We start from the raw sequence: 71204 nt of genomic DNA on the forward strand, positions 1-71204 counted from the left end.
TCTCTAGAAGAACAAGAATAAAAAAACTAGCTAAAAATTGTGTCTAAGTGTGAATGAATGATCCCCCCCTTTCCCCCTAGCATCCTTGGGTCTTTTCCAGGCAGAACCAACTTGAATTTGGGCCTCTTGAGCCTCAGAAATCGCCAAGCACGATTTCCTTTAATGAGGTCACGTGCAGCTTGTCTCGCGTATGCGCCATGCGTGCGTGCGCACCTATTGATTTTACGATCCACGCGGATGCACCGATCTTCGCGCGCCGCTTCCAGCTATCCACATCCACGCGTGCGCGCGAGGTGCGCGTGCGCGCATGCTGAAATTCCCAAAATCTAAATCTTCATGTTCCTTCCTCTTGTGCATGCTTTGTTTCTCTCCTCTAGGCCATTCTTGCCCCATAAATTCTAAAATCACTCAACAAACACGTCACGGCATCGAATGGTAATAAAAGATGATCAAAATATAGTAATTCTAAGGCAAAAGAAGCATGTTTTCCATCATGAAGCAATATTAGAAAGAGAACACAAAACCATGCAATTCTTGTGAATAAGTGTGAAAAATATTGACAAAACTCCCAAAATTCTACACAATATAAACCACAAAATTGGGGTTTATCAATTATCGGAACTGGACACATCACATCCAATTTCTTATGGCACTTACTGATGACTATGAGCCGGTCAGAACTTCTCTTCTTCATCAGAATCCCTTGCCTAGTCTTGAAGATGCTCTTCCTCGTCTTAAGTATGAAGAAACGCGCTTGGGATTGCTTCATTCTAAAAGTGAAATTGTCTTTGCTGCCACCGACAGAAAGGGCAAAATCTGTCGAAACTGTAACCGGCCTGGGCATTCCTTCTTCGACTGTCCTTCTATTGAATGTCGTAAGTGCAAACAAAAAGGCCACATTGGCTCCAACTCCCTAAAACTGTTCTGCCATTATTGTAAGCTCTCGGGTCACTTGATTGCTACCTGTCCTACTTGACTACCACGTTCAGATCAGAACAAGTATCAACCTCGTCCCAACAACTCTCTGCATGTTCCTGCCTCTACTGCTACTGCTGCTACTGAGTCCACCTCTTTCACATCTCTCAACACACCTTCTGTCTCTCCATCAGATATTGAATCCCTTCTTAAGCAACTTCTCTCTTTTTCTGGTAATACCCCCGCTACTCTTTCCACCCCTCCAGGTAATTCTAAATGGTATTTTAATTCTGGTTGTTTTAATCATATGTCTCCTTTGCGTCATCTTTTTTCGTCGTTGTCTCCCACTACAAATGCACCTTCTGTCAACACTGCTAATGGTTCCCTCTTGCATGCAACACATCACGGGATTATTTCACAGTCCAATATTCATCTTTCTTATGCTTATTTTATTCCAAAATTGAATTTTAATCTTATCTCTGTCGGTCAGCTTGTTGAACTCGGTTTTGATGTCATTTTTCTATTTCTGGTTGTTGTATGCAGGATTGTCAGACGGGAAAGATCATCGGGACTGGCTGTAAGGTCGGACACTTATTTGAGCTCAATAACCTTCATGTTCCCTCTACAAGTCTATGTGCTGCTTCCTCTCCATCTGCTCTTCACTTGTGTCTTGTGGCACCGTCGTCTTGCCCGTAGCTCCTTAGGAAAATTGCATCCTCTTATATCTACGGGTGTTTTAGGTCAAGTTCAAAATGAGTCTTTAGATTGCATTTCTTGTCGCACTGCAAAACAACATGCCTTATCCTTTAATAATAATTCCTCTATTGCATGCTCTCCTTTTGATCTTATTTATCCTGATATTTGGGGCCCCGCTCCCACCGCTTCTATGGGAGGGACTCGATATTTTGTCGTCTTTATTGATGATTATTCACGTTTTACTTGGGTTTATTTGATGACTAATCATTATGAGTTGCCTCAGATTTATATTAACTTTGCCACTATGGTTCGAACTCAGTTTTCAAAGGTCATTAAAATTTTCAGACGTGATAATGCTATGGAATATCGTGACTCCAAACTTTTAAATTTCTCACTGAACAGGGTACTTTGTCCGAGTTTTCTTGTCCTGGTACCTCTCAATAAAATGGCAGAGCTGAGCGTAAACACCGTCATATTCTTGACTCTGTCCGTGCGATGCTTATTTCCTCTTCCTGTCCTGAGCGTGCTTGGGGTGAAGCTGTTCTCACTGATGTTCATGCTATCAATAGACTCCCTTCTTCTATTCTTGGTAACACTACTCTCTTTGAGCGTCTTTATCGTACTTCTCCCGATTACAGTTCTCTCTGTGTTTTTGGTTGTGTCTGTTTTGTCCTTCTTCAGCCTCATGAACACAATAAGCTTGAACCTCGAGCTCGCATGTGTTGTTTTCTTGGTTATGCTTCTGAACATAAGGGTTATCATTGTTGGAATCTTATCTCTCGCCGTATTCATATATCTCGTCATGTTGTCTTCTGGGAGCATCACATGTTCTCTAGTTTTTCCTCTTTTGAGTCCATTCCTTCTACTTTGTCACCGTTTTTTACTAACCCAAATGTTGATCTCTTTCTTAGTGATGATACTACAGGGTCTACCCCAAGTCCATCCCTCGAGGCTCCTGCTCCTCCGCCTTCTCCATCTCCCGATGATTCCAGTCCAGACGGCGATCCCGCTCCTACCGCCATGCCTCCTCCTCCCACTCGTTCTTCTAGGGTAAGGAATCTACCTCCACATCTTCTTGATTATCATTGCTTTCCTACTATTCTTCATCGACATGAACCTAAGTCATTCAGATAAGCCTCCACAAATCCAAATTGGCAACAAGCAATGCAGGAAGAAATACAGGCACTTGAAAAAGCACACACTTGGGATTTGGTTGATCCTCCTTCTGATCAGGAAGTTGGGGGCAGTAGATGGGTGTACAAGATCAAGACTCGCTCTGATGGCTCTATTGACCGTTATAAGGCACGCTTGGTTGCTCAAGGTTGTACGCAAGAGTATGGTATTGATTATGAAGAGACTTTTGCTCCTGTCGCTCTCCTTACGTCTGTTAGAGCTCTCCTTGCCATTGTCGCGATTAAAAAATGGTCTCTCAGTCAGATGGATGTGAAGAATGCATTTTTTAATGGGGATTTGAAAAAGAAAGTCTATATGAAACCACCTCTGGGATATCCTTGTCCTTCTAGTACGGTTTGTCTCCTTCGCAAGGCACTTTATGGACTTAAGCAAGCTCCTCGTGAATTGTTTGACAATTTCAGCACTACCATATGCAGTCTTGGTTTTACTTCTAGTCCTCATGAGAATGCCATTTTCATTCGTAAAAGCGAACGTGGAGTTGTTCTTCTACTCTTGTATGTTGATGACATGATCATTACTGGAGATGATGTTGATGGTATCTCTGATCTCAAGGCCTCACTTCATCGTACCTTTGAGATGAAAGATCTTGGTTCTCTCAGCTATTTTCTTGGTCTCGAGGTCATCTCCACAGATGATGGCATCTATCTCTCTCAGGCTAAGTATGCTTCAGATCTTCATGCTCGCGCTAGGATTACAGATAGTCGCACTGAGTCTACTCCTATTGAGCCTAATGTTCGATTTACCCTTATGGATGGCACTGTTTTGGATAATTCGACTCTCTATCGACAGTTAGTTGGAGGTCTCGTCTACTTGACTGTCACCCGACCAGACATTGCCTATCCAGTTCATGTCCTCAGCCAGTTCTTGTCAGCTCCTCGTACTACTCACTATGCGGTAGTTCTTCGCATTCTTCGCTACGTCAAAGGCACTCTATTTCATGGCCTTTATTTTTCTGCCCATTCCTCTTTGACCCTTCAGGCATACTCTGATGCTGATTGGGCTGGTGATCCCACTGATCGTCGTTCTACTACTGGTTACTGTTTGTTCCTTGGCGACGCTCTCATTTCTTGGCGTGCTAAGAAGCAAACATTCACTGCTCGCTCAAGCACAGAAGCTGAGTACCGTGCCCTCGCTGACACCACTGCTGAGGTTATCTCGGTTCGTTGGCTTCTCGAAGATCTGGGTGCTCCTCAGTTGTCCCTTACTGATGTTTTTTGTGATAACCGCAGTGTTATTCATATTGCCCATAATGATATGTTCATGAACGCACCAAACACATTGAGATTGATTGTCACTTTGTTCGGCAACGTATCCTTATTGATGTTGTTCGTCTCATTGCTGTTGGAACACTGGATCAGACTGCTGATATCTTCACGAAAGTTCATCACCCAACTCGTTTCCGGACTTTGTTATCCAAACTCAAGTTGATATCCTTAGCTCCCACTTGAGTTTGAGAGAGGATGTTAGAGAATCATTAGAATCAATTTAGATCAATTAGTATCGTCTATAATTATATAGTATATCTGTATATTAATTGTAGGATTCTATGCCTTTATTACTTTGATTCATCTAGCACCTATAAATACCCATTGTATATTGTACCTTTGATCATACTCAATAATACACTTTTCAGATTACTCTCTCAGTTTCTTGTTTCTAACAAACACAAATCAATCAGATTATAAATAATATTACGAAATATTAAATTAGTTTAAAAGACAGATACCTTCTTTTAATCACCAAGGTTTGGATTCTAGAATTACATAGCACCAATATCCAGTATTTTTTAACCTCTAAATTTTTAATAACAATTATTTTATAACATGGCAAAACCTTTTCAGTTTTTCACGACGTAGAAAACATTTAGCAAGCAATGACCAACACCAACCAACCGCCAACACAAACAAACACAATGCTAAATTTCGTAGAATTATAGTCATTATCCTTCAATTGATTGATAACTTGTAGTTAAGGTTGTGAACTTGTTTTTTGGGGTGTGAATATGTTAGTCACAACTTTTATAAAACATATAAAATTAGTCTCTTTTTTATATGAAAAATTATTACATAAACTAATTAATAAATAAAGAATAAAAACACTACAACACATACTATGAACAATTTTCTCACAACTATCAAATTGGTCAAACTATTGATTTACAAATTTATGTTTAAAAAAACACAACAAATTGAGTACAATTAAAGTTTCAACTATTTTTAGACTGTATTTAATTTGTAAAATGGAACAAAATAAAACACTGAAACAGACATACTAAAAATTAATATTTATTTATTATGTTTGTCAATAATTTACAAGATAATAAAATAAAATCATATTTTGTGTTTGAATTACTAAAAACAGTACTAAAATTAGTGCTAAAGCATGACATAGATGCGGCCGTTGAAATTTAAATATCAAAGACATCACAAACTATGAGAAAAAAATTTTATATTTTGAAGCATTTGTTTTTTACCAAGAGAATATATTAAAATTCTCATCTTCCACATCTAGAATATCTTTTGTCAAATATTTCTCAATATCTTGTTTGTTATCATTAGTATTTAAGAAACTCCTACGCTTTATTTTCTCTATCAATCACAACCTTTTTTTATATAAAATGAGGAGTGTTAGGAATCAGTAAATTTTGTGATTTATAACTATCAATTAGTTATTATTAATATTTTTAATGGTGTAAAATTATATTTAATAGTGTGAAACTAATTAAATATTAACCAAATTTTAATAAAAATACTAATTTCCTAGACTTTCTCATACAAACAATGTCTCTAACGTGCATTTCAGAATACATCCTCTAAAAACCAAAAACACAACTAAATTTGTATCGAAGATCTAAAATAATAGCAACAAGTAGCAACTGATTTCCAATATATATCATATTTAGTCTTCATAAAACATGTCATAGTTTCTAACGATTGAGGATTATTGTGACTCCAAATGTGACTTGAGATTATATTGACGCAATAATGAGAAAAAGGGAAAGAAGGTTAGCTGGTTGGTGCTTAGTTGTGGTCATGGGACGTGGTTAACTGGCTAAAGAAGAGACGAAACAAGAAAGTATGAAACCACAAATAATAAGAAGAATCAATGCAGGACAGTTATCTGTTTTTGTTTAACAAAGCTGAATTGGGTGAATTGGGCTTCGACCCTAAGGTTGAAGGATTTAGCCGAATCAACTTTTTTATTTTGAGTTTGACTGGATCTAAATGAAACCGGGTCATATTTGACCAAAATCAATTGAACACAAAGTGGTTCCCACATCACAAAGACCCTGAATCCATGACACGGAAATTTATAAGATCATCTGATTATATTATTTATATAAAAACTTAAATTTAAATTTTTGTTTTATACTTTTGTTAATATGAGATTTTATACAATACTATCACAAAAGTCTGAATCTTATATGTTTGAAATAATTTGGCTTTAAAATTATGTGAATAGAATTTTTTATATTATTTTTTAACTTAATGTTGTGTTTTTACTTTTTAAACAATGGATTATAGAATTTCATATGTTAGGTTAGATTCCATTGGATTATATAATCTAATATTTATTATTTAGTAAGTATTGAAACTGATCATAAAAAATTATTATAAATGATGACAAATTTAATCATAAAAAAAATTAAATTAATTTGTACACATAAAAAATAGATTCTGCTTAACAAAATTATTTGACTTCTGTAAAATTATTTAAAATTTTTAAATTATCTTTCCTAACTTAACAATTCCCAACTTTAATTCTACTCCGCTCCAATCTTTAAACTCTTCACTATCACCACAAGATATATATAGAATGTAGCTCCCTTAGTCATAAATTAAGTTTGATATTCATTTTCGTGGGTGCGTACTATCAAAATACCACACAAATATATGAAGTGGCAATTTTTTTATGTACATGTGAATTAACGAGTTTTTATTTTATATTTATATTTTTAATGACTCATCTTTAAATATTTTTTATTAATTAAGGAGTTTGTATTTTCTGTTAATTAGTCAAAATTTAATTTTTATTTATTATATTTTATACTAATAATTCAAATTAAAAAAAACCTATTTAAGAAATGTTACACTTCTATTTTTCCCACATTAGCATTCACCACTTTTAATAATAATAATAATAATAATAATAATAATAATAATAATAATAATAATAATAATAATAATTAACAAAAAGAAAAGGATTTAGCTAAGAACATGTTAAGATTATTAATTAAAATATATTTATAAGAAATATAGAATTTAAAATTTTTAATATATTTATTTTGTATTTATTAAAATAAAAAATTATTAACAATAGCTTTAACATATATAAAGGCACATATTAGTTAAAACAAAAACAAAAAAACACTAAATAAATCTTCAAAAAATTTTACGCCAAATATTATCGTTTTTAATTAAATTTTATTACGTTTGAAGTCCCTAACTTTATTTTCATAAGATAAATAACTTTTTTCGTACTAACAAAATATTTTGTGGCAATTAAGAGAGTAACATAACCGTAATGAGGGACGGATCTAAGTGTAGGGGTGTGGGGTAAGTGTCCCCACTATAATTTGAATTTTTTTTAGTAGTATATGATAATAATATTTATTTGCTCTATTAGATTATTAAATTTGACCCCATAATAATTTTTTACTCAACTTTTGGTATTTAATCGTTAATTTAAAAATTTTATATTAGATATTCGTTAGAATGATCAATTCTTATATTTAAACGAAATTAGTATTTTTTTTAAATCAACTCAAAAGAATATAATTTATTTTCTTTTCAAATTAGCTTTAATTTTTGCGTAGCAACTATATTAATTGAAAGAACTTTTTTAAATATGAATATCAATAAGAGTCGGCTTCTAATTGTGTTAGGAAGTGGATTTTTAAATAATTGTTTCATAATATATATGGAAAGAGAGAAATTTCAATGGTAGTGTTAAGAGAAAAATTACTTAATTTTTTAAAAATATAACCTAAAAGAATAGAATTTTAAATTATATATTATTATTTAAATTACTATTTTAGTGTTTTAATTTGTATATTTGATATTTTGAAGGCTAATCATATTTTATAATAACAAAATATAATCATAACAATAATCATGCTATATGTACATAAAAAATAATTATCTGTATAAAATATATATTAAAATATAAAATACACATTAAAAATAAGTTAAACAATACATGTATTTATATATAGATATATAGTGGTTAATAAATAATTTAATATTTAATTTTTTATATACACATATTATTTTTATTATAAAAATTATTATCATGTTATATAAATTTTGCCCCCACTACCAAAATTTTCTGGATCCGTCACTGACTGTAACTAACACAGATACTACTGGTAAAATTAGTTAAGAGATTATTTGAGTATATATATATATATATATTCAAACAAGTTGATATAACCTAATTCAGCTCCATAAACTACATTATAACACTTCCGGCAGTTAGCGACGATTTTAGAGAAATATTACGACGGTTTTGAACCGCCACTAAACATCTTGCACCAGTTAAATAACTGTCGAAAGATAGGTTGCGGGCAAACAATTAGCGGCGGTTTATGCTAAGCGCTGGAATAACCTTATTCGTTTTTATTTTTTGATATTTTATTTGAATTCAAATGGGAAATATTTCTTTATTGACATTTATGGTTTAAAGCTAATATGATTAACTTAAAAGTAGTAAATGTCAATAATCTGTATTAGTACTAAATCGAATTAAGATTAAGCTTATTCGATCTACTAGCATCTACTCATTTTTTTTATAAATCGAATTAGATCAATTCGATTTACTAGTATCCACTATGTTCCATGTAAATCGAATTAGGTCAATTCGATTTACTACTTAAAATGGCTAATTCGAATTAGGTCAATTCGATTTATATAGATATGTGCATAGGACTTTGATGTAAAGATTTTTGTTTTAGGACATTCATGAAATATTGGAGATAGTTTGGTTTAACTATGTGTTTTACCGTAACATTCTGTTATTAGTTTTTAGTTATTATGTATTATTGTTAAATTGATTTTAAATATTTTAAAAATTTAGCTATCAAAATATAATTAATGCAAATAAAAAATTTTATGATAAAATTAACAAAAATGCTATTTATACACTAATTTCAGCCACGATATAAAAAGACGATAAAATACTACATATAGATATGGATATAGATATGGTAAATACCCACGACGTGCTTGGAAAACAGAACCCACCCACCCAGTTTCGTCATCGTGTCACTACTCTCCTCTCCTTCGATCGTGCGATTTCTTCTCTTCTTGGCACAACGGTTCATTCTCCCCTTTTTCGATCGCGCCAGTGCACCTCGCTCCTCACTTTCTTCTCTTTTTTGCACAGCGCTTTACTCTCTTCTTCTTCGATTGCATCATTGCTTCTCACTCCTCACTTTCTTCTCTTCTCCGCGCAGTCCTTCACTCTCCTCTTCTCAGCGCCGTTTACTTTTCTCTTCTCAATGAATTATTTTAAATGTATTACATTAATTTATTTTAATTCTTCTTATTTTAGAGTTTTAATTCTCTTTTTATTTATTTATTTTTATCTTTTTTATGTTCTATTTTGTATGTTAATTTTCAGGGAATAAAATGAGATTTTGTATTGTTTTTGCTACTGATACATTGGTTAATTTTTGAGATGTTTGTATCTGCACCAATTTTTGAGATGTTTGTATCTGAACTACAAAAGGAGTGAAATTGATGTTTAGTGTGAGGTATTGAGCTCGATTTTAGTAGAATTATGTGTAGTTAGTGTTATAACATTTTATTTATTTAATAAGAAAAAACTCTACAAATCTTTAGTGCTGTTTGTTACTCTTAATTAATTAATGGAAGTGGATGAGTATATGGTGGATATAATGTGTGAAAGTAGCCCCAAACATGGTAGATATTAATATAGATGGTGGTAGTAATTTAAGTTTTGAATTGATAAGTGGGTGGAAAGAACATTATCTTCTGTCACATGCAAAGATGTAAGAAAAAATCTAAATCATATAAATTTATTTTAAATTTTAATTCTATAATCAAACCCACTCCAAATTATATTAAGAAATTCAGTTATAATCAAACATGTGCAAAGTAATAATCAAACTCAAGAAATCTAATCAAAGCTCAAACATGTGCTATAATTAGATTATAATCAAACATGTTTTAAATTATATTACAAATTTTGGTATAATCAAACGTCCTCAAGGTAATAATAAACTCAAGAATCCAAATCAAAATTTAGACTCATGCTATAATTAGATTATAATCAAACATGTTTCAAATCATATTACAAAATCCGGTTATAATCAAATGCGTTTAAAGTAATAATCAAATTCAAGAATTCAAATTAAAATTCAGACTCATGCTATAATTAGATTATAGTTAAACACACTCTAAATAATATTACAAAATTCAATTATAATCATATTAAAGTTGCTTTCTACACATGATTGATAAACTGTATTATCTCTTAAAGTTGGTCTATAGAATCAAATTATGAATAATTGAATAAATCCTCTATAAGAAGAGGTGTCAAAGAACTTTGACTAAAGAAAACAAAACCATTGAGCTTCCTACAAAAGAAAGAAAAAAAAACAAAGGCAAGCAAATTGCATATTCGATCATCAAACAGTTTGCCAAATATATTTCATCTATTCTCCTCATGAGTGCAAGAGCAATTGAGCAGCCTTAGGAACTTTGAAGCAACTAGCACATCTGAGTCAGTTGTCAAAGACTTTGTCTTTGTTAAAAGATGTATACTTCTCCTTGGATAATTTCTCAATGTTAGTTCAATCCAAAAGGTCATTTCTTATAATTTAAGTGTGAAATGCTTCCAAAGAGATCTTGGATGGCTCAATCAAAGTCTTGGATGTGTGTGGCAGGCATCACAAGGAACACTGTCATGCAGATAAAAAAAATATAAAAGTAAAGTATCGGTTTTATTTCTAACGTTTGGGGTAAGTCTCAAAGTTGTCCCTAACGTTTGAATCGTCCTATTTAAGTCCCTAGCGTTTCAAAATTGACTCAATGTTGTCCTGCCGTTAGGAATTTGTTAACGGAATTGACGGCGGGACAAAATTAAGACAATTTTGAAACGTTAGAGACTTAAATAGGACGAACACGTTAGGGACAAAAACGATACATAGAAATAAATTTTAATTTTATCCTTCAATAATATCAATTTTTTACAGTACATAGTTATTTAATTATATTTTAATCACATCTAAGTAAATTACACTTAATCACATTAATTTTATTCTAAATAAATTTATTTTTTTATAATTTAACTCTTAAAAATTTTTACTCATCATAAAATATTTGTAGAATGATGGGTTTATGGTTTATGGGTTTAGGGTTTAGGGTTTAGCGGTTTAGGGTTTAGGGTTTATATTTTTCAATAAAAATTATTATAATCAAACTTAGTAGTCAAATATAGCACTGAACCTGAATATAATCAAACTCGTTAAACATGTATAATCAAACTCTTTAGTCAAATATAACACTAAAGCCGAGTATAATCAAACTCATTAAACATGATAATCAAACTCAAAAGTAAAAAAATTGCTAATATGACAGTCAAATTCAGTAGTAAAAATTTAGTAAAAAATTTATACAATCAATTTTGTTCTCCTCGATTTGTCCTTAACTTTTCTCGGACTTTTCTTCTTTCATATCCAATTATTCTTTCTAAGGTTTCCGTCCCAACATTTGCATATGGACTAACTTGGGAGGCTCCTAGTTTTCTTTGTCTTAGTGCTTTTGCCTCTTTCGGAATATCAAAGCTTTCTTTTCTTTTTTCTTTCTTTCCTTTTTATTAGCAATCTTTGTGAGTTGATAACTCTTTGCTAGCTTCAAAATATTAGTTCGGCAATCACTTTGTGGGTATAGGAGCATTTGCATGATGATATTCTTCCTTAATTTATGGCAATCATCCTGTTATTCAAATCAAATCATACATACCAAACAAATTTAGCAACCAAATTCAGTAGTCAAATATATAATCAAACTCCGTAAACATGTATAATCAAACTCAAATTATAATCAAACTCAGTAAACATTTATAATCAAATACAGTAGTCAAATATAGCACTGAACTTGAGCATAGTCAAACTCAGTAAACACATATAATCAAACTCAACAGTTAAATATAGTACTGAACCTGAATATAATCAAACTCGGTAAACATGTATAACCAAACTCAAATTATAATCAAACTTAGTAAACTTTTTGTTGTTTACTTTGAAGCCTTATGCCTATGTTGCTGCTATACTCTCTGTTTTATTTTTTAATTAAATTAAACTATGGTGCTTCTTTACTTTCCCTTATTTGATTTATGAATATGTTAATTAGTTTGATGATTAAAGAATAAATTTGATTTTTTTATTTTAAAATTGAGACTAGATTGGATATATATTTAAATTCAGGACAAAACTTATAATTAGATGGGGGAATTCTGCAGTTATCCTTTCTGGTATGGGTATATGAACACTCATAAGGTAGATAATGAACTAGTTCATGACTATAAGTGTGACATAGCGGTAAGGTCTTGCTTGAAGTAAAAAAACACACTGTCCATTTTAATCAATCCATACTTTGTAGTGGTAAATTGATGACTTTAGAGTGAGACCAATCCAAATTTTGTGCATATCCTGAAATCAAACAAGACCAGAAAACAGTGTTTCTTTGGGGCATTTCAGCAAACAGCTTTTGTGTGCATACTAATCAAATTGAGCATAATCAAACTCATTCAGTATAATAATTAAACATACTCCAACTCATATCACAAAAATTCAGTTATAATCAATTAATAGTCTACTAATAATCAGTTGTTAAAATTAGTTAACTGAGACTTCAATTCAAAACCCTAACTTAAATATTTTTAGTGCAAACTATGCACAACACAAATTCATTTATAGAAACTCAAAATGAAGAAGGAAAATGCAATTGAAGAAGCTAATAGAAGTTCAAAACGAACAAGAAAATGCAAGAAAAATGCAGAATCAAACAAGGAATAGAAATTTACCTTGCAGAATCAAACAAGAAAAATGCAGTTGATGAAATTCGCACCTGAGACAGAGAGCATCACACCCGAGACAGAGGAAGGAGAATCGCAACCGCGCCTGAAAGAGAGCGAAGGAGAATCGTGCCATCAGAGAGAGAGGGAAGGAGAGTTGTGCCGCTGGAGAGAATCACCATTGAAAATGAGGATGAGGAAGGAGAATCACCGTCGGAGAGTGAGATTGAGAGTGAGAGTAATGGATGTAGAGAAGAAGAACATTGTTTCAGCGAGCGCGTAAGAGTAATATTGAGAGTGAGGTTTTTAATTTTAAGTTTTTAATTTTGTATTTTGTATTGTATATGTATAAAAATACAGTGGCTGAATTGATGGCTGAAAGTGGTGTGCATATAGCACAACCGTAAAAATATAAGCTATACTTAGCATGATTGTAAAATTAAACAAAATAAAATTTAAAAATATTTTTAAAATTTTGACAAATTTTCTATAATGCATGACACAGATACGGTATATGACATTGGATACGCGAACACACAAATTTTAAAATCTTATAGAATATAGAGACATAGTCACACAGCGTATATATAATATAAAATATTTTTTAGATAAATTATAATAATATTTTAATATTAAAATATAAAATAATTTTTTAATTATTTTTATTTTAATAAATAATAATATATATTATTTCTAAACTTATTTTAAGAGTATATGTTAAGAATAAGGTTGGACACGTCGATACACAATAATATTTAAGTATGTCTTTGTATGTTTAAAAAAAAAATATTTTTTATTAAAACATAGCAACACGCATATCAATAAATATCGTGTTTAAAATGTGTCCAACACGCCTACACACCAACTTAACAAGATGTCCATGCTTCTTAGCAAATTCTTAATGACAAAAAATATAAGGAAAAATTTCACTCCCCTCCCATGCGAGATGTTAAAATGATACTTTCCTCCCCTCTATTTTATAAATGTATATTCTCCTCCTTTCTAACTTTTAAAAAACCTATTCTTTAATCTATTTTAAATTTTTTATGTTAGCTAATATTAACTTTATCTATTTTTTAAGAAAAATAAATTATTTTTTGAAAAAATATCTATTAATAAAAATTTTATTTTTTATCATTAAAATAAATTATTTTTTTATTGATTCAATTGTATTTTTACTAAAATATTTTTAAAAAATTTAATAATTAAATTATTTTTCTCTAAGATACCTACCCTTCAATAATTTTTTAAATATTATTAAACCACTCTTCCACCTTAGCCCATGACAACAATAAAGACGTCTCACGGCCCACAAATTCAGCCCAACAGAATACACAAATTAAATTATAATTTAGTCATTATCTTATCTTATAGTTATCTTTATCTTTATCTATATCTTATCTTTATCTAATTTTATCTTTCATAGGCCAATACTCTATATATACTTAGTTTTACCTTCATAGTTTACAATTCATTCAATCAATAATCAATAAAATTTCTTCATCTTTTTCTTTCACAATTCTTTTATTTTCCTATTCTTTCACAATTTTATTATGGTATCAGAGCTCCTCTTGAGCTCTGCTGACATCCATGGATCAAGGAGAAAGGACACACCAGCAACTTCATCCGGAGTCTCTTTTGGACCTTTCGTCAGCCCAACACTTTTCTTTCATGGCACTTCCTTTCAATGAAGAAGCTCGTCCTTCAAACCAACTTGAGCTTCTGCCAAGTCCAACTACTCATTATCTTTGTTCTTTCAATACCTTTTCTACTGTTAACAATTCTTCAAATCGAGATTCATTCTTGAATACTTAGATCATTGATTCTGGTGCCACAGATCACATTGCATCAAATTTGTCTTGGTTTATTTCTTACACACAAATTTCTCCTATTATTGTTCATTTACCAAATGGTTCTCGAACTACTGTTTCTTATAAAGGCATCGTTCAATTTTCACCATCCTTGGTTCTTCATGATGTTCTTTATTTACCTCATTTCAACTTTAATATTATCTCTGTTTCAAAAATTAATTCAGCACTCATATGTGAACTCACTTTTTCATCTTCTTCTTGCACTCTACAGAGCAACAATTTGGGGACAATTGATTTGGCCAGAATGAGAGAGGGATTATATGTCTTTGAACCTAATTTCAGTAAAAATTCATCCACTACACACTCCATAAATTCCATCCAATCTCCACCCATTACACCTTCCAATATATGGCATTTTCGTTTAGGACACCTTTCTGGGCAAAGACTTAATCATTTACATAAACAATTTCCTTTTATCTCTATGCATCATGACGAGGCTTGTGACATTTGTCATCTTTCTAAACAAAAGAAACTTTCTTTTTCTCAAAGTTTTAACAAAGCCAATGCAAGTTTTGATTTATTACACTTTGATATTTGGGGTCCGTTTCGACAAAATTCTATTCATAATCATAAATATTTTTTTACTATTGTTGATGATTTTAGCCGCTTTACATGGGTTACTTTATTAAAATCAAAAGGAGAAGTACAGAATCAAATAAAAAATTTTATTACTTTAATTGAAACACAATTCAACTCCAAAGTCAAAACTATTCGTTCTGATAATGGACCAGAATTTATTTTACCTGATTTTTATGCTTCAAAGGGCATTATTCATCAACGTAGTTGTGTTGAAACTCCTCAACAAAATGGAAGGGTAGAACGCAAGCATCAACATATTTTGAATATAGCTCGTGCTCTTATGTTTCAATCTAATTTACCATCATCTTTTTGGTCTTATGCTGTTAGACATGCTGTTTATTTACTTAATAGAGTTCCATCATCCGCAATTAATTTTAAAACACCATTTGAGATTTTACTCAATCTTCCACCAAATTATCATGACATTAAAGTTTTTGGATGCTTATGTTTTGTTTCTACCCAAATGGCAAATAGATCAAAATTTGATCCAAGAGCCAAAAAGGCTGTATTTATTGGCTTTCAATCTGGTTTTAAAGGGTATATTGTTTATGTTTTAGAAGATAAAAGAATTGAGATTTCTAGAAACGTAATTTTTTATGAAAAGATCTTGCCCTTAGTCACAAAAAATGTCCAATTCCAGACACTTAGCCCAACATTGCCAAACACACCTTCTCAAAAACAAGATTCAGTTAGTCTTCCAATTGAACCCTCACCTATACCCATTGACCCAACTCCACCTAGTTCTTTATTTTCTCCAACAACCTCTCCTTCTTCCTCACTATCGTTTCCTAACCAAGTTGAACCCATGACCACCGAATCCCTTTCAACACTAGACACCAGCCCACCATCACCTTCTCATCCCCCGTCACCTTCTTCACCACCTGAGCAACCCCATCCTCGTCATTCCGACCGGCCTCACCGACCTCCAGCATATCTCTCTGATTACTTGTGTAATTCCTCTCTCATCTCTACAAATCAATCTCCCTCAAAGTGCAAGTATCCTTTATCTTCAGTCATGTCTTTTTCTTCTCTTTCATCTTCACATAAAAAGTTTCTTTTATCTCTACATTCTGACGTTGAGCCAAAGTCTTTTAAGGACGCCAATCAACACTCTAATTGGCGTAGTGCTATGAAAGACGAGTTGGATGCTCTTGAGCTGAACAAAACTTGGCGTCTTGTTGATTGCCCTGCAGGGGTTAAGCCGGTTGGCTGTAAATGGGTCTATCGCATCAAACGCAAGCCTGATGGTTCAGTTGATCGATATAAAGCACGCCTTGTGGCTAAAGGGTTCACTCAAACTGAAGGTGTTGATTTCTTGGAAACTTTCTCCCCTGTTGTCAAGCCTGCCACTATCAGATTAGTTTTGGCATTGGCCTCTATGAAGCATTGGCCTATACATCAGTTGGATGTCAATAATGCTTTCTTACATGGGGATCTTTCTGAGGATGTTTATATGACTCTGCCACCCGGATTTATATCTCCTCAACCGAATCAATGCTGTAAGCTACTAAAGTCACTGTATGGTTTACGACAATCTAGTCGTATGTGGTATGACAAACTTTCTCATCTTTTGCTATCTCATGGATATCAGCAGACCTCATCTGATTATAGTTTATTTGTCAAATTCATTGGTGATCAAATTTCTATCCTTTTAGTCTATGTTGACGACATTGTTCTCACTGGTAATTCTATTTCTGAACTTGCTGCCATCAAGTCTATTTTACACCAACACTTCCGAATTAAAGACTTGGGCCCATTAAAATATTTTTTGGGTATTGAAGTTGCTCAATCAGAGAAGGGAATTTGCTTATCTCAGAGAAAATATTGTCTTGATCTTTTGGAGGATTCTGGTTTATTAGGTGCTAAACCTGCCTCTGTTCCAATGGATAGTACCACAAGACTATATCAAGACCAAAGTCCCTTGCTATCCGACCCTTTTGTATATCGTCGTTTGGTTGGCCGTCTTATCTATCTCACCACTACTCGACCGGACATCATGTATGCTACTCAACAATTAAGTCAATTCATGGCATCTCCTACTGAATCTCATCTTCAAGCTGCCAAGCATGTGTTACGATATCTGAAAACTAGTCCCGGCAAAGGACTTTTCTTTCCAAGGGAATCAGAAATTCAGCTTCTCGGCTTCAGTGACTCTGATTGGGCCGGATGTCCTGACACTCGGCGATCTTTAACAGGTTATTGTTTCTTCTTAGGCAGTTCTTTAGTCTCTTGGAAGACCAAGAAACAAACCACCGTTGCCCGCTCTTCCACGGAAGCAGAATATCGTGCACTTGCCAACACAACTTGTGAACTTCAATGGATAATAAATGTGTTACAATTTTTACGCATCTCTCCTATTCGCCCACCAGTTTTATACTGTGATAATCAGAGTGCTCTTCATATTGCTGCTAACCCGGTTTTTCATGAACGGACCAAACATTTAGAGGTTGATTGTCACTTGGTTCGACAAAAAGCTCAAGCTGGAGTGATGAAACTTCTCCCAATTCCCTCTTCTGGGCAACTAGCTGACATCTTCACCAAGCCTTTGTCTCCTCAACCCTTCCATCTTAATCTGAATAAGCTTAGTGTTCTTGACATCTTTCATCCTCCAGCTTGCGGGGGCGTATTAAACCACTCTTCCACCTTAGCCCATGACAACAATAAAGACGTCTCACGGCCCACAAATTCAGCCCAACAGAATACACAAATTAAATTATAATTTAGTCATTATCTTATCTTATAGTTATCTTTATCTTTATCTATATCTTATCTTTATCTAATTTTATCTTTCATAGGCCAATACTCTATATATACTTAGTTTTACCTTCATAGTTTACAATTCATTCAATCAATAATCAATAAAATTTCTTCATCTTTTTCTTTCACAATTCTTTTATTTTCCTATTCTTTCACAATTTTATTAAATATTAAATTGTGATTTTACCAAAAAATTTTTTAACAATTATTTTTATATTTTATTATTAATTTTTCGATATCAATATATATTATTTTAACATTAAATAAAAAAATCTTTCCATTGTTAATATGTATAACAATTAATATATATTAATATTGAAAAATAATCTTACTAAAATTTTGTATTTAATATTAAAATAATATATAGATATCAAAAAATTAATAATAAAATATAAAAAAATTATTAACAAAAATTTTGGCAAAATTATAATTTAATAATTAAAAAATTATTGATGGATATTTTAGAAAAAATAATATAATTATTAATTTTTTTAAAATATAATTTAATCAATAAAAGAATAATTTATTAAAAGATATTTTGATAAGTAAAATTTAATGATAAAAAATAAAATTTTTGTTAATGGGTGTTTTTTAAAAAAATAATTTATTTTTCTTAAAAAATGGATAAAATTAATATTAGTTAACACAAAAAGTTTAAAATAGATTAAAGAAGAGATTTTTTAAAAGTTAGAAGAGAGAAAAATATACATTTATAAAATAGAGGGAAGGAAAATGTCATTTTAACTTTTTGCAAAAAGGAGTAAAAATTTCTCAAAATATAATTATAATTTACCAAAAAAAAAAAAAAAAGGGCTCAAGTTTCAACAAGACAGGAGAGACAAAAGGGCATGATATAGTAGACGGCGACGAAAGGAGCGTCTGTGTCCGTCTTCTCTTATCTCATCATCCTCCGTGGACTATCTGGTGTGGTGTGGACCGAAGGGGAGAGAGAGAGAGAATTCACTGCCCCACAATGACCTCATCGACAACAACCACATTCAAACGATAACATGCCCTTCTGACCTTCTCTTCCTCTGCTGCTCCTGCTCCTGCTCCTGCTTCATGATCCCATCACCGTCTTATCTTCTTCGCTCGCTACTCCCGGCGGTTCGTTCTACATTCTCCCTTTTTTTTAATCGTTTTTCAAACAATTTGTTGGGTCAATGTTATTATCAGCTTCAATTTTGGATTTACGTGTGAAATTGCCTCCAATGCCCTCCCTTTTCTGCATACTTATGACAGGGCAGTGAAAAATCAATGACCTAGTTTCGTCAATTGGATGAGTTCACTCACCTGGGTTACCAGCATCCGATTAGGTTGGTCCAGTGGTAGTCAAGCTGGTCCCTTTTCCAATGTCCTCGAGCCGGATTAGTCAAGATTTTGATAATAGGGTCTGTTTTGATGAATCCTTGTTCATCTTTTAGAAAGGTGTTTGTTTGATCTTTTATACTTGCGATAGGCTTGTGTTTACGGCCCTTTCTGTTAGGGTTTCTGCTTTCTCTAACTGGTGTGCTGATTGAGAAGTTAGATAGCTTTATTATTTTTCTTCTTAGCTTATTGAAATTCACTGAATCCGTAGGATGTATTTACCTCTAATCTCTTGCATTGGTTATGGGAATTTGATTACATTGAAAGTATTAAGGACTAGGAAATTTTCATTTTGGTATGTAGCATAATTTTGACTGATAAATATTACATAGAAGGTAAAAAAAAAAAAAAAAAAAAAGTAAAAAAAGGGTAAACAGAAAGGAAGAATAATATGTTAAGGGGGTTTAGATGCCCGAGAGTTTTTAGAAGATTACACCTTGTTTGCCATTGTTTGATCTTTGTTAAATCTGAAAATAAGCAGGTGAAGTTTTCTTTTCTGTGGGATGTAACTATATAATTCCTCTTGGTATTCTATGCTGTTCATTGGATGGATTTTATTTGTTCACTCCAATTCTTATTGGTATTCTATGCTGTTCATTGGATGGATTTTATTTGTTCACTGCATTTCTTATTAGTGGCTGTTTTGATTTTTTAATGCATTTATAAATAAATGAAATTTGAATTATTATTTCTTTGATAATGAAATTTGGATGGATATGGCATATGATCAATTAGAGATACCACCCTTGTACTACTTTTCTAAATTAGATCTATATTATATTATATATAGATGTAGATATGAATGGGATCCACTGTTTGAAGCTTTTGATTTGCTAAATTACTCTTTTGGATCTGGGATGAACCTAGAATGAATTGAAATGCATCAATCTAATGGTTCTGCAAATTTGCCTACTACATCTGCAAATGTTGTCCAGGCTTGTCACTTTCTTTTGTTTTCCATAGTTTCCTTTTTCTTCTTTTTCTTGTTCCCCTTGACAATGCCAATGATGAACTAAAATTTCCCTTCAGGAAAATGCATGAGTTCTCTACTGTAGACGGTTTTGTGGAGATAAGTGAAGGCCTGGCAGAGATTATGAAGTACGTGGCTAATGAACCATCTTCTGGGCTTTTCTATATCCAACACCATGCTCAAAATGCAGTCCCGAATGTTATTGAAGCTAAAAGGAACATTGTCGAGAAGTCTCACGAAACAACTTTGCACGCTGAAGATTTGGAGGACTCTGTCACTATGGTTAGGTCAATGAAAGAGTGTGGATTTTCCTTAGCTGATGAAATGATCCGAGACATTAAGAAATCTCTGGTTACGATGACAACAAAACAACCAAAAAGAGGCTTAATTCGTCAATCACCATCAGGTTCACGGATAGAACGAACTAGTCTTTGGGGTGAGGGCAGTGAGAAACGGAGTAACTATCTTTCAAGTGTTTTCAGCTCAGCAAAACAGAAGGCTAGTAGTCTCAGGTGGCCAAATCTTGATACTAAGGAATCCATGGATTCTAAGGGTGAGAAGCCAGATATGTACTCTAATTTGCCATTAACAGTCACATCTGCTAGCACTAATTCATCTCTACAGGGCATTGAAGCCTACGAGTTACCCGTGTCAAGCCAAGTTGAAGATGAATGTCAGCACCAACAGAATGAGGATAGTGATGTTAACAGCACTAAGTTATTGTCAATATCAGAAAACTATGATGACTTCAAAGCTAATAAGGAAGCTAAACTAGAAGAGTGGCTGCAAGGAACTGGCAATCTAGAGAATAATCGAGGCGCAGGTGATGAGGGAATGTGTTAGCTTAGCTATTAAAATTTGAGACAAAGCTTCAGCTTGTATATACTCTTTCTTGAGCATCTCGTGTCTCTGATAAGTGATTGATTATGAAGAAAATATTTTGTAGTGCTGTGAAATGTTCTTTGAATAAACATGAAGTGTTTTGCAAGCAATTGAGAATTATGATACCAAGGTAGCAAAAATTTGGGGCTTTCCAAATATAGGAAAACTTGGGATTAGATTTTCTCAAATTTTTTTCACACTTGAGGGAGTAAAGTATGATCTCTCACCATACATTTCATAGGTAGGATCAAGAGAAAATATGAGAGGAAAAATATTGAAGGATTAAAGATTATACTTTACATTTTCACTTGGAAAAAAAATTAAGAGGATCTATTTTTGTAAATTTGTATGTGGTTCTTAAAAGCTAAAATTACACATAGTCAAGTAATTTTCATTCTTAGAGTTTAAGCTAATATATCTATATGTTTTTTATATGTTAAGTGGATCAGAACATTCACAATAATATTCTAATTTTACATCAGGAAGAAAGGTGATGCCTAATTGTTTCCAACTTGAGATAAAAAGTGAGGTTGCACCTAATAATGTTCTTCTTGTGATAGAAACCGGTAACATCATGGAGTCTCAGCTTGTAGTTTCATATGCAAATCGTGATCCACAATAGGAATTGAATCCTCCCATGTAAAAGTTTCATAGCGAAGCAGTCATGTAAGTACTTCTGATAATTTGATTAATCTAATGCACCAAAGGATGATCCAGCAATTATAACTACACATATCTGATGCAAATGTAATTGCACGGTTACAGTAGTTACTATTAAGAATTACTCCATGTCTGACATTTTTTAATTACTTTCTCACATGTCATTTTTTCATGATGTTTTGCTTTGATGGACATTTAGTTATTTAGCTATACTACCAAGCATTCATGCAGCTAGTTGCATTCCAATCCTTCATATTTGGTACAACTAACTGTCATCACAGAGGCTATGTCATTGTTTGAGTATTGAGTAGCGTGCCAACATTTATTTATTTATTTTTCTTTTGTTTCTATTTATTTTTTCGTTAGTAACTTGTGTCATCTGAATATTTAAAAGTTAAATAAGGTATCATAGAAAATAAGGTATTTTAGAAATTAAAAAAAGAAAAGCATTTCCTTATATTAATGTCATCACTCACTTATGTTATGCCTGCCATTGCAACATCATCAATATATAAATAATGAATAATTTCCTATTGAGGTCTTATTGCCTCCAACTATAGGCTAAATCAATAAAAACACATCTGCACAAATATTTGGAGGTAGCGACCAAATTACATTGGCTGGGACGGGGAAATAATACAAGTATATCTTCTTTTATGTTGCAAGTAATATGTTTTGTTACAATAATAAATCTTAAAAATTCTAAAACATAAAATCTAATTATATGACATGACAGTTATATAACTGAAACATTTATATAGACAGAAGTATACTTATATTTATTTTTAATTGCATTTAAAACATGATTTATATACTTGTATTAGTGTCATTTCTTTGAGTGTTATCACCCACACAAACATCATTTGATGAGTAGTATTAAAAGAGACTAGCAGAAAATTGACACAAATTTCAAATTTTCTTTTCCTTTAAAAAAAAACTTACAAACTAGTAATCACAATTAACAGTCAGTTTTGACTTAGTCCAAGTTACAAGCTTAAAAAATGACATTGACATTTCCCTATTTTAAAGTACAAGCACATGAATGAATGAACAAGAGAGAAAACACTCACCGAGTTACTGGTTCACTGATCGACACGTGTCACCACCCTAAGCATTATAGCTCCAATGTTTTGACTTTTGACCGTTAAACACACAAACACATAAGTAACCCACACAACCCAGTAATCCCGTTTTTCAGCACTCCAAACCCCGCACGTGACTCCTAACCGCACCCTCACTCATCTTCATTTAAAAGAAAACACATGCACGAAAACACCGTTTTCATTTTCAGTTTAATTTAATTAAATTAAAAACCACTTTTTATTTATTTTATTTTTTCTTTTTCTTATCTTTTGGCGATTGCTGCTGCCGTTGTTGTAACTGCCATGACTCGCCTGAGAAAGATTGGCACCGCTGTTGGAGCGGCACTAGCAACCGCGTGCGGCGGTGCCGTGATCCTCTACGAACCGGCGATCTCAGCCAGCGACCACGGTGGCGGGCCACGCGTCGAGGAGATCCGGAAGCGCGTACATGCCCCGAACGCCGTTGTGCCGTCGAGGGAGGCGCAGCAGTCGGCGCTAATGGCTGCCGGAAAGGGAAGTCCGCTTGACGTGCTTGTCATCGGCGGTGGCGCAACCGGCTCCGGCACCGCTCTCGACGCTGTGACCCGTGGTCTCCGTGTCGGGCTGGTGGAGCGGGAGGACTTTGCTTCCGGAACTTCGTCGCGATCCACGAAGCTCCTTCATGGAGGTAGACACACACTGATTTTATATCAATTCTTTTTTCATGATTTGATTTTACATGTGTTTTTAATTTAATCACGGATTGATCATTAATGATAAATCTCAATACTTTCAGTATCTTATTTATTATTTTTTTCCTTATGATGTTGTATTGTGGATCCTCTGAAGTGTAAAAAAAACTGAATGGTGTCTAATGTTTAATCTTACCCTTCATTACTCTCTCTCTCCTCTTTATTTTTGGTCTCATCTATAGAATTAAAGGTGAGAGATCACACTTTATTCTCTCTGAGTGTTAAAAAAATTGGAGAGGATCCATTTCTGTATACTACCTAATGCACAATTCTTAGTTGATTTTTTGGAGTTTTGACAATGGTCTTATTTTGCTGCATTTTTATATTTTCTGAAATGCTTATGAAATATGATCATTGTTTTATTCAATGATTGGTGATGAAATGGAAAAATTGTATGATGTGAAGATAAAAACAAAACTGTACATTATGTACACCAACCTCTTTTTGTAGTTAGCATATTCCATATTGGATACAGTCACACAGTCACACTAGTGTCATGATTTCTAATTCAAAAGTTTTTCCTTTCTTTTGCCCAGAGATCTCTCTTTGCATTGTCTAAACTGTTCATGAAATTTGCATAATGTCTTAAGCTTCATTGGGAGATTTAGTAGTTGATACTTGATATAGTAACACAGCCTCTTTGATCATGTGGTCTCAGCCAAAAGTTGAATTTCAGTACTAGGGAAAATTGGAAATGTCGTATGTATTCTCTATATACCTTAAGGTCCAGAAGGTCTGTTAGATATAGAATCACTCTCTTGAGGTTTTAGTAGAGCTTGTTGTCTATACTTTATTGTATTATTTGTTTATTTTACTTGATTCTTAATCTCTATCACTTTAGTCCCCAGCTGAACCTAGTGGAATTTAACTAGAATTTTTACTTTTATTGTTGTCATCATTTAGTCATACATAAAATATATTTGCTTGGATAGGGTAATGCTAATATGCTGTGGTTGTAATTGAAAATGCTACAAACATGGAGGAAATCATGTGATTGCTTGCTTGAGTGAAGATGATATATGAATGTTGTTAAATTGAAAAACTATGACTTCCACATGCTTTTGAGGCAATGTTTTATAAAATTATTTGCTTCTTTTTCTTCATCTGTCTTTTTATAGGTTATAAATGTTCTAAACACTTGATCTAATCTTATATTTCTGTGTTTTTTGTAAACCAGGTGTCCGCTATTTGGAGAAAGCATTCTTAAAACTTGACTATGGACAATTCAAGTTAGTGCTTCACGCACTTGAGGAGCGTAAACAGGTTATTGAAAATGCACCACACCTATGCCATGCATTGCCATGCATGACACCATGTTTTAGCTGGTTTGAAGTAGTGTACTACTGGGCAGGCCTGAAAGTGTACGATTTGGTCGCAGGAAGACAAATACTACACCTATCAAGATATTATTCTACAAAACAGTCTGCTGAGCTCTTTCCCACTCTAGCAAGGGAGGGAGAAAATAGAAGCCTTAAGGGCACAGTTGTTTATTATGATGGGCAGATGAATGATGCACGCCTTAATGTTGGGTTGGCTTGCACTGCAGCTTTAGCTGGTGCAGCAGTGCTGAATCATGCAGAAGTTGTAAACTTATTGAAGGATGATTCTGGAAAACGGATAATTGGTGCGCGGATCCGGAACAATTTAAATGGTAAGACATCCTTTTATTTCTAACTGCTGTAATAGGCACTGATTGTTTACATTTTCTACCTGCTGCTTTTATTTATCAGAAAATTGGTAAGTTGATATACATATTTATTATAATATATCTGAATGGTTGAATCTTATGCGCACAATCTGAAGAAGCATTTATGGATTTTGAAAGAAACAACAATAGTGGTGCAATAATGAATATTTAGATTAAACGGCATATTCACAGTGAACCTCCCCTACATCTTCACTCCCATAAACAACAAACACAGTAGCTGCCGGTTGGTGATTTGTTAAATCTAATGTGGAACATTTCATTTGAATCTTCTTATGATGTTATTTTTATGCATAAAGTTGGTTCATTTACCAAGCTATTACTCAATGTCATGTGGCGATTATGTATGTTGCTGGTGTCTGGTGAGTTATTTCTGAAAATCATATTCAAATTGTCACTTATAGTTTGATATTTATATGTTAAATTCTTAATGCTTCAGGGGAAGAGTTTGATACATATGCAAAAGTTGTTGTGAATGCGGCTGGCCCATTTTGTGATGGTGTAAGGAAAATGGCCAACGAAAAGGCACAAGAAATGATTGCTCCCAGCAGTGGTGTACATATCACACTCCCTGATTACTATTCTCCGGAGGGGATGGGCTTAATTGTTCCTAAAACTAAGGATGGACGTGTTGTTTTCATGCTGCCTTGGCTGGGAAGAACAGTTGCTGGAACTACAGATTCTAGTACTAAAATTACGTATCTTCCAGAACCACATGAAGATGAAATAGGATTCATATTGGATGCTATATCTGACTACCTTAATATCAAAGTATGTTGTTTGTCTTCCAATATATATTATTGTTTAACTCATTTATCTTTTATTTTTGATGTTTTATTCAGAAATAGAAGACATTGTGGATATTGGTTGTTTGGAAATATGTTGGATTATCTTGGCAACGAAAACAACAAACGTTCTTTTTTCCTCCTGTTATGATGAAGAATAAATTGTGCTAGTGAAATTATTTTCTAAGAATAATTATTTTCCTTTTTATACAGTTTGCTAATGGGAATGTAATGCTGGGAACCTTATAGGTACGGCGCAGTGATGTTCTTTCTGCCTGGAGTGGCATTCGCCCACTAGCAGTGGACCCAACAGCAAAAAATACTGAGAGTATCTCAAGGGATCATGTTGTCTGCGAGGACTTCCCTGGTTTGGTCACCATCACTGGTGGCAAGTGGACTACCTATCGTAGGTAATTTAATCAGGCAGCTGAAATTTCTTTGATGCAGTTTGTTCAGATGTCATTTTCTGACTAGACATATTTAATCAAATTGGATTAGTTATCCAGTTACTCCATAATATTAACTGATTCTTTATCTTATACTGTTTACTCATTGTTGCCTTTCCTTCTCTTCAGCATTCCAGCTCCTAATGCATATTTATATTGTTTTGATTGCATTGCATTTCAGCATGGCAGAAGATGGTGTCGATGCAGCTATAAAGTCTGGAAATCTCAACCCCAGGAGTGGATGTGTGACTCGCAGTGTCCGAATTGTAGGTGGTGAAGGGTGGGAGCCATCATCATTTACAGTTCTTGCTCAACAGTATAAACGCATGAAAAGTACACATGGTGGTAAAGTTGTCCCCGGGTTAATGGACAGTGCTGCTGCAAAGCACTTGTCTCATGCTTATGGATCAGTGGCTGAGCGTGTGGCCGCTATTGCTCAGGTTTGGCATAAATCCTATGGCAATTTTATTGAGGAACGAATGTATCTAAATGCATTTTCTTAAGTTATTTTGGGCAATGATAGCAGTGTTTCAGTTAATATTTATAGTGGTGGTGGCAAATTGGCAATCATTGCATATTCTCCAATAAACATTCTCTCTTAATAAGATTTATGCATATTATAGGACTTCAAGTCTTCTCCATTGTTGCATGCATGGTATGTTGGGGTTTAAGTTGATTCTGTACATTGTGTTTCAGAATGAAGGTTTGGGTAAGAGACTTGCTCATGGTTACCCATATCTGGAGGCAGAGGTGGCCTACTGTGCACGTCATGAATATTGTGAATCTGCTATCGATTTCATTGCAAGGAGAACTCGTCTTGCTTTCCTCGAAACTGATGCAGCGGGAAGGGCCCTGCCTCGTGTGGTTGAGATATTGGCAAATGAGCACAAATGGGACCAATCAAGGAAGAAGGAAGAGTTGAAGACAGCCACAGAATTTTTGCAGACTTTCAAAGCCTCAAAAAATGCTCAGTTCCATGACGGGAAACACAAGTAGTAAGTACTGTCCATCATGCAAAAATTAACTATACATTAAAAAATGATGTTATCTTTAAGTAGTTTACCATTATATTGTTTGCTTATTTATTTTTAAGCATGTAAATGATTAAAGAGTATGTATATATATGATGATGATGATGATAATCCCTATTTAATGTTTGTCAGGTTCTGGAACATACGGAAGTTTTGTCACATGACGGATACTTTGTTATTCATTTTTCTCTTCACAAGCGGAGATAATACAAGACTCTGCTCGCCATAGACAGTAGCTAAACAAATATTAGATATAAACTATCCACGAATTTGTCTTAAAGTTATCTACCAAAAATAATCCCTAAAATTCGTTAGATTGTTTTGCAGTCACCAGTCAAAATAATTGTTTGCTGGAAACTTTAATACGCCTTGTATTTATGCTACTTGCTCATCAAGTTATTCAATGGTTGACTGTGTTTATCATTGATCTGTGTATTCTATTTTTCTTTTACTCCTTTATATTTTATACTTCTCTGTGTCTCAGGTACTACTTTAATTTATTTATTTTTGACCGAGAAAAATAAAGGTTTTGGGATCTCTACTGTATAGTAGAAGGGCATTCGGGTATGCATAGAGTTGGAAGTGAATCAAGCCAACTCATGAACCAGCTCGAACTCGATTAGTTAATAGCTCGATAAGTTAAGTTTGTGTGCTGGTGAGCCAAGCTTGAGTTTGGAATTGAGCTTATAAATTAAATGAGCCGAACTTGAGTTTGGATAAATTCAACTCATAAACTTCTGAACTGGCTTGATTATATATATATATATATATGATTTTAATTATTTAAAATTTTATATTTATTTTTTATATATAATTTTGATGTAGGAGATAAATAAAAAATTTATAATTTATTGATATAGAATTATAGTTATGCTCCTACTATTTGAGCCAACTCGTGAGTTCGAATTAGCTCGTGAGTTTTTGGTAAGCCAAATTTGAGCTTAAAAAATAGGCTCGATTATTAATGAGTCTAGTCGTGAGCCAAGTTTAATTTTTGTGAGTCGAACTTGAGCTTGGTCTAGCTCGACTCAACTCGATTCACTTCTAGCCTAGGTGTGCATAATTCGTGAAAAAGGTACAATTATATGATCAATTGTAGAAACTAGAAAATTTACTACAATTTACTCAAAGTGATGTCATCATACTAGGGAAAAAAAGAAGTTCCAGAAGTTCAAGTGTTAAAAGATATTGGTGCCAAAAAAAAGTGTGTTAAAAGATAGGAAAGAAAGAATAGCAGTGGTGCAAGGTTTTAATAATAATAATAATAATAATAATAAAAAAGTGTAAAAAAGACTTTTACAAACTAATTTATGAATTATCATATGATATTAGCAAACTAATTAACTTTTAAATTTACACAAACTAATATATCCGTACAAATTGAGAAATTCAATTAGATAAGGATATAAAATAATGACACTATGACTGGTTTATCAAGAACAAATGAATGATTATTTGTATCTGAAATCTTTATTCAAAGATGATTAAAACTTAAAAAATAATCTATCTCAACTGAATAATATTATTTGTAACTTTTTAGGGAAGCTTTTCCTAGTAATTCAAAATAGACTGGACAAGATCAGAAAAGAGTCTAAAAATTGGTTGTCAATCTGAACTGGAGATGATGAGTATGAGAAGTTTGAAGTGCATGGATATCCAACAAATATGGTGGTAGACTTGGGCAAGTGGTTGTGCACATGTCAGTTCTAGATGTTAACAGGTAATTAGCTAAGATTCACATCTATTTTCTTCGGAATAATTAAATACTTTAATGATATCTTTGTTTGTTGTTTAGTATCAGGAATGCCTTGTGTGCATGCTTGTGCGGCTTTTGCAAGGGTAAACAGGAGGCCTGAAGATTTCTGTTATAAGTGGCTCACCATAGACGCATACAAAGACACTTATGTCCATTATATAAATCCCTTACCTTGACAACATCTTTGGAGAAATCTGAGTCCAACAGACCCCAAGCACCAAAAACCAAAAAAAAAAAAGACTGGACCACTCACAAAGAAAAGAAGAAAGGATGCAGATGAGAGCAATGGAGAAAGCAAAAAAATCTAAGCCTACTAGAGTCTTAAAGAGACAACTAAAGCCCTTTACTTGCAGATATTGCCTACAGAAGGGACACACAAAGAGAGGTTGCCTAAAGAAGAGAGCAGTTGATGTTGCCGCTGCTGTTGCTGCTGCAGCTGCAGCTACAACTGCCGCTGCTACTAAGACTAAATCCAATCCACAAGGAAATGCAGCATCAGGATCAACTGTTGATCCGAATACTGTCACACCAGAAGCTATAGATGTTCATCCACCTTGTGCGAATCAAGATGCACCCCCAAGTCAACCTCCTCCAGATCCTGCACCCCAGCCCGTTGATGTCCAAGAAGTTGAAATTGACATTTCTCAACCCAACTTCTCAAATGCACAAGAGTTTCAAGAGGTAAATCATTTAGTCTATTAGACCACATTTCAAATTATTGTGCACAATCAGCCTCATTTTGTGTATTATTTTATTAGAATAGGCACCACCTCCGAAGCCATCCAAGTTGCAGACCAGAAGGAAGTCGTCACCACCACCAGGACTGATCACAATAGATCCACTACAAGGAGCAAGCTCAGCCACATCTTTCAGACTGGCCAACTTCTTGAAATTTGTCACAACGCCTGGCTTCAAGCCCCAAGGAAAAAGAAATGAAGATGTAGTTGAATTAGGAATCTTTTTGTAAATCATACTTTTGTTTTTTGGCTTCAGTATATGACAGTAGACCGATTGTTATATTTGAAAACATTGTAAGGTTGATGACACTCTCTATTCTTATTATTGGTGTACTTTGAATTTAGAACTAACTTTTAATTTGGTGGAGGAGTTGTCACTGATATGGCAGGTGTTTTACTTGTTAATACTCATGCTGGAAACTCATTGTTATATTAGCATCTTATTATTATTATGACATTGTTCTACCTTTAATTATGCTACTACAGGTTCTTTTTTACAATATTTTTCTATCATTTTGTTGGATGACAAAACCAAAATTTTGATTTATATTTATAATAAGACTACCAACTTCAACAATTGAAAATGACACATTTTCTTTTTTCTACTTTATAATAACCCTAATCACATTAAAACATAATCATCCTCAAACCTTAAATACCAACATGAAAATAACAACAAACATTATAAACAGAGCCAACAATAACATGTACAATTTATGGGTCCTAACTTCAACTTCTAACTTTCTAATTCTCCAAACCAAATTCACCCTCAATTCATCAACATTCTCGATAGCTCTTTCCGCTGACATCATAGTTAGGACACCCAAAGAATGACTTGTTAGGGTTAGTCTCTGTTGTAGACCACTGGAGAACAGGGCGGCAACCACACCCACACCACTCTGGAACACTCGATGCTCTACTGGTTCCTCTAAAAATCTTTCTGTTTGACCGTATGAAATTCTGGCTCCCACTTGCACTCATGATCCTAAACCCAAACAGCTGCAGAACGAGGAAGAAGATGAAGAACCAGAAAAAATGAGTAGAAGAGGAAGAAGAAGTTATGACAAAAATTTTGGTTATAAAAAGAGACAAAGACCAAATTGGAGCTAATCAAATTTATTGCCATGTCATCTAACTATTACTGTATCCAGCGTGACAAGAACTGGCCACGTCACTGATGGTGTCAGTGCTTTAGTGCCAGAAATGGGGAGAAGGATTAATATGGTGCATTTTTTCGAATCTAAGGGATTAATTTAGTATAATTGAAATGTCGAGAACTAAATTCAGTGCAACTCATCAATCTCAAGGATCAAAGTGGAGCTTAACTCTCACTATCACCCCATATTAAAAATACAAAGCGCCAAAATGCAACTGCGAAAAAAAAAAAAAAAGAAATATCAGCAGCACTTTTATCGATAAGACATAAAGAGTGAGAGATAGCTGCTTCCGTTACTCACTAGTTTGTTGGGAGATGGCGGCTTCAGCTGCTTCTACGGTGGCAGCGGCGGCCACAATGGCGGCACTCACTCTTCACCGTTTCTCCAAATCAAATTCTTCCTTCCGCACACTCCCTCGCCTCACTTGCTCCCTGTCTTCTTCTTCCTCACCTCCTTTAAAATTCAACATCTCCTTCGCTCCTCCAAAGCCCAAGCCCAAGCCCAATCCAGGCCCAGAGACCGATCCCGAGGACGATGACACGGGCCCCGACCAATTCCTGGTGCCGTGGATCGTTCGAGGCGAGGATGGGAACCTCAAGCTTCAGACGCAGCCTCCGGCGCGTCTGTTGAACGCGATTGCAACCGCCGAAACTGGAAGTAAGAAGAAGACTAAGAAGAGCGAGAAGGAAGTTAAGGCTACGACGACGTCGCCGCCACAGCGGTCGAAGGCGGCCCGGAGATTCTACAATGAGAATTTTAGGGACCCTGGGACGCGCCTCAGCAAGGTTCTTGCTGCTTCTGGAGGTAATAATCTGGAAACGCCGTGTTTTCGAGGTTCCGGTACTAGTTAGTTAGTCAGTTAGCAAGTTGTTACGCGATAATTTATGCAATTAAGTTTTTGGTTCTATGCTTATATATGAAATGGAATTATCCAAACACTTTATGATTTCGTAGTTGCATCGAGAAGAAGTTGTGAGGAACTTATATTTGAAGGCAAGGTTACTGTCAATGGTTCTGTATGCAGTACTCCTCAGGTAAGTTTCTTGGTTTATTTTTTCTTGATAAATTAGGTAAGAATATAATTTTTTATGTACATTTTATCATGTAATGGTTTCGTTCGTCACGTGAAGAATTTTATCGACATTGCAGACTAGAGTTGATCCTGCAAAAGATGTTATCTACGTGAATGGGAGCCGTCTTCCTAAGAGGCTGCCTCACAAGGTGTATCTTGCCTTGAACAAGCCAAAAGGGTATTTGTTCTTTATGTTTCTCTTGGATTTATATTTAGTTTCTTCCGGTTGTGCCTCCTTATGCAACGATGCGACTGCATTTCAACAGGTACATATGCTCATCTGGGGAGAATGAGTCCAAGTCTGTTGTAAGTCTATGTGATGATTTTCTGAAGACCTGGGTATGTGCCACTCTGAGCTTCATTGATCATTTATATTTAGTACAAGTCTTGTCAGGGTGGCATTGTGATTGGCAATGGAGTTGGTTTACTTGTTTGATCTTTTACTCATACTTTGTTTTAATTCTGGTATGTTTATGGGGTTCCCATTTGGGCTTCTCATATGTGAATATCTTTGTAATTGTAAGCGCTCAATGAGCCTAGAAACACTTCCTAACACTAGACGGGGATGCGCTTTTCTCAACCTAAATTTCTTTGGACCAATAAAGTGGTGCAATCATGATTAGACAATTAGTTCTGAATTTTTACCGTATCAGCTATTCCAAAGAATTCTAGACCATCTTTGAGCTGTTGTAGTTTTTTCGTTTCATATTTCATGCTGTATCTCCTTTTTGAAGTTTATGGAAGGTCTTTTTTCCATTTCTAACGAAGTCTTCATTAACAACCATGAATATATTTATTTACAGGGTAAAAACCATCCAGGAGTACCCACACCAAGGTTATTTACTGTAGGGCGCCTTGATGTTGCTACAACTGGGTTGATTATTGTGACTAATGATGGCAAGTGATTCCCGTGAAAGTAATTTTGTTTCTTGTAAAAGTGGTTCTTGTAATAAATCAAATACAAACATGAACAGTTTCTTCCAAGGCCTTATCCAGTGTTGTTGTTTGCAGGAGATTTTGCCCAAAAACTTTCACATCCATCATCTAATTTAACAAAAGAGTGAGTTGAACGCATTTACTGGTCTTTTACTCTTTTCCTGTGGCACAAATATTCTGCTTCTATTAATGCATGGTCTCTGGGAAGAAGAAAATCTTCATTCCTATCAATTCTCCCACTTATGAATTAATTTGTTACATCAGATACATTGCAACAGTTGAGGGTTCGGTTTATAAGAGGCATTTAATTGCCATAAGTGAAGGAACAACCATTGATGACGTCCATTGTGTACCTGATAGTGTGGAACTACTTCCACGTTTGCCTGACGTGCAACGATCTCGTCTTCGCATTGTGGTAAATATTATCTAATTTGGCCTGCTATAGCTGTTCTAGTACCCAGTAGTGCTTTTGAATTGAGATTCTCTAAAGGATGGCATGGTATATCTCGTGAGTCGTGAAATAAAATATTTCAGTACATATGGTTGAAATGTTGCCTTTAATTATGTATTATGTAATGTTAATGTCATAGGCTGTATGTAGTATGCTATAAAAGCCTGAATACGTAGACTCCTTTATATAAAAATAAGTATGTCTTTTCTTGAGTTAGTCATCTGTTTCAATGTTTCAATACTTAGATGATATTGTATACAAGTTTGACTGATTTTTCTTAGAACTATGAGCAGAGTAGGGGTGAGCACGGGTAGCGGGTACCCGATTACCCACCCGAACCCGAACCAAACCAATCAAATTGGTCTGAACCGACGGGTAATCGGGTCCAACCCGAACCAAACCAATGACATTTGCTGATGATTGGTTCGGGTATCGGTTTTGGGGGCGCGGAACCCGAACCAACCCGTATACCCGATCATATATATATATATATGACTTTTTATGTGTTTTCTAACTCATAACCATAATCCTATCTCACTAATGTTTAGATTTTAATGTGTTTTGGTTTTAGCTTCTTTCAAAAATTATTCACTAGACTTTTGTATTTAACTTCTAATATTTCTATTGCACTTTTATATTTTCATTAGACAAGATTATTTACTATTAATATGTTTGGATTTTGATGAGTTTAGTTTTTAATGTATTTGGTATTTAATATGTTTGCATTATTTCTGTTGATGTTACATGTTTATTGTATTTCTTGAATTTTTAAGATAAAAATTTGCCAATTTGGCCTTTTTTATGAATTTCAAAGTCATCGGGTACCCACTACCCGAACCGAACCAATCCGCTCTTAATCGGTTTGGTTTGGTTCGGATACAAGCACAAAAAAACGCAAATCCGAACCAAACCAAACCAATTACTTTTTGATCGGTTCGGTTCTAATTTTACCTTGAACCCGAACCAAATCGACCCGTGCTCATCCCTAGAGCAGAGTGACACTTGCCTGAATTGCTACAGTATATTAGTGACAAATTCTTTTTCCTCCTCTTGGGTTTTTTTATTTCTGGATGTTCAATATTATTCTGTGTTCAGCAGTATTGTCTAAGAATATACATAGTTTTTACTAGCTTGCCATGATGTCAAATTTTTCATGTGATATAGCAGTACTGTTTTGGATTTAAGTGATAACTGGAGTTGGCATCCTTCTTGTCTCAAAATGCCCTCATTTTAGTATGTTGCATTATTTACTCTATATACTTGTGATTTGTCAGATAATGTAAAAACACATTTTTATTTGCTTCCTTGCTTCAATTCTGATTCTTGTAGGTTCACGATGGAAGGAAACATGAAGTTCGTGAACTTGTAAAGTGTGCTGGACTTGAGGTATGTGCTGCCATTAACATCCCTTTAAACCCTAAAACCTTATTATTTGGGTTATTGGCTTGTGCTCTGAACTTGTCTGTAGGTTCCAGTTTGTGGTATTTTACTATGGTTTCATAAATACCACGGTTTCATAACATGATATCTTTGCATGTCGTGCTGATGTTGGTCGCTACCAAATCCAATATTCGTCAACTATGAACTATTGATGACCTATTCCTACGTTGGTTTTCTGATTTACATTTCATATTTCAGATTTATTCATTAAAGCGAGTACGCATTGGTGGTTTCAAACTTCCATCAGATCTTGGGTAATTGTCATGCATCTACTTTCCCTTTATTAAGTCCCTTCATGTTTCATTTGGTAGTTGTCGTGGTATTCAAATACAATTAAATCTTCGATTGAATTCTCTTGTAGTTAAATGAATTTATGGTTTAATCTGTTGTATTTTCCAGTATAGGGAAGTATGTTGAGCTAAATCCAGAAAATCTGAAGGCATTGGGGTGGAAGAGTTAAAAAAGGTTGCTCTCGAACTGTTGGGTTTAAAATATTCGCCATCAGTGAGACTAAACTGCTCGGAAGCTATTATCGAAGAATTTGCCAATGCGATGGTTTTTGTTTGGTTGGGGCTGTCCGCCTGATAGCTGGTGCATTTCACATTTCGTGGGAGTTTTGAAATTAGCAGAGCAGAGTGCTTTTCTTGAGATTGACATCAAACAAAACTGATGTTGCAATCAATCATATCTGGAAGACTTGGGAAAAAGATTAGATTACTCCATAGCAGTTGTACGAGTCTTTCTTATGACTGAAGTTTGGGGGGATTGCTGGTATATTTGATTTAAAGACCTTGTTCCTGACTGGACAGTAAATGGAACTAGTTTAACTATTTAGGGTCTGTTCAAATGAGAGGGTTTGTTTTGATAACTTGGATGCTAAGTTATAAATGTATGCATGAAAGAAAAAGAGACGTTTGTTTAATTATTCTGTCATAGACTTATAGTGTCAAGCACCAGTCGAGTGTCGAATTTCTATCGATGCATTTCAGCAATTTAGATTAAATCTTTAGGCAAAAAAAAAAGGCAACATCAGGTAGTTAAAAATTAATTTCTTATAAGATTTAGTGGAAGTTCAAGTGTTCAACATCCGGGTCCTATAATAATAGCAAGAATAATCAGCTATAATGTAGTATATTTTTATTTTATTTTATTTCCCGGACAACAGTTATAAATTATAATCGTCTTCTGCCTCTCGACAAAATTTCAGTTTAACTAAAATAGGCAACACAATTATAGAAGGAATACAGGATCTTTGGCATGAAAAATAATATACACTCGATTTTCAGGTTCTTGATATTGGCCTGAAATGAAATGAATTCCCAACTCAACCGAAAAGGAAAACAGCACCCAAAAATTGACACATCACATGATCAATTAATTACATACAAATCAGAGGGAAAATGGAACCGCTATCATCGAGGGCAGAACCGTAACTATATTTAAACTAGGGGCCCACCCAGTTCTAACTTCACCAAAAACTGGACATCTACAACGGGGTTGTTCCATCACCATTGTTTTCAGAAACAACATTCAGAAATCTGTGCTGCTAGCTGCCCACCGTACGAAAACAAACTATGGAATATCAACAAATGAATGAACACACTACCACACTAAAGTGATAACAATTCAGATATTCGATCTCGACCGTCAGGAGGAATCTCCCTTCCAGGGACCTGAACCTTAAGAAGTTTGGCATACCTGCAGAAATTTAATGTTAATAGAAATTCAATGATTCGAAGAAAATGGGGATAATAAGCAGTTTTTCAATCAACTTACTGAGAAGCACTAAACAAGTGTACATGTTCCGTAATGAATGAAAGCAAGGCCTGTGTCAGAAATAGGAATAGCAAGATAAGATGACCTGCTAAAAATTAAAATCAATATGAAGCCATCGGTTCAGTTTGCTTGCCTCAAATGGCATGTTTAATAGTTCATAGTAGGTGCGGACTCGATCCAACCTCTGTTGGACTGCTTCACTATCTATGGATGGAATTGCCGCTAGCGCCTGCAAAATGACCATTATTGTCACTATGGCAGTCAAATTTCAGCGTGGGAGTTTTGTTCTTTTTAAATCCCCATGTATTTCCAATTTCATCTTTGTACCACTAATTCTGATTGATTTTATGTGTCAGTACAGCTCCAACAGACGACTTTTAATTTTTATTTTTTCCAATGTCTCTCAGAAACTTTAAGGCGAATAGTAAGAAAAAACATTAATTACCTGTTCCAATGCAATGGAATTTCGACATATCTGCTGAACTCCAAAAAGATTAATAGAATCCATATCCCCCAAAGCCTATAAATAATAAGTTTACCCTATCATTAGCAGTGAAATGAAAAAAAAAATAACACAAATGTTTAAACTGAAGATACATCCTCAAACATTAAAAAAAAAAAAAGTGGAGTGTTCCTCTACAATAAAGGTGAAAAATGTAGGAAACTATATATGCATACCTGAATAAATTTATGTGCTGCAACAAAACAAATTCCTCCAAATATGTAACTCCGTTTTGCATTTGAAACAAAAGGAGCTATTTCTTCATCTCTCTCAGTAATCTGGAGGTCCCACAAAAAAGTAAAGATAAACAGTTTGCCTAGCATAAACACATGCTACATCTTTGAATCATTAAACAGGAATACCAAGCCTCATAAAAGTTCACCATTACGTTTCAGTTACTCTCTTTTTAGGTTTCGAGGTTTGAGATTGATTATAACATTTTAGAATTTTGGATTAGCTGGTTTAGTAAGTTAGTGTTACAAGTTATTATGATATTTAGTTACTCCTGCAATGTTTTTTCTTGATCCAATCCAGATAAAACTAAGAATATTCACGAAGACAACCACATTATGCAAAGATAAAAGGAGCACCAGTGAAGTGAGCGCAATGATGAAGTCATCTGGCTCTTCAGCATCTTGGTCATCCAAGTAAGTTTTAGATCCCATATCCTGCCCAAAATTGTGATACTCAGAATAAATGGAGCAATTAACTATCAAAGTGTTATTCCTTCCACAGATATAGACAAACAATAATGCTGGTGACAAACCTGTATGTGAAATACTGTTGTTAATTGCATCTCTACACGTAAAACCTTTAGACAATCAACAGCCAATTTCCTATAATCTTGAGCAAATGATGCAAGAGTCCTTGGAGGCGCACTGTCTGAACGAGCATGATGATAGTTTCCTTCAACATGATTTGAGCTTTGAGTTGCCTGTCCAAGCCTGCAAATTGCACAAAATTTATGCACCACAAAAATACTGCCCTATGAATGAAAAGAAGGATATAATTTCTTTCATTTAGGAATCAATAAGTCGAGCCCTATAACATATTGCTTATATGGCTAAGATAATCTTATATAAACACATGGGCATTCCTCCACCTTTGTGGTGGGTTTGAAAGTGTACTTAGGTCTGCAAACTTGAGGTGTTCTAGTTAGGTCCACAATCTTGAGATGGTATCAGGTATCATCATTGATATTGGGTCACCCACACATTTGACCACACCTACAAAGTTCACACACCAGATATCCAATGCCAGGTGTTCGGGGAATGTGTGTTAAGTCCCACTATCACTTAATGATATGACTAGGATAGGCTTTCTAACCACTTAGGCATCTTTTTGGACAAAGTTCACATGGACCATGCAGAAACCGAACCAACCCAGAGTTGCACACAGGCCAGTATCACAGATCACAGACTCTTAGCAAGCAGATTTGTGCAAGTATTGCAGACCGAGTTACACACAACAGAAAATCTGGACTCTAGAGCTGCTAGCAAAAAAGCAAAGGTTTTTTACTGCTAGTTGGGCAACTGTATACCGATTTCCTGCTTTACCCAGAATGATGGTCTGGGTATAATAGGCTGCATCATGGATTCTAAAAAGATTGCAATTTTACTCAGAGCTCCACTACAATATCCGGAAAACAAAGTTGTTTCCACGTGGAATCATTGCAAGTGCCCAAACTAATATAATTATGTAATTGTTCGATCTAAATGACAATCTTAATAGTCTTGCATATATTCTTGGTTTATATGCAGTATATGCAGCAGTTAAAATTTAAAAAAACTCACCTTTCAATTGAGTCTGCAACATACTCCAACGAGTCACTAAGAGATGCTAACAAAATAAGCTTGTTTCCATCATGAATTAGGTTTTCCTGAAGCAAAACTACAACAAGGTAACTGGCAATGCATAATAACGAGAACAACTTTTAGCAAAAATGTAAAACATGAAAATCCGTTCCAAGTCGGTAAAATAAATACCAAAAATCAAGAAGGAAAAAAAATTATATCAATAAGAAAAGTAACTTATTAGCATAAACGAAGTCACAAACCTGCTTAATGGGACACAAACGCAGCAGTTGTTCACTTAGTTCTAATTCAGCCTCAATTGTTTCAGCGTCAGAGGAATTACTTTGCATGTTAGATTGATCAAGTACATTCGGTAAATATGCACTTGAGGGGTCTAGCCTCATCAATTTTTCAATATCATGCCTCCCAATAAGCATATAACTCTGCTTCTCAAGAACAGCCTGAAATACAATTTGACTTAAGTATTAGAAAATAGTACATCAGAATGCCACTATGGAAAAACTAACATTTATAGATTTGTTAAGGAGCTCTCTTCTAACTCTGTAAGTGGTAAGGAGCATGCACATATAAAGCTCCACAACTAACAATCTCAAGACCAACTCAAATTCAAGAGTTGAAACCATTAGTGTAACTGTGTAAGCACTAAATGGTTTTAATCTCCCATGACATCCACTCACAAAAACATCCCTTCCGATCATTAAAGGGTATATTTGTACTGATAGTAAATGAATTATAGTGAGCAAACTTGTGACCACTGACCAATAGGCCATAACTGTCTTTTGATTCTCAGTACTGTTCAGCCAATAGGTCATAACTGTCTTTTGATCCCCTAAAACTTATGCTTTGTTCCCGTTTCTGTATAAATTCTACTTGAATGATGTATTTCCTAAGTGGTATATTTCTCTTTCACTTTGCTGAAAGTTTGTCCCAAAGGAGGGATAAAAGTACCTCCATGTATGAAGCCCGGCATCTTTCATAAGTCCTCTCCAGAAAAGTTTCCACATACTTCACAAGATCACTAGCAAATTTGGGCATTGCTTGTGCCCAGCCAAGCACCTGCAGCAAATTAGATCCAGTAAATTAAAAGGGAGCATATCTGCATTCTCAAACTACAGATGAAATTAAATATCAAGGATAGTCATCAAATAATGTTCAAGCTAGCCAACTGGGATTAGCCTAAATGGGGTAGATGATTAGGATAGAGTTCCCCCTTCCCTTGTACCCTGGGTTTAAAACCCCCTTTCTTTGTACTCTAAAAAATAAAATAATAATGTTCAAGCTCCAAATCCCATTTGTCCTATCTTGTCATACTCATAACATCATCTGATGTTATTTGACAGGAAAAAAGTAGAAATTAAAACCTTTCTTACCATATTAAGAATATTTAGTCAAAACTTACCTCCTTTGTTAAGTGATCTATAGCCAATAGTCCTTGTAATACAGGTCGACCCTTCTCAATTGATGGTGTATAAGCAGCCAAATGTGCCCTTGGACGAAAAGCAGCTGGACCTAAAAATATAAACCTTAGATCAAATACTAAAACAAGCTTATAATAAGGGCCTCTTAGGACTATAACTAATCCATGAACCAATCAACATTCATATTCCATCTTTAATATAGAAAGCATGTCAAAAGTGTACAGTGCACCACAGGCCTCAACAAGATACGCTATCATAACATGCTTTAGGCAACTTCTTCAGCTTCTTTTAAATTTTATATTGTAAGTTTTGCTATTCAAACATCAAATACACAGCAAGTATGTGGCAGACATTTGCAACTTGAAGGATAAGAGAACTTTTTTGGGTAAAATAACATTTTTTCCCCTGATAAAAGAAGAGTATCATTAAGACGTAGAGAAGAATCAAATAAGATGACAGGATGCTAAGAGATCCTCCCTGCAAAAAAACAAAGAAAAAGAAAAAGAAAACACTGTTGATGAAGTGTAACTGTTCAACGGGAGAACAGAACCACCTAAACTTAACCCTCCTAAGAAGGGAGTTTGAACGCTAGATTACCAACCACTCTAATATAGTTGCATGCTTCTTTTGTTTTTGAATCTTTTAGACTGAGCTAAACATAAAGTATACTCTTACTAACAATCAAGTCCTGAGAACCTGATACCCAGAACATTAGTTGGTAACTTTGAAATTGTTCAAGTCTGTCCTTTAGTTAGTAAATCCCAACTTGATTAAACTATATCACAGAATTTCCACGGCTACCAAATAACCTTTTTAATGTATAATTGACATATGACAATTCAGATGTTTCAACATAAAAGTCATGATACACACAAATAAAAAAAAATCCACTGGGCCAGCAGGGGTTCTAAAATAAGAGCTTTAGAAAGAAACAGGCAGAATGGTTTAAAAGACTTGCTTGAAATGGCCTGCTGTACTCCTTTTCGGTAGTCTACAAACATGGTGGGTAAAAAGTGGTCCTTCACGAAGTTCTCCACAAAAGCTAGTAACCCATCATTCCTGAAATTCACAAAGATGACAGCATCACAGACTAATTCATTATGAAAGCAACAACTTTTGAGCTTGGAAATACATTTTGGAATTTGCTAGGAACCAGTAGCCAATAAGACAGTAGAAATAACCAGAATTCAAATCTAAATGGATATTTAGTATAGAAATGCAATTGTAAACCCCATACCCACCCCCAACCCACAAAACCCCCGAAACAATTCTCTTAAACCTTTCAAAAGGGGCAATTCAACAACCTGGGCCTTTTGCTACCTTTTCTTCCAAAATACCTTCAGGGAGGTAAATTGCATTTTCCCCTATTTAATATGCTCTAATGCCTCTGAAGATTTCTATTGGATCACAAAATTTAAGCAAAGGAAAGGAAGAGAGAGATGCTAATGATGCGTTGAACATGTAACTAGCAGATGCAATTCAATACCCTAACGAAATACCTCTGTTTATGCTGAGGCCTATACTTTCTCTGCTTTAACAAATAACAATTCAAAAGTTCTACAAAATCATTAAGAGAAGATTTGTGACTTTTTTAAAAGTAATGTTTCATGATGAGTTTACAACAATAGAGAGGATATTTCAAGAGACCTCTCAACTCTCTCAAGACTCACAATTACTCAAATGACTATACCCCCTTGCATCTACTAAACATGTAACAGATCAATTACAACTAACTACTCTTAGCTAACTCTTTCAAATGGTAACTAACTCATATAGTAGTGGGACCTAATAGTCTTATCAACCACATTGTTGGTTCCTGTTCTTCATAGACACAAGGCTTAATTGTTGATTGTAACTCTGTATGCACGGATCTGGTCGCGAGCAAGAATAGACAGTTGCAACCAACTAGAAATCATATTATTGCTATTTTATATCAAACCGTAATAGAGAGATTGTCACTTAATTATGTTCACTATACATAATGGTAAAATGAACAATATAATGGATATATAGTTTGAAAAATTAATATACCAAACTGGCTCTGTGACAATGATGCACGCGGCCACAGCCAGAGAGAGACAGGAAAGCAGACAGAGATGTATAGTGGGAATGACTGTTATATGATGAGAGGCAGTTACACCAGAGAAATTTGGGAGATGAGATAGCTTGCTGAGCAAGCTAGAGTTACAATATTCAAACTACTCCAAGGAAGTTACTGTTGGTTTTAACAGCTGGCAAAGATCAAGCACTCTACTGTGTTCCCATTGAACTAGGCATATACTCTTTATAGTTCAGAAAACCAGCCTTGTCTGGCTAGTTTAACAGAAAAGCTGAAAACCAGACCACACAATAGATTGTCTAACATAACGTTTTTGCCTTGTATCCACTCTCTTTAACACTTAAAAATCTTTTTTACAAATGATTTCACTCAAAATTTATGTTGAGAAAGGGCCAATTATTCTGCTCTCAGAAAAAAAAAAAATTAAGCAGAGCATTATGTGCTCAACATTTGAGCACCAACTATCCACTCAAAACCTAACAATGTTCCACAATACTGATTTAGAACAAAGTAAAATGAATAAGCACATTGCCATTCATTACGGCATGTAAAAAGAAATAATAATCACACTTAATTTGAAGGGAAAAAGAAGAAGGGGGGGGGGGGGAGGGGGGGAGAGATAAGAAAGAGGCATAGACAGTGGTTTCTGAGACAAATATATGACAAGAAACAGTGAGATGGTTCTGAGCTCACCCAAGTTGGGAATACTTTGTTGGCAACATAGAAGCAACTTTATCTGTGAACTGCATAAAGAATCAGGTCAGGAAAGCCATAAAGCCAGTTTACATGGGGCAGGAGAAAGATGGGGCAGGAGAAAGTGTGGTAATCCAGTACACAACACCTGATGCACAGGTCGGTATATGGCAGCTGCCAAATATATGCCTTCTTCAGGCAAAACTGCTGCAGAACCATAACCCTCTTGCAGCACATTGGGACCCTTCCTACTCCATCCCTGGCGAATAAGATCAGCTCCTGAATATTAATGTAACCAAACATAAATATTGGAAAGGAGAAAGCATAAACAAGCAAATGATAAAGAGGGAAAAAAATAACAACACTGGTATAAACTATCTTCAGAAGAAAGACAATGACTCATCATTAGAGCACAAACTGCAAGTGGAGTAAAAAATAAATGATATTACAAAATCTTCTATAAATGGTATATAAATAAAAAGTTATCACAGATGTGGTTCTGGTTTCAAGCATACTAATAAGAGAGTTTCTTAATTAACTGACAAAGGAACAATCTGGATTTGTTGAAAAGGCGAAAGAGGGAAAATGTTCCTATTATAAGCACTTGTCATTTCATATACTGTGCTTAATGCATAGACAGATTACAGTGGAACCAAGGTGTTAAGATCCAACATAGATTGATCTGAAGTGTTCAAAAGATGTTAATAGTGGGACCAAGGAGTTATCCAAATCCGTAGTCTCTGAGAAGTTTGCGAGGATAGAGTCTGTGCAAGTATCAGTTTAGCAAAGCTAAAAATATTGGACATGCATAAATGACTAATCCAACTAAACATATTCTTTTGAGAAGCCATTGCTACACTTCAGTATGCAATCCAAATCTCATAACATATCTTACTAGCAATGTAAACCTACGGCAGCAAAATTCCTTAACTTGTTATTACAAAGTATACTTTACTCCTCTAATAGAATTCAGCATACCCTGGTTAGGAACAGATATTGTAGCATCTGTAAAGCGAAAAGCAAAAGTAAGACCATCTTCTGATTTATCCCTGCAATCATTAAGAGATAGTAATCATTAACAGCACAACTTTAGCATCAGAATGCAAATATTATTGCAGCAGATTACATTCACTCTCTCTAATGCTAAAGGCGCACATGTGATGCCCAAGACTTCCCACATTTGGGAAGGATCAAATTCCTTCTTCTCTCAAATCGTTTCTTTGTCAACAGAAGCTAAATGTAGATTGATTTATAAGATAGAAAGCACACAAAAGATAACTTATTATTTGGGCCGCGAGACACAAATTGATTCAAATTGCATCATATAGCATTCTGTGCTTGCCAATGTAATAACCACCCACAAAATATAACCAGGGCGAGACAGCCCAATGATGGATTGTTTTTCACCAGAAGGCTCTACTTATCTATCTAATATCATTCTTAAAAGAAACAACAATTACACTATTAACTACTATTTACCAACAAGCATAGCTTATTTGAGTAAAAAACCATATAATCCTAAATTAGAACATTAACAGTGGATCCAAATGGAATAATTCTTATGTCAGCTTCTTAATGGATTTTTATTCTTAGCTTTTGGAATTTGATGAAGCAAAAGGACCCCTACACAATATTTAAATTATTAACAGCTTCAAATAGAGGAGATATTAACACATAAAAAAAGATTGAGCAGTTATTATCGATTAAAATAGCAATAGAAATTAAGGCACTTGCCTCTTGTCTTTTGAGGGGGCTTTACTTGCAAGTCTAGCTGTTTGTACAGCAGCATCAGCAGAAGCAGCTTCAGGAGTGGCCCGCAGAATTTCACATATAAGTTGTTGGCATTCACTCTGTAAAAAAAGTGAAGAACTATAGTCGAAGGCAACAATAAAAAGGACTACATCCAACATGCACATTCAAGAATAATTTAGGATACTTTATGTTCATAAGACAGGTTAGTTCCATACAGTTTCCTTGAATTGGAGCATAAATTAAGGTGTTTGACAGCATGTTATATCACTCTCACTACGGTCAACAGCAAAACCATCCTTAATGAGGGAAAAGCAAAAGAGTGTGAGAGGAAGAGAAAGTGGGGGGAAAATGTTACACCAAATCCCCACAAGCATGTAACATTTCTTAGTGGTATCTTGACAACGACAAACATGTATGTTGATCCACATATCTATGATAACTTAGCAAGTACAGAGAAATTAGAAGTGTACTAAATTCTATTAGCAGCAACATATCTGTAAACATTTCCTCATTTTTTTTAAATCAAATATCTAGCAGTTAAATGCCCATGCATATAGACTACCTGTAACACAGTCAGGGAGAAACCTATACTGTAACCTCCAGTGACCTGAGATGCTTCAGACTCAGGGTTCCAATTTACATCAACTGACATTGATTTTGGAGTGTTGATTTCAACATGATGACTGGCTTTAGCTTCCAAAAGCTCCCCAACAATAACATGGTTCTCTGAAGAGTCACATATGAGAATACAAATTTGCTTTCGAACACAACCTAGAAAAGAGAATGCGTGAAATACTTGTGTCTCACCAAATATTCGAACAACAGCATCCAAAATTGAATCAAGAAGCTCCTTTGCAGCAACCTGAGCTTTCCCGCCAGGAACCATAAGAGGTGATACAGGGCTCACAGCCAAGAGAGTCCCATTGACAAATATTCCATTCTTTCGCTTCTTTTTTGGCATCTGATAGCTTTCTAGTTGACCTTTTATAAAGTGTAGGCCTCCTGTGCCAACTCGGGAGTCTTGACTAGATGCAGATGAATTCAAAAGCTCTGCATGAGCTTTTATCTTGGACATAATAACTTCATGAATTGTTGGTCGCAATCTTTGGCTGACATGATAAAATAGGTCAAGGTTATACACCATATTACCCAGCAATAATAATAATAACAACAACAACAACAATACAGATCCAGCTAAAGGGTCCTAAGGGAAGTGGTTAAGAGTGTGAAGAAGAAAGAATTGGTTTTTCCAATGCGTTAAATGTATAAAAAAACTTAAAACATTAACATTTAATTTGCATTTGTATCAAAATTTTTCCATCTGCAGTATCCTTAACAAGTGAAAGGCACTAGTTTGCGAGACCCTAATAATGATACAATGAAGTAAGACACTCGCATTTTCTACCCTTACCCCCCCCCCCCCCCAAAAAAAATAAAAAAATAAAAAAATCCACAAAATATTATAGTAGTAGAAAAGAAGGGGAAAATATTAAAATTCACATCCTGATTCGTTTCAGTGGCATGTTATGACAATAACATTCAAATTTTTCAATAGTCGCTAATTAACTGGTCGAAGAAGCTTTCCTTGAAGGAGGATTAACTTTAGGATGCATAAAGTTTTACAAGATTTCTCTGTTTTTATTGCTGCTTTAAAAATGCCTAGAATGCTAGGTTTCACCTTAAGTAACAGACTACCAGCTGTTAAGTAACATGATATCTGAAGTGTGATTATTCATATGTTCTCAACATGCCTTAGGCCATGTGCCTTACACAATCTAGATGTCTGCCTAATTCTATCCCATTACAACATCTTTCCTGAAAAGCTATAAAGGTGCGTAAATTTGTTCCAGCCCAAATGCCCTTTAGTTAATGTTTAATTGTTTCTTTCTTACTCTCAATACCTTGTTACATATCCTTCAATAAGAATTGTTCTTGTTTCTTTTAGATAAATAAAAAACTTACTGAGACAAATAGAATCAATTAACAAAAAGAAAACATATTAACAAGAACAAACCCAGAGGGATAAAAAAAGGTGTCGCATATAGTTGCTACAAAGATTTTCCCTCCTGCTTTCTCATAAGCCCAACAAAACTTGCCAAGAGGAAGTGATCTAAGGATGGCCGTCACCCACCAAAGATATCAGAGTTATTCCACAAAAAGCAATAAGAATAAAATGTTATGTAGATAACAAACCATATCACAGCACCAGCTGCTGCAACTTTGCCAAGCATACAAAGGCACTCAACCAGGGTTTGAAGATACTTGACATGAAGTGGAGCATCACTCTTTCTGATTGTTTCCTATGCACAAGAAAGTCAAAAGTTTAGCTCCAAAGATTACAGATCACCACTAAATCAAGAAGGATTATAGTCAATGAAAATAAGTGGTTCATACAAGAAATTCATCGGGGGTTGAATTGGAAAGCCATGTTGGCATTTCATGTAGAGCAATTGTAGCATCCTTTGGTACATCACTACCATTGGACTCCAAAGTGCCTTCCCCATCATGGCCATCAAAACTGAAATGCAAATTGTATATACAAGTAAAGCAAACATTCATGTGTATAAAACAAATGCAAAGACCACCATATAAGGACTCCAAAATCAAATGGTCTCCTCTCAAAAAGAACATAAAATTTGTTTTTAAAAAATTAATTAAAAAAAAAAAAAGAAAGAAAGAAGAATCAGGAATACATCAGCCAAGCCAGAATCAGCATCACAAAAGATTATAACCCTAACACAAGAAAACAAAAAGGAAAAAAAGATGATTATGATGATGAAGAAGAAGAAAGTAGACAGAATATCATGCATGCAAATATGAAAATAAAGTTGTCAATCATTACATTGGAGGAATCTTATAAAGAAAGAAAGAAAAAGTTTATTGAGATTTTAAAAGATGAAGCATGCAAAAACTAGGACAAGTAATCATCTCTAAAAGCATGGTAATAAACAAGAGTAAAATCTATCATTGAAGTAGACCCTTCCAAACTTTTAACATATTCAGTAAAACAATACCTCTAAACAGACCATGTGCTTTGAAACAAAAGGGCAAACCCCTAAAGATGTCACAAAAAAGGTTTAACAAAATAGAGTTTGGACCGAAGACTAGTTCCCACCACAATATAGCAATTACTTAATTAATGTTATTGTAGCCATCAGTGAAAACAATACATTATAACTCAGCAACATTCTAGTACATCAAAATCAATGAAGTCAAAGCAGGAACGAGCTGAAAAGTAATGTAACTGTCTTGTAAAAATTGCTAAGAACTAAACTTCTACATAACAATTTTTAGCAAGCACATCAAACTAACACATTCATATCATATACTGAAGAAACCAGTTTCCTTAGTTATTCACAAGAGAACTCGAAAACCTTTTCAATTCTTGACTAACATAAGACAAAGCAATTTCCCAGAACTAATTAGTCTACCTACTGCAAAGGCAATCAGGTCCTAATCATCAAGAATGAAATGAACAATAAGGAACTGTATGAAGTGTCGACAAGAATTCATTAACATAGTTTATACAGTACAGAACAAGAAGGAAGATAGAGATAGTGATCCATTTGGCCAGTATTACCCCCCATCCACAGATCCGGGCTTATACGATCCATCAACCTGGAGAGCAGTCTGAGTGTCACCTTTCAGTAACCTTGTTCTTCGAGATAGCGGTTGTGAATTATGTGCAGTGAGTGCAACGGCTGTGGTGGTTGGTACTTCATCGTCATTTTCTAGCATAGTTGAGCCAGCAGCACTGCAGAAAGAGCAGTTCAAACATAACTTCATAAGTTGAATAAATCACGCAACTTAAAACATAAGAATGAGGACAGATTACATGTGTTGTAAATTCCATAAATAACCTCCATGAAATCCAAATGTTTCCAAACAAATATACATGGAAACAGTTGAAAAAATAGTAGTAAAAGGGAAAACAAAGCATTGGAAGTATATATGCACAAAATAGAACAACTAAAAAAGCATTTCAGAAGTATAAACCCCAATAACTTAGCATGATGTTCAAAGTTACAGATCATAATGGGGAAAAAAAAAGAAATTATACCTATATTCGCCCTTGTTGTATAGATGTGCATGCAAATCCTCCAAGATCTTATAAAAGAGGGCTCCACGTAACTTTGTTAATTCTGAGCGGACATCTTGAAGTGCACCAACCTGGGCCACATGTGTGTCAAATAATAAAATAATTATGACCAAAAAAATGAAGAAACTATAAATAATGATTGAGAAACTGCAAAGATATGAGCCATGAGGGCCATGAGAAAATAAAAAAGGGAAGGCAACAGGAAGGTTGACCTTTTTTTTTCAGATGTCCAGTTTTGGTTCTTATACCATTCTAGTTTTCTACTCAAGCCAAAGTTAACATAAATCTTAAACAGCAGCTGCCAAGCTTTGTTATGCTAGATGGGGTAAGCTACATGGATTTAGTTACACACTCTTGATAAGACATTATGCATAGGTTTGATGATATGCTTGAAAATAATGAACTTCAATAGAGCTATACCTATTAAGCATTTGAAGTTAGAAGTAAAATATTTAAAATTAAATAATTAAAAAAAATCAACCAGCAATAATCTCAATGAAATGTAGAATAATGATATAACCAACTAAATGATTGGCATTTTCAGAGGCATCCCTTTGCCTTTCCATATAATAGAGGATAGAATAACAATAATAGCTCTCTATGACGCACAGGACTTTCTCATATTCTTAGTCTTCTTGAGGCAATATTAACATCTAACAAGCAGACAGATGCAACAGCTTTGTTGTATTTGTTTAGCCACATCTGTTCTTTGTTTCTTTATAGATTTTCTGATATGATGGATATCATATCACCTGCTTTTAGTATGTTTGCCCTTTTATCTGTACAAATCACTTTCTCCTTTTAACTAAAATACCAAGTGAAGTGCAAAACCAAGGTGGGGAACTAATAATGAAAAATAGCAGGTTCCTACTCAAAATAAGATGAAAATAGGATAAAATGTGAGTGAGTTGAAATCTTACAGTTTGGAGACCTTCTCTCTCAAGCATCAGCATAGACTGCACTTGCAATTGAACTGCAGCATAAAATTGCTTCTCAGCAATGAGCTCCTCTATACGTGCTGGAACCTGCACCTTAGATCTTCAGACTCAAAATCCTCCATGAAAGATAGAGAAGTTTAAACAGATAACAGAAAAGGAAGCAATTAAAACAAAAAGTTTAACAGAAATCAGGAAGCATGCACAAATGTATACATGCAAGCAGAAAATGCAACCTTGAGATGCATTTCCTCTAGAACCTGAGAAAGACATTATATGAACTGGATTTAGGGGGTCAGTCATCCTAAAATTGGGGGTCCCTTCTTGTCGTAAATATTCAGTTGTAGCATACCATATCTCATTGGATTGGCGGGTGAGTAGAATCCATAAAAAATACTTGTAAAAAAAAGTGATCCATTGAGTCATACTAAGTATGTTTGAATTCTATTGATTATAAACTATCTTTATAACAATATAAGAAAAAAAAATCCCAACATAAATTCTTGGTGCTTCAATACTGGAGAATTCTAGTCTAGAAGCTCCTTGATGCAGCAATAGACCATGGTTGATCAAATATCTATAGTAGTGTGTTGGTATCATTATGCTAAGAATGAAAATCCATAATAGCATTGATTCACAAGAAGATAATTGTTAGCATTAGCCTAATTTCATCGCCATTCCAATAACAGGGAGCTTTCACGAGTTATAATGTCTCTATATAAGTCTCGTTCTATAGCTTCAATGAATTTTGAGGTCATTATGTGCTTCACAGCTAAAACTACTACAAAAGTTCTACACATGTACAGATGTAGCACACTGGATATGAAACTGCAAATGCAATTTTGCATACTGTTTATTCTAGCCCAAACTGTTAAGTGGCAAAAAGTGACTCCGAGTCATAGCAAATATAATTAGACTATTAGAGGAATCTAGCGTAAGTTCTGACACGATACTGTCTTTTAATCAGCAACGAACAAAGCAATGCAATTGAATCAAGAAATAAAAAACAGTAAACACTTGGGAAATAAAGGATTGACCTTAGCAATGCCTTCAATTTGATCCAATAAGGAGATTATGTGTCGCAACGTAACTGAGCGATACCATAATTGATGCAATTGTTTATTGCGCGCACTAAGGTGCTTCTTTGCCTCTGCCAAATCTACCTTTAAGACAGAGATACTCTCAGTGGAATCACTGAAAAGCTTCAAGATCTGAAGATAAACAAGATATTTGTTAAATGGAAAATCATAATGAAAGGCCAATCCTAATTCAGCTACTCTATGTAAACAAGAGGGAAGTGGCAAACTCTTAAGAATTCTTCAAAGTAACAACTGCCAAAACTACAATAGAAAGTTTATAGCACAATAAATTGAACAACAATAACAACAACGAAAACAATAATAACCATCAACCATTTTCCCATTAAGTGGGATGCAAAGTAAATGGGAAATTTAAGGAACTATAATCTGAAGGTGGACCTCCATTAACACCCACAATCAAACTCCCTGAAGTTTCAGTTGTGAAGTACTGGCAGTTTGAACCAATTGTTCCCGGGTCAACATAACAATTTTAAAAAGAACCCATGAGAATGAAATATTAAGAAACCTGGGAATAGTTTTGGATAGCTTTGTTGAAGCCACTATGATAGGTTTGTACTACTTCATCCACAACCTCCTCAACAACATCACTTTGCTCCTTCAACAATTGTGCAGCAGCATCACGATCTTTTGACGTCAAAATGTGAACAACATGAGGTAGTGAATCAAAACGAGCAACAGTCCAACTCTCATCTATTTTAGCGAGTTCACGTCTCAAATACTGCATTTCAGTAGAGCAGAAAGACTCAAATTATCACAAATTAGAGAGATTAACACACGACAAAGAGCAATAGAAAACTAGATATATCAATGAAGGTTTTGGAGCAAACAATCTACAGTTCAAATTATAAGCTAGAAGTAAAAGATAATTTTGGTATAAAATAGCAATGAATCCCTCATGTGATGCATACAACTTTGGTTAATATAACATGCATAGTGGTAAAAGAAGGCCATTTAATAAAAGTAATCCTATCTGTTGAGCAAAGCTAAGTTGGTTTGAAAAGACCATGAAGAGGTGAGGACTTTGAGAGCCAATCTGAAGCATTAAACGGGAAAAGTGTCAACATCTGGTGGTTTTTCTGCTGCTTTATTTTAAAGCAGCAGAGACTTATGATATTATTATACAGGCATATCCTAAACTTGCATCATATATAGCATTTAGTGTCAAAACCAGTACATCTTAGAGTAGATGTTTAGAACCTCTTAACTACAAGTACAAACTTTCAAGGTTCGTGATTTTTATAGAGGGGTTTCCTCTCAGAGATGCAGACAGATTGCAAAGCCTGGCCTGTTGATGTATTTTTTTTTTTTTGTCTATCTTAACCTTCCATAAATTGAGGATTTCTGGTCCTCCATGCCTTTTGTAATATCCTTCTGTCCTTGTTTAAGAAAAAGGAAAAAGAAAAAGAAATCAATTTTAAGTTATAATGAGAACAGTTTGCAGTTACAACAGCCTTTTGGCACCAAATGGGGTCAAATATGGGCCTACTTCAGACTAATGTACTCTGTTGGAACCAAGGATGAAATAGACTGAGGATATAATTATAACATTGGACAGAAGTTGTTCTCCCACCCTTGTAAGGCATGAGCCTTATTCTGGAACATAAACCTAGGTTACTGCACCAAAGTGCTCAAAGTTTCCCCATTTCTATTCCAGTAATCTACAAGCACTAGCAGTGAGGCCAAAAGTCCTTAGAATATAAATCAATTGCAGAGAATCCCTCTGAAAAGCAGTGATTAATCATTTTGAATACAAATCTAGAAAGTAACAAAGGAAAGCTTACAGCTTTGTCTTCAGGCAAAGGCAAGTCATCAAAAAGTCCCATATTGTGCTTTCAATGTATCCACACACCATAGAAGAGATAAGATTACCTTGTACTAACAAACCCACAGTTCTAACTGCAATGGATGAATACAAGTAATGAACACTCAAACTAATTGGATGTGATAAACATGAATAATGTGAATAATCCAATTTCACCTAAAATAATGAAAAGAATCTGCTTCAATGGGTGCACTAGGCTTCAGGAAATGAAACTTAGTGCAAACCACAAAATTTGGAACCAAAAAAAGAAGGGGGGAAAAGTAAAAAGGAAAATAAGGAAGAAGATCAAATGAAGATATAATAGCTATCATAAACTACTTCTGCAAAAGGCTTTTCTGAAGCAAAGCACATGGTTTTAAAATCCAACAAGAGATAGTGTTTCAACGTAAATAAAACCGATATTCTACTCACTCATAATAAAATGAAGCTGAAAAAAGATTTGTAAAGAAGTAACCAATTATATTGTTTCTGTAATAAGTTAGACCAACAATAAGTTCAGTTTTACCAAAAAAAATCATTTCGGAATATTATCCCCTAATCAACCTCAAAACTCCCAAAAATAATTAAATACTAGTTCAGAACATAGAACAGCGAAGTCTAAGCAGCAAAGCAAACCAAACTTCTTGCTTACGTACACTTATTCCTAATGATTTCCAGATGACAATACCTCCAAATCCAGCTCAAGTAGCTACTAAAACGAGAGTTATTATTTGAACTTCAAATAACCTGACATCAGCAAAACAAAACAATAAGAAAAGAAATATATAAATAAATAAAACAGCAGATGATTTTGAATTCAACAACAGAAAAATACGGTTCTAAGTTTGGCACTGAACCTTTCCCCTATGTCCCCCCTATGTCAGGAAATACCACAATCATCAACCACCAAACCTTTCCCCACTAGGAGGAGGCCCTGGAGCAAGCTCCGTGGATTGTTTGACACAAAGCATAAGCACAATTTTCTTGGTCATTCGGCAAAAGAGAAACTACACTTATTTCCAATGTAATATCCAAAAAATTCTAACAATTAAGTAGTGATCAGAAACAACCACGAGAAGGGATCAACAATCTATGACTGAATTTAATTTTTGTAAATCTTAAAGCACCTAACAATCAAAGCATAATTAAATATCATTTCTACCGCTGTTTATTACTATACGGTAACTAAACACACACACACACACCCCAAAATCTCCATGTTACTACCGCTAAATAGAACCAGATCCTTGATTTCCTCTCACAGGCGAAGTTCACTAGAACTCTTCAGCAATTTCACTCATACAGAAGCAAAAAAATCTATAAAACTCCATCGAATTCCTCTCTCCACACATATCCTTCCACTTCCTCCCTGTTACAGTTCCTTCATCACTTAGCTAAGCAACAAAAAGGAGTTTATGAGAATTCAAAAAGCTGAATACTCCGTCGAGAACTTACAGTAAACGAAATTCGAAATACGCATTCTGTAATCAGAGATCTCGGGGAACTACAAAGGATTCAAATCGAGATTCATTGTGTGCGCACTAAATTCAGCAGAGAGAGAGAGAGGCGGGGGAGAACCTGGAGGGAAATGGCGGCGAATCGACGGAGGAAGGAAGAGGAAGCGCGTGAAATGGACGAAGGGGGAAGAGAAAGTGATGAAGAAGTCACCGAGCGTTCGGAAAGATGGATTTGACTGGTAATAACAAAAGAGAAAAGGCGAACACGCGCGCGCGTTAGAGCGTAGTCGTTGTTGTTTTAGTGAGGAGGACGGGAAAGAGAGAATGATCCTGAAAGATGTGAAACGCGTGACGTGATGCTTCTACCTGTTTTTATCTAAAGTTTATTAACACATTTTTATTTGAATTGAATTTTGCTTACACTTAATGTAGTGTTTATTTGGACGCCGATAAATTAATTAAAAAAAATTATTTTTTTTAGTGTATTTAAAAAAATTTTAATAGTAAAAATAAAAATATTAAAAAAATAAAAAAAACATATTTTTTTTAAAAATTATAATTTATATTTTTTTAAAAAGATTTTTTTTAAATATTTTTATATAATAAATAAAAAAATATTTTTATCTTATTTTATTCAAATATAATTGACAGATAAAAAGATCTTTTATATGAGATATCTAAGTATAAAATTACTTTTATTTTTATAAAAAGATTTTTTTTAAAAATATTATTTAAAAAAGATCTTTTTCGAGAATGACGCCCAAATAAGCTCATAATCTTGTTTTATAAAAGGGTCAATCTATGGTACAGATTCAAATTGATACATATTTACAGATTTTCTGACTGAATGAATGTGAGATTAACATGTCGTTCTTTTGTTGCAGGGCTTGTCTCCTGCTTAGCGTTAGGGGTGGCTGAGCCGTTAGCCAAGGGTGCTTGTACCATGGTTCTGAAAACTGAACCAGACCGGCTGGTTCAATCGGAAAAATCGAGAACCAGTCACCTAGTCGGTCCGGGTAAGGTCAGAAACCGCCTGACAAAAAACCAGTGAGAAAACCGGTCGAACCGGCGGTTAACCGGTGAACTGGGAGAACCATCTGGTTTTTTAGCGGTTTTTTGGTTTGGATAAACTTCAAAACGGCGTCGTTTTGAAGGTAAAAAAAAAAAAGGAAAAAGAGAAGCTAAACGCACGAAGCCACGAACCCTAATCTCAGTCTCAACTCTCAACTCTCACACTCTCACAAGTCACAAGAGACACCATAGCCACCACGGGCAGACCCACCGTCGCATAGCCACCCACGATGGAGCAGCCCCTCTTCGCCGTCGTGTTGCCACCACCATCGCCACCGCATTCCACCGCCATCGCCATCGCATCCCACATCCCACAGCCCCTCTTCGCCGTCCCACAGCACTCCAGCCACCGCAGCCACTGCGCCCCGCAGCCCCCAGAGCCCCGCAACCACGCTTCATTGTCATCGAAGAACTCGTCTCCTCTGGGTAGAGGCGTCGCATTCGGAAGCTCCGTTGCCATCGCAGGAGCTATGTCGCCGTTGTAGGAAGCTCTGTCGCCGTCCTAGTAAGCTGTGTCACCGTTGTAGGAAGCTTCCTCGCCGTCGTGTGGAAGCTCTATGGCCGTCGTCTCCTCTGTTCGAGCACGCTCTCTTTCTCTTCGCCGGTGTCACTCCCTTTCTTCCTCGCCGCCGGTAAGCACTGTGGCTTTGATTTTGATAATACTGTGCTCGCCGGTGTCGCCTCCTCCTCCTCGTCTCCTCTGTTTGCTGGTTTTACTGTTACTAATTGAGTTGCTGATTTAGGGTTTGTCATTCTGAGTTACTGATTTTGTTAATTTGTGCTTATTTTGTTAAATTTTCTGGAAAGAATTTGTTGTTGATCCTCAGATATTGTGTTATTGATTTTGTGAATTTGTTATTTTATTCTGAGTTGCCAATGTTTATGAAACTTGTGCTTATTTTGTTAAATTTACTGGAAAGAATTTGTTGTTGATCCTCAGATATTTGTGTTACTGATTTTGTGAATTTGTTATTTTATTCTGAGTTACCAATGTTTATGAAATTGGAGTTGATTATAATGATCCTCAGATTCTGAATTGCCCTTCTGTTGAATTTGGAGTCTGATTTCTGGACAGAACTTTTGTTGCTGTTGCATTTTTTTTGGTTGATTGTAACCATTGTGAGTTGCTGTTTTTGTTTTTTTTTTTTTAATTTTATTTTTGTTGATTATAATTATTCTGAGTTGTTTATTAGAATGATTTTGGAATAATTTGATATTTTTTGGATTAAGTCTGAGTGGTTGTTAATTATGATTTGTGATGAAGAGTTTCTTTATTTTGGTTTTACAAAGCATGAAACCCAGAACATTTCAGTTCTATTGGTAAAAAATTATAGGATGAATATATATGTTTAAAATTATATATAATTTTTTAATAATTTTTTTTAATATTTAATTAAACCGGTTGAACCCCGATCGAACCAGTGAACCATTGAACCAGTGACCTCACCAGTTTATTGACCGGTCCGGTTCTCGCAACCTTGGTTTGTACGCATAAACTGGTGCTAGACTTTTGTTACAGGGCTTGTTTCCTGCTTAGCGTTAGGGTGGCTGAACCGTTAGCCAATGGTGTTTGTACGCATAAACTGGTGGTGGACCTGTTGAGGTGGGCTTTGGGCACCAACAAAAATTGGGTATCCAAAGAAGGAGTTTTTTTTTTTACTCTGCGAATGGCAGGGAAAAAAAAGAAAAACGCTGCCGGGCTGCATCCATGGAGGGTGAAGTATTGAGGAAGATGTGATCCCCAAAAGATTCCTACCCGAACCACATCTCCAGCACACGCGGCCCAACCCCACCTGATAGTCCTCCCACAATGAAGACGCCGCACAAAGGTGCTTGTTCCCGTCGCTGCCGCCATTCAACCATCACAGGTTTTTTTCGCCGATTGATCTTCCCGTCTAGTTACAAGGCCTGATGCTGTTCAGCTAACCCGCATGGGTCTCTCCACCGGCAACACCTCCACAACAAGATCCTGCTAGGATGACAGAGTTCGCCTCCCGCTTAATCATTCCCTTCTTTGGCCATAGAACTCCTTCGATTGTCATCCATCCAAAACTTTCCCACACCCATTGCTTCTACTTCAACCATGTTGTCAACTCCAACCTCCGCATTCACTATAGGTTGTTGTTCTACCCCGCTCCCATCCCCGCTGCTGTTTGCTGTGACTGGCCAAAATTTTCATGTTTGGCTATCATAGTTCCACCTGTGACGAAGAACACCACGGCGACAGCATAATAGTGACTCCATAACTGCAATGTTTTTTTGTCACACCCATAAGCAACGTAGAAGACGTATAAGGCCATACAGATTAAAGAACTCCACCAACCATGACCAAAAACAAAAACAAACAAAAACGGCCCAACCCAAATCTGTAAATCCAATTGGCGATCTGTCAGATTGGCTCCTAATATTGAATAAAAAAATTGCCCCTTATTCACTGTTTCCATTAGCTGGCTCCCCCCTTCAACTCCTAACTCCCAAGGCAGACAAGCTTGCAGAGCTCTGCCAAGCCTGTTCCCTGCAACCAACATCTTGCCACTTGTCAACATATCCTTCGATCTGTATGCACAAATCTGTACCGTATAACTGGCCTTTATAAAAAGGGAAAATTGATATTTAGCGCATTTATAAATTATAATGTATATTTAGTGAAGATCTTTTTTTTTAGTTTTTAATACTAAAACTAATAACCTTAATAAATATCTGTTAGGCACACAAATGAGGAAGAGCACGTAATTGAAAAACTTGCAACTTCAGAAAGAAAATAGTTACAACAGAAGGACAGTTGGCACTCAATCAGCATGATACGGGCCCAAGAAGGAGCACTAGAGAGAGAATTAATAGAAAGAGGTTGGTGGGTTATGATCTTCAGTTATTACTGGTACATTTACCTCCTCCTTGTGTTGTTTCTTTTTCTCTGCTCCCTTATTCTTTCTTTCTCTATTCCCTTTCTCATTTATTGTTCTTTTCTAATTCTTTAGGTACTGTTTATGATTGGAGTAATTGAGGAATTACTATACTCTTTTGCATCATTTTGCGGCACTACTCTTTTTTATTTCACCATTTCTACTTACAACTCTCATATATGCTCTTTACTTACCAATTACTTGTAAATTTCTTCAATTAAACATCAATACATACCCCATTTCTTCCCCTTCTTATTATGTATGAACTCTACCCGATCAATTGGTGCTTTCATCAGCATGGCCGTAGCTGATAACAAGCAAATGAAAGGTATGGAGGCTGACATTAAAAAGCTATTCCATATGTTCGATCCATCACGGAGGAGAACAGGTCTGAACGCACTCGTGCCATCCAGGAGTCTCTTACGCAGCTCCTTCAGGACCAACACAAGCATCGATCTGAGATACCTGAGCTCTCCCATAATTCAAACTCAGGCGTTGTTCCGTAGCATCGTTCGTCTCTGCAACCGCGGCGGGTGAATTTCGATTTGCCGAAACTCGATGGTACTGATGCTTTGGGATGGATTTTTTCAATGGACCAGTACTTTGATTTTTTTTCGAGTTCTCGAAGAAGAACAAATTGGAATTGTTGCGATTCATATGACTGGTGCTGCCATCCCTTAGTTTCAAATGTCCCAACATTTTGCTCAATTTCGCTCATGGAACCAAGTGAAGCGAGTGATTTTTTAGCTGAAAAATTTGGCCCGTCACTGTTCGAGTCACCACGAGAATTGTTATTCAAGCTGCAGCAAGGTGGCACGGTAAGTGAGTATTTTTCAGAATTTGTTGCTTTTGCAAATCGTACTCACATTGATCCTCCTGAGGCACTTTGAGACTATTTTGTTAGTAAACTGAAACCTGAGGTACAGAGGGAGGTTAAAGCTCAATGTACTCCATCTTTGATGAGAGTGATGTCCTTAGCTAGACTCTCTGAAGAAAAATTGACTTCTTCGCCAAGAACCACATATGGCTCTGCTACTTACAAACTACAATTCACAAATCCCAATTCTTCTCCATCCCCACGCCCTCCCAACCGCAACACTCTTCCCACATTACTTCCGACACCATCACAATGCTCTCCCACTCCACCACTCAAAAACCCAGTTCGGAGGTTGACCCCTGCTGATATTAAGAGTAAATAGGAGAAGGGTCTTTGTTACTGGTGTGATGAACGGTTTTCCGCCAGCCACCGTTGCACGAATCATCAATTCATGTTGCTACAATTAGAATTGGACAAGAATATGGCCCCCTGTTTGCGACCTTGCAAAACTGGTGTTACCGGATAGCACACTTGAGTCCTTGGAATGTCAGATGCTGGATCACCATTTGTCCTGTAATGCGATGCATGGTACTACGGGACCGTCTACCATTCGTGTCAAAGTTTACATAAAATGGCTTAGAGGTGGAGGCCTTAATTGATGGCGATATCTCTAATAGCTTTATCCAACCACGCATTGCTAAATTTTTTAATCTTCCCATTGAACCTGCTCCGGGAATTAAGGTGATTGTTGGTGATTTCAATATTTTGACAGTAGAAGGAAAAATTGCTAATCTGGACATCAATGCGGCAGGTTGTACCATCTCAATACCTGAGGTATATGTCCTTCATGTAGTAGGTGGTAATTTGGTCATAGGGACTACTTGGTTGACCTTAAAAGCACATATTGTGGACTATGATGCCTCATTCTTGTGCTTTTTGCACCAAGTAAAGTTTGTAACAATTTGAGGCAAGAAGAATTCTGTAGCTTCTCAAATTCAATTTCATCACATTCAAAGGCTGGTCTTTATACATGCAATTGCTGAAACCTTCACTCTGGAACTTCAAACACCAACTGATACATCACAACCCAGCTTACCACTTCCTGCTTCTTTAGACCTTGCTTTAGTTTCCCTGTTGTGTAAGTATGTTGCTGTTTTTGCCATGCCATCACATCTCCCTCCACAACGCACTCAAGATCATAGCATTCCATTAGTGGCTGGGGCTGAACCTGTGAAAGTTCATCCTTATCGGTATCCCCAAAGCTTGAAACTGCAAATTGAATCGATGGTGCAAGACATGTTACAAGAGGGGATAATCTAACCCAGCAAGAGTCCCTTCTCATCACTAGTCCTCTTGGTAAAAAAAATGGCACATGGAGATTTTGTACTGATTATAAAGCATTGAACAGTGTCATTATTAAAGATAGTTTTTCTATCTCAATTGTTGATGAGTTATTGGATGAATTGTTTGGGGCCACTGTCTTTTCTAAGTTGGATTTACGATCCGGCTACCATCAAATTTTGGTTAAGCCTGAGGACCATTTTAAAACGGCTTTCCGTACTCATCATGGCTTGTACGAATGGCTGGTAATGCCTTTTGGCCTCACTAAAGCCCTGCTACTTTCCAGAGCCTTATGAATGATGTCTTCAAACCATACTTACGTAAGTTTGTGTTAGTGTTCTTTGACGACATATTGGTGTACAACAGTTCTTTTGATAGTCATCTTGAGCATTTCGAATTGGTATTGAAGCTGCTAAGACAGGAAACTCTCTTCGCCAAGCTCTCTAAATGCCATTTTGGCACTAATGAGGTGGATTACTTAGGTCACACGATTACAGGTGATGGTGTTCTCATGGAATCGGCCAAAGTACAAGCAATTCAAGATTGGCCTTAACCTAGTAGTGTTAAGCAGCTTCGTGCCTTTTTGGGCCTCACGGGATATTATCGCCGTTTTATTAAAGGTTATGCAACCTTAGCTGCTCCTCTTACTGATTTGTTAAAAAAGGATGCTTTTGTTTGGTCTGATCAAGCTACGTTGGCATTCCATCAATTACAGCAAGCGATTTCCACTAAACCAGTGCTAGCAATGCCTGATTTTAACCTTCTATTTGAAGTAGAGACCAATGCATCACGTACGGGTATTGGTGTTGTTCTGATTCAGCAGCACCATCCTATAGCTTATTTCTCAAAGAAACTCCCTCCTACCTTTGATGCGGAAATTCTAACCACAAACTAACCGGCAAGTGTACCGGGTCGTACCAAATAATAACTCAGGTGAGTAAGGGTTGATCTCACGAGGATTGATGGACTAAGCAACAATGGTTGATTAATTTACTTAGTTAGACAAGCAGAAAATAGTGTTTTGGTATTCAAAAGCATTAAACAATAGACAGGCAAATAAATAAGTTGGGAATATGTATGGGGAAACAGTTAAGGCTTCAGAGTTATCTATTTTCCGGATTGACTTTTCTTACTAACTATTTTAATCATGCAAGATTTAATTCATGGCAAACTATATGTGACTAGACCCTAATTCCTTAGACCTTTCTAGTCTCCTCTAAAATTCATCAACCGCCAATTCCTTGGTCAATTAATTCCAACTAGGGGGTGAAGTTTAATTCTAGTTTATGTGCCACAGAAACTCTAATTACCCAAATATAAAAGGATTATATGTCACGTATCCCGTTAAGTTCAGATAATTAAAAGTTCAGGAGAAATTGTTTTCAAGCTGTTGTTCAAGCAAAGAGCTTTTCCAAGTTATACAAGAACTCAATTAGAAAAAGGGTCATACTTCCGTTCCACCCAAATTCATAAGATAAAGAACGAAAATAATTCTTGAAATAGAAATCAATACATGAATTAAAATAAAAAAATCAATCCATACAATAGACAGAGCTCCTAACCTTAATAGTGGAGGTTTAATTGCTCATGGTTCAGAGAGAAAATAAGGATTCAATTGGGCTGAGGTGGAATGAAAAGTTAACTAATGTTGGAATCCCCTGAAGAGAAGTTTTTTTTCTCTTTTATATCTAATCCTAATTAATTTAAAATCTATTTTCTAAAACTAAAATAATATCTTTTCCTATTTAAAAATAAATAAAGTTTTAAATCAGAATTAAGATTAGCGTTTTCTGCACGTGGCGCATGTCATGCATACGCGTCAGTCACGCGTATGCGTCGATGGTCTTCTTTGCGTGTCACGCGTACGCGTCAGGTACGCGCACGCGTCGCTGTGCAACTTCGCTTTTCACGCATACGCGTCAAGTACGCGCACGCGTCGCCATGGAAAGCTCCAAATCACGCGCACACGTCAGCCACGCGCACGCGTCACTCCTTGCTGTCATCTCCTTTAATTCTTGTGCTGATTCCATTTGTGCAAGCTTCCTCTCCATCCTCTGGGCCATTCCTACGCTATATAGCCTTCTTCTCTTTTTCTGCGAAAGCTCCATCAGATCCAACCAAATGCTACCTAAAATAAACAGAATTGCACAAGACTCAAAGTAGCATCGATAGTGGCTAAAAGATAATTAATTCTTGATTAAACTCAACAAATTATATGCAAATTCACTAGGAAAAGATAGGAAAGATGCTCACGCATCACAACACCAAACTTGAATTGTTGCTTGTCCTCAAGCAACCAAACTAATGTAAGCTTAAAATGTGAATTTGCATGAGAAGGAAAGTTCGATTAAGCTCATGTCTCTTCTTATAGTGGGGTTTACAACTGCAATCTTGAATAGTTTTGGCATCTCATTCTCCTTTGAATCAGAAGGATGTCACTGTCATTCAAAATTAGAATCCGGATAATATTATGAATTCTGTGATCTTTTGTAACTCAATTTAACCCTTGAACACAACAATTTTTCTTTGATTCTCTTTTCTTTGGTGCTTTGCACCTTGAGCCTAGCCGTGACTTTAAATGTTTTGTCTCAAGCTTCACTTGACATAGAAACACCACAAGCACTTAACTGGGGAACTCTTTTGAAGTTCTGATTTTTCTTTCAGCTACTCCCAGACAGTGGTGCTCAAAGCCTTTGGCATACTCTGCTAATCGCAATTGATCTCGACTCTAAATGTTTTGCTCAATGATTACTTGACACAAGAACACCACAAGCATATGACTAGGGAAACAACTCTTTGAGCTTTTAATCATGTCTGACCTCCCTAGTCATTGATGCTTAGAGCCTTGAACCTTGCTTTTATATCCTTTTTTTGCTGTTTCTTTTGCTTCAAGGATTAAATTTTTGTTTATTTCAGAGAAATCATAATAATTCTCTAAATCCCTGTTCCTTGTACATCGATATTCTTTGATTCAAATTTAATTATGCACTGTTCATGTCATGCATTCAGAGTCACAGAAAACACCACCACATTTGAATAAATGAGACTACTCTAAAAATTAAACTCAATTTCTCATGCACTACATCTTTTCTTCTTTCTTTTTGATTTCAAGCTCAGTGGGCAATACATGAGGCATCTTTCAACATTAAAGTAAATAACAGAAAATTTCAAAATAGTAGAACTAAACTAGAATCTAGAAATTTATCTAATAAAGGGTCATGCAATAAACGAGACAAAATAGCAAAAAATCGGAACATAACATAGTAAGAGCGGGAAGGAATATAGACTGAAAGGAATTCAACCACCTCAGTTATACTAGTGGCCATCTCATTCATCCATGAAGAATATTCATCTCCCTTTGGTGCTATTAAAATAAACAGAAAAGCCATAAGCGAAGCGACAACACCAAACTTAAAGGTTTGCTTATCCTCAAGCAAAGAAGAACTGAAAACAAAAACAAATATTATGATGAAAGAAGAATAAAAGGATAAAAGAACAAGAGAGGATTAGGATTTGGAAGGGAGAGAGAATGAAAATTAAAACTGGGCAGCGCACTAGTGGAGGTGTGCGGCGCAGGCGACGCGTGCGCGTATAGCACGCGTACGCGTGGGTCGCTCAATTTTGAAAGTGACGCGTAAGCGTCTGGCACGCGTACGCATGCCTTTGATTTGTGCGAATCGCGTGAAGGCGGCCGTGCGCACGCACAACTCTCTGTTCGCGTGGCCTGGGAACCAAAGTTCTCATATGACGCGTGCGCGTCATGCATGCGCACGCGTGGATGGCCATTTGTGGAAAGGACGCGCACGCGTCAGGGACGCGTACGCGTGATCAAGTTTGTGCCTCTAACACAATTCCAGCCCCAAGCCATCACAACTCTCTGCCCAAACACTCATTGACGCCGATTTTCAGGGTCACGCGTACGCGTCAGGGACGCGCACGCGTGGGTGGCTAAAAGTGCAAATGGCGTGCACGCGTGAGGGACTTCTCTGTCATCTCCTTTAATTCTTGTGCTGATTCCATTTGTGCAAGCTTCCTCTCCATCCTCTGGGCCATTCCTGCCCTATATAGCCTTCTTCTTTTTTTCTATGAAAGCTCCATCAGATCCAACCAAATGCTACCGAAAATAAACAGAATTGCACAAGACTCAAAGTAGCATCTATAGTGGCTAAAAGATAATTAATTCTTGATTAAACTCATCAAATTATATGCAAATTCATTAGGAAAAGATAGGAAAGATGCTTACGCATCAACCTTGAAGAAGCAATCCGCTTATATTAGAGAGTTTTATGCAATAACTAAATCAATTGCTAAGTTTTGACACTATCTCTTGGGCAAGAAATTTATTATTCGAACTGATCACAAGAGTTTGAAATCTCTTTTGGAGCAGGATTTGCACACACCTGAACAACATAAATGGCTTCACAAACTCCTTGGTTACGATTTGAAATTCATTACAAGGCTAGTACTGAGAACGTGGCTGCGGATGCCTTATCAAGAAATTTTTCTTGTGCATGGTCTACACCTCATGTTGACTTCTTGCAGAACCTTCGAGTTACAATTGAAAAGGATGCTACTCTTTTTGAGTTGATGCAGAAATGTGCTTCTAATTTTACTGAGGATCCCAATTATACTTGTCACAATGGGTTACTATTGTGGAAGAACCATTTGGTTATTCCGCCAAATAGCCACTTGATCAAGCTTATTCTTCATGAATATTATAATAGTGTGGTGGGAGGCCATGTTGGGATTGCAAAAATAGTAGAACAAATTTGTGCTCAATTTTATTGGCCTAACATGCAAAGGGACATTAGAAATTATGTTTTCATTTGCTGAACTTGCCAACAAGCTAAACATGAGGCTAAAACACCAGCAGGGCTGCTCAAACCATTGCCTATTCCTTCGCAGGTGTGGGAGGATATCTCCATGGATTTTATTGTCTCTTTGCCTGCTTCAGGTGGTTTTTTTGTTATCATGGTCGTCGTTAATCGCTTAACCAAATATGCTCATTTCAGTCCACTAAAATTGGATTTTACTAGAAAATCAGTGGTTGAATATTTTATTCTTAATGTGGTGAAGTTGCATGGATTTCCAAAATCAATTGTCTCTGACAGAGTTTTTGTTAGCAAATTCTGGCAACATCTCTTCAAGTTACAGGGCACTCGCTTATCTATGAGTTCGGCATACCATCCTCAGACGAATGGCCAGAGTGAAGTTTGTAATCGAACTCTGGAGATGTACTTGAGGTGTTTTTGTTTTGACAATCCTAAGAAGTGGCTAGAGTTACTTTCCTGGGCTGAATTTTGGTATAATTCCTCTTGGCATAGCAGCATCAAAATGACTTCATTCAAAGTCCTCTATGGTCGAGACCCCCCTTTCCTTGTTAGATATGAACTCTCTCATGAGGATGAGCCATCCTTGTAGGAACTACTATTAGCTAGAGATAAATTGCTTGATCAGCTTAAACTCAATCTTGGCAGATCCCAACAACTCATGAAACATTTACAGATAGACATCGACGCCACTTAGAATTTCAGGAGGGCGATTTAGTACTAGTCAAACTGCAGTCATATCGCCAACATTCAGTGTCATTGTAGAAGCATCAGAAGCTTGGTTTGTGTTATTTTGGCCCTTTTAGAATTGGAAGAAAAATTAGTGAGGTTGCCTATCAGTTGGAATTACCACCAGAAGCTCGTATCCATAATATTTTTCATATATCGGCACTCAAGAAATTTCATGGTGACCAAGAATCCCAGTATCTACCACTGTTTTTAACTACAACGGAGCTCAGACCAATCCTAGAGTCTTCTCAAATTTTATCCCAACGTTCCATCTTGCGTGGTGACAAGGAATTTTTACAGTGATAAATTCAGTGGGGACACGGTGCTATCACAGAAACGAGTTGGAAAGATGTTGATCAATTCCTCAAGCTCTTTTCCGAATTCAACTTTGAGGACAAGGTTGCTTTTGACGAGGACAATAATGTTAAGCACATAAACGAGGAAGAGCACGTAATTGAAAAAGTTGCAACCTCAGAAGGAAATATTGTTACAACAGAAGGACAGTTAGCATTCAATTAACATGATACGGGCTCAAGAAGGAGCACTAGAGAGAGAATTAATAGTAAGAGGCTGGTGGCTTATGATCTTCAGTAATTACTGGTACATTTGCCTCTTCTTTGTGCTGTTTCTTTTCCCTTTTTCTTTTTCTCTCTGTTCCTTTTCTCATCTATTGTTCTTTTCCAATTCTTTAGGTACTGTTTATGCTTGGAGTAATTGAGGAATTACTATATCCTTCTGCATTATTTTACGACACTACTATTTTTTATTTTCTCATTTTTACTTACAACTCTTATATATGCTCTTCACTTACTAATTATTTGTAAATTTCTTCAATTAAACATCAATACATACTACCTTTCTTCCTCTTATTATTTCTGAACTCTACCCTATCAATATCCTACCAAATCATTTTTATTTAGAAGACGGATTGAAACAAGTTCGTGTTTTGGTGTTTCCTACACACGAGAGCATTGCCTCGTCTTGGTGGTACTAAAAACATTGAAACGGCACAGAGTGAAAAGGTATGTGAAATCTATGTTTGATTTTCATTTGAATGGAATAGTTCATGCAAGTAAAGATGTTAATGCATAGGGTTTCTGTGATTGCAATATTGTTGCTGTTAGGGTTTGGGGTTGTTGATGTAAGTAGAATGTTTGATTTATACTTTCTGTCCTACACATTGATTATCGTTGTTTTATGATGTTTGAAACTTGTAATAGGAAAAGCAGCGGAAGAGATGAGTCATTTTAGTATAAAAATTTATCACCAGGGGAGGTTTTGGCTTGAAGAATGTGCTGTTAGGTATTTGGGTGGGGAGACGTCTATTGTAGACTACTGTGATGAGGATGAATGGAGTTTGATTGAGGTTTACGAAATAGTGAGTAGACAGGGATATTTGAAGAAGGATATCGCTGCGATGTGGTATAAAGCTGTGAATGCTGGGTTAGAGGAAGAATTGACCATGCTTAAAAATGACAAAGATGCAATGGATATGGCAAGAAATGGGGTGAAGGATGATATGGTTGCGGTTTATGTTGTTCACAAGACAAGTGAAGTGGGAGAAGATGTGCAACCTGGGCAAATTACTGCTCCTGCTAAAAAAGGTGATGGGGGGCCTGGCCCAATTATTGTGTATGAAGGCCCTAGTGTTGGGCTTGGGTCAAAGGAAGCTACTGATGGGCCTACTGAAGTGGAAGAGGTTAGGTCCATGAGTGAGGAATCATGTGAGGTTGTTAGGAGTTCTGATGATGTTGAAGAAGAGGAGGAGGGGAGTGAGACCTCTGATGATGATGACTATGAACCTAGGGGGAGTGAAAGTTCATGGAGTTCTGATTCAATTGCTGGGAATGCATCAGATCACAGTCTTGGTAGTCTTGATTTTGGTGACAGGATGATGATAGGGAGGGAGCTGAAGGTTTAGTTGATGTGAACATCACGGAAGTGGGAGAAAAAGAGTATATACCTAGTCAGTCCCAAGGTCAATCTTCACAACCAACTGCATGAAATCTTGGAAAAGAAAAAATTATAGGGGGATTTAGTGATGAGGATGCAGGTTATAACAGTGAGGATTTCCTAGATATTCCATTTAGTGATGATGAGGATGACATGGGAAAGAGGTATCTAATTCACAAGCCATTGAAGAACAAGAGTGAATACAATTGGGATGTAGGAACTTTGTATGTGTCAAGAGAGGAGTTCAAAGATTGTGCCACTGCATATGCTGTCAGTAGTGGGAGGGGTCTTAGATTCTCAAAGGTAGATCTCAAGAGGGTTAAAGTGGAATGTGTGGAGGGTTGTGAGTGGTACGCATATTATGGAAAGATAAAGCATGAGCGAAGTTGGCAGTTGAAGAGTTGCAACAACAAGCACAACTGCTCTAGGGAGTTGAAGATTGGAATCATGCATGCAAGATGGCTGAGTAAAGTTTTTTTGAACAAAATTGTTGAGAACCCGAAGATTAAGTTAACCACACTAATGAGGAAAGAATACACAAAGTAGAATGTGGAGTTGACCAAATCTATGGCCTCCAGGGTCAGACTGTTTGCTCCTAATGAGTTGTAGGGGACATACATAGAGCAATATAGAAGGTTGTATGACTACTGTCATGAGTTGCTGAAGACTAACCCTAGGTCATCAGTATATCTAAAAGTCCAGAGGCCACCTGAGTTTGCTTCTGAAAGACCAGTGCCACGGGTAGATTTAAGACCTAGGTTTGAGAGACCTGTAGGAGGAGTTTCATGGCTTGTAGGCCAATGATTGGGTTGGATGGCATTTTTTTGAAAACACCCTATGGAGGTTGGCTCCTAACTGCAATGGGTTGGGACCCAAACGATCAAATCCTGCCGATAGCATATGCAGTTGTCGAAGTTGAAACCAAGGACTTATGGACATGGTTTCTCCAGCATCTATGTGATGACCTGGGAGTTGACAAAATCAAGACCTGCACCTTCATGTCTGACCAACAGAAGGTACATTTCTTTTTCTCTGCACCTTAACGTACAAGTGTTGTAGTTAGCATTTAATAATCTATACTCATCCTTTTTGTATTCAAAATAGGGTTTAGTGCCAACTTTTGAGGAGCTTCTGCCTGGGGTTGACCATAGGTTTTGTGTCAAACATCTGTATGCAAATTTCAAGAAGCGATATCCAAGAATCCAATTAAAGCTAATGATGTGGAATGCTACCGAGGCAACTTATTTTCAAGAATGGGAAAGGAGGATGAGTGAGATACAAAAGGTGGATCAGGGAGCATACAACTATCTAATGGAGATTCCGACAAAGTACTGGTGTCTTCACAGGTTTGTGTGTAGACCTAGGTGTGACACTTTAGTAAACAATATGTGTGAAGTGTTTAATTCTGTTCTGGTTGAAGCTAGGGAGAAGCCAATAGTTACTATGCTAGAGGATATTCGGGTTTACATAATGAAACATTGTGCTGACAATAATGATAGGATAGTGCCTTACAATAGAGATGTGTTACCCCGTATTAGAATTAAGGTAGAAAAACAGGCAGAACTAAGTGGGAATTGGGTGAGTGTGTATGCTGGACGTGATAGATATGAAGTGGTTAGCATCCAGAGGGGGGAAGAAAAAATTTGTGGTTGATCTTAGGCATCACGAGTGCTCATGTAGGAAGTTCCAGCTGTTTGAAATTCCTTGTGCACATGCAATGACTTGTATAAGAAAAATGTGCTTTAATGTGGATAGCTATGTTACTGACTACTATAAAAAGGCTGCATACATCTCCTGCTACCAACATGTTGTCTTTCCTGTTAATGGACCCAACCTTTGGGACAGAACTCAATTCGAGGATGTGTTGCCCCCCGTTTATAGAAAACCTATTGGGAGGCCAAAGAAGAAGAAGGCACGAGCGGCTGATGAGCATACTACTAGGACAAAAGTGTCTCGTGAAGGATAACAACAAAAGTGTTCTTATTGCTTCTATTCTGGTCATAACAAAAGGAGTTGTCCAAAGAAGCGCAAAGTCACTCCAAACCATGCTGTAAGACTATGTCATTTCCCTTTTGTTGTTGTACTTACTTGTGTCTTCATCATTTTGGTCATTGAATTATCTGCCCATCTGTTTTGTGCACAGGTTAACAATGTTGCTAATTCTACTTCAAAGGGGAGGTCATGGAGAGGGGTCAGAAAAAGTGCCAGACTCTCTGCCAAGACAGCTTCTAGTAAGGCTGCTGAGAATGGAAGTAGGAAGCAAAAAGGAAACAACAACAAACCACCCTCACACCCAAAGAGAAAGCCAGCTGCCAGCAATCACAAGCTACTTCGAAAAGGGCTAAAGTGGATCATTCACAAACTGCTTCTGCACCATCCCCAACAACTCCAAGGGTTCTACCAAGTCCAGTGAAGAGGGTGACCCAGTCCCAGCTCAGGTATAGCCATGACTCCACCAAGAGCATGGAAGAATGTAGAGTGATTTTCTGTGAATTTCTATGACTTGTGATGCATTTTGTATTTTGCATTTTGTATCAAGTTAAAAACTATGGTTGTTGGTTTCACTTTTTGTATTTGGTGGTGCTGCTACTTCAAAAACACTGTTTAGCATCTAGGTTGATTTATATTTCCAGTTCTTGGACATCTACATGACATCTATGTTGGTTAAGTTATGAACTACTGCCTTTCTAGGCCTAATGTTAAGGTTACTAGTCTATGTTATTCCTGGGTCACTGTTTCATTTAATCATATCTGTAGATAGTTACTTGAATAATGTACCATGAGAATGTAAATTGAACATATAAAATTGGTTAACAATGAATTTTCATTCAAAATCATTCAATCAACAGCTTACATTTGATCCAACTCAATCCCTACAACAACACCCCAAAAT

General features: G+C 35.8%; 6 protein-coding genes across 23 annotated transcripts; 5 read left to right on the forward strand and 1 right to left on the reverse strand.

Moving 5' to 3' along the window:
- The first annotated feature begins 18863 nt into the window (after window positions 1-18863).
- LOC112779835 (uncharacterized) lies at window positions 18864-21383 on the forward strand. Of its 8 annotated transcripts, none has more exons than XM_072228696.1 (4): window positions 18926-19160; window positions 19296-19481; window positions 20212-20356; window positions 20451-21383. In XM_072228696.1, the coding sequence occupies exons 3-4, from the start codon at window positions 20313-20315 to the stop codon at window positions 21232-21234; spliced, it is 828 nt and encodes a 275-aa protein (XP_072084797.1). In that variant the 5' UTR covers window positions 18926-19160; window positions 19296-19481; window positions 20212-20312; the 3' UTR covers window positions 21235-21383. The 8 variants fall into 8 exon arrangements, with proteins under 8 accessions (XP_025679973.1, XP_025679975.1, XP_025679968.1 ...); XM_072228698.1 differs by having other exon boundaries at window positions 20212-20347; XM_072228697.1 differs by having other exon boundaries at window positions 19296-19444.
- Window positions 21384-21833: 450 nt separating this feature from the next.
- On the forward strand, window positions 21834-28136 carry LOC112779833 (glycerol-3-phosphate dehydrogenase SDP6, mitochondrial). The gene is made up of 7 exons (XM_025824182.3): window positions 21834-23682; window positions 24924-25397; window positions 25891-26222; window positions 26486-26646; window positions 26864-27122; window positions 27379-27677; window positions 27846-28136. Coding segments are annotated over exons 1-7 (1890 nt in total). The 5' UTR covers window positions 21834-23318; the 3' UTR covers window positions 27847-28136.
- A 1286-nt stretch (window positions 28137-29422) lies between these two features.
- On the forward strand, window positions 29423-30665 carry LOC140181945 (uncharacterized). Its single transcript, XM_072227723.1, has 2 exons — window positions 29423-30150; window positions 30228-30665. Exons 1-2 carry the CDS (start codon window positions 29740-29742, stop codon window positions 30294-30296), a joined length of 480 nt encoding a protein of 159 aa, XP_072083824.1. The 5' UTR covers window positions 29423-29739; the 3' UTR covers window positions 30297-30665.
- Window positions 30666-31573: 908 nt separating this feature from the next.
- LOC112776137 (putative ribosomal large subunit pseudouridine synthase SVR1, chloroplastic) lies at window positions 31574-36184 on the forward strand. Its single transcript, XM_025820168.3, has 10 exons — window positions 31574-32167; window positions 32318-32397; window positions 32513-32613; window positions 32702-32774; window positions 33239-33332; window positions 33447-33495; window positions 33636-33786; window positions 35152-35208; window positions 35461-35516; window positions 35662-36184. The coding sequence occupies exons 1-10, from the start codon at window positions 31678-31680 to the stop codon at window positions 35720-35722; spliced, it is 1212 nt and encodes a 403-aa protein (XP_025675953.1). The 5' UTR covers window positions 31574-31677; the 3' UTR covers window positions 35723-36184.
- Window positions 36185-36374: 190 nt separating this feature from the next.
- LOC112776136 (exocyst complex component SEC8) lies at window positions 36375-55039 on the reverse strand. Of its 11 annotated transcripts, none has more exons than XM_072228704.1 (30): window positions 54790-54941; window positions 54667-54715; window positions 54439-54580; window positions 53868-53958; window positions 53192-53306; window positions 51916-52128; window positions 51348-51521; window positions 50296-50400; window positions 49337-49446; window positions 48857-49030; window positions 47671-47794; window positions 47470-47576; window positions 46084-46385; window positions 45839-46002; window positions 45259-45374; window positions 44503-44573; window positions 43673-43803; window positions 43525-43574; window positions 41731-41831; window positions 40754-40863; window positions 40303-40410; window positions 39597-39794; window positions 39334-39419; window positions 38307-38484; window positions 38131-38208; window positions 37717-37818; window positions 37484-37558; window positions 37172-37267; window positions 37039-37088; window positions 36375-36960 (listed from the first exon to the last, which is right to left on the reverse strand). In XM_072228704.1, exons 5-30 carry the CDS (start codon window positions 53231-53233, stop codon window positions 36873-36875), a joined length of 3153 nt encoding a protein of 1050 aa, XP_072084805.1. In that variant the 5' UTR covers window positions 53234-53306; window positions 53868-53958; window positions 54439-54580; window positions 54667-54715; window positions 54790-54941; the 3' UTR covers window positions 36375-36872. The 11 variants fall into 11 exon arrangements, with proteins under 11 accessions (XP_072084805.1, XP_072084804.1, XP_072084807.1 ...); XM_072228703.1 differs by having other exon boundaries at window positions 54069-54580; XM_072228706.1 differs by lacking the exon at window positions 54439-54580 and having other exon boundaries at window positions 53900-53958; window positions 54790-55014.
- Window positions 55040-69171: 14132 nt separating this feature from the next.
- LOC140182390 (uncharacterized) lies at window positions 69172-69964 on the forward strand. Its single transcript, XM_072228581.1, has 2 exons — window positions 69172-69327; window positions 69416-69964. Exons 1-2 carry the CDS (start codon window positions 69172-69174, stop codon window positions 69962-69964), a joined length of 705 nt encoding a protein of 234 aa, XP_072084682.1.
- Window positions 69965-71204: the final 1240 nt, after the last annotated feature.

This window comes from Arachis hypogaea, chromosome 19, assembly GCF_003086295.3.
Source record: "Arachis hypogaea cultivar Tifrunner chromosome 19, arahy.Tifrunner.gnm2.J5K5, whole genome shotgun sequence".
In the NCBI taxonomy this organism is placed as follows: domain Eukaryota; kingdom Viridiplantae; phylum Streptophyta; class Magnoliopsida; order Fabales; family Fabaceae; genus Arachis; species Arachis hypogaea.

What these genes read in the sequence shown, in the direction of transcription:
- LOC112779835 (XM_025824183.3), top strand. Translation starts at nt 20,313, where the DNA reads ATGGTTCTGCAAATTTGCCTACTACATCTGCAAATGTTGTCCAG. An exon ending in CATCTGCAAATGTTGTCCAG is followed by an intron (nt 20,357 to 20,450) that starts GCTTGTCACTTT and finishes ATTTCCCTTCAG; the next exon opens with GAAAATGCATGAGTTCTCTA.
- LOC112779833 (XM_025824182.3), top strand. Translation starts at nt 23,319, where the DNA reads ATGACTCGCCTGAGAAAGATTGGCACCGCTGTTGGAGCGGCACTAGCA. An exon ending in CACGAAGCTCCTTCATGGAG is followed by an intron (nt 23,683 to 24,923) that starts GTAGACACACAC and finishes TTTGTAAACCAG; the next exon opens with GTGTCCGCTATTTGGAGAAA. An exon ending in GATCCGGAACAATTTAAATG is followed by an intron (nt 25,398 to 25,890) that starts GTAAGACATCCT and finishes TTAATGCTTCAG; the next exon opens with GGGAAGAGTTTGATACATAT.
- LOC140181945 (XM_072227723.1), top strand. Translation starts at nt 29,740, where the DNA reads ATGCAGATGAGAGCAATGGAGAAAGCAAAAAAATCTAAGCCTACTAGA. An exon ending in ATGCACAAGAGTTTCAAGAG is followed by an intron (nt 30,151 to 30,227) that starts GTAAATCATTTA and finishes TTATTTTATTAG; the next exon opens with AATAGGCACCACCTCCGAAG.
- LOC112776137 (XM_025820168.3), top strand. Translation starts at nt 31,678, where the DNA reads ATGGCGGCTTCAGCTGCTTCTACGGTGGCAGCGGCGGCCACAATGGCG. An exon ending in TCATCTAATTTAACAAAAGA is followed by an intron (nt 33,496 to 33,635) that starts GTGAGTTGAACG and finishes TTGTTACATCAG; the next exon opens with ATACATTGCAACAGTTGAGG. An exon ending in TAAAGTGTGCTGGACTTGAG is followed by an intron (nt 35,209 to 35,460) that starts GTATGTGCTGCC and finishes TTCATATTTCAG; the next exon opens with ATTTATTCATTAAAGCGAGT.
- LOC112776136 (XM_025820161.3), bottom strand. Translation starts at nt 53,233, where the DNA reads ATGGGACTTTTTGATGACTTGCCTTTGCCTGAAGACAAAGCT. An exon ending in TACAACAAGGGCGAATATAG is followed by an intron (nt 49,031 to 49,336) that starts GTATAATTTCTT and finishes CTCTTTCTGCAG; the next exon opens with TGCTGCTGGCTCAACTATGC. An exon ending in CAACCCCCGATGAATTTCTT is followed by an intron (nt 47,577 to 47,670) that starts GTATGAACCACT and finishes TCTTGTGCATAG; the next exon opens with GAAACAATCAGAAAGAGTGA.
- LOC140182390 (XM_072228581.1), top strand. Translation starts at nt 69,172, where the DNA reads ATGGGTTGGGACCCAAACGATCAAATCCTGCCGATAGCATATGCAGTT. An exon ending in TCATGTCTGACCAACAGAAG is followed by an intron (nt 69,328 to 69,415) that starts GTACATTTCTTT and finishes TATTCAAAATAG; the next exon opens with GGTTTAGTGCCAACTTTTGA.